Below are 69,930 nucleotides of genomic sequence, written 5' to 3'. Positions count from 1 at the left end.
CCCGCCTTGGCCTCCCAAAGTGCTGGAATTACAGGCATAAGTCACCGTGCCCAGCCAGCAGAGTCTACTTTAAAGGGTATCATTATACAACAGACTTTAAATTCTCTCGTCAAAGTTATGCTGAATAATAGAATTCACGAAACAGAAAAGTACCTGGGCAGCTGTTGACACTTGTGGCCTGTGGAGAAATACATCAAATACAAATTCAATTGTAGGGGATTAATGAAAAGACTACTTAGTCGAGATGAACAGTAGACTCTTCATCCAGCTCATTCTCTATTTAATTTTAAGGTTTGGTGTATGGGGACCCTGGGTACTCCAAATTCTTGGTATTATCCTCCCGATAGTCGTAATAGTCTCCTTGATGTGCTGTATTCTCTCAAAGGTTTTTAATGTTTGTACACAGCCAGCTCTAAAACATCAAATGGTCTCTCTTCAACTGGAATGACAAAAGCTAAAAGAAATGTGTGACCATGAGGTCACCATGACCTATGAATGACATGCTGAGACCCACAACCCAAAATGATAACAGAGTGGCGATAAGTCCCTAAGTTTTGGTCACCTGGCCAAAAAGGGGGAATTTTTAAAACAAAATTAAGGAAGGCCATTATTTTGGACTGAGCTCATACACTAGGCCTCAACAGACCAAACCAAACAAAATGGAGTCACTCGTGCTAAATGTGACATAATCAAACTAAGACTTTAAGGAAACATAGATCCTAGAACACACCAGGTTTTGTTTTTCTCCTGTAAACAGAACATCCCAGCATAAAGGGGTACCCTCTACTCAGTCCTTGTTCCTTCCTCACAAAACCTACTGTTTTACTGTTTCCCAGTGGGTTTCAAGACCAAATAAGTACATTTATGATGGTAATAGTGACATCAATGACTAATGTTTTCGTCAATCTCTCAAATTGAGAAAATTATCAAAAGGGGGAAATTGGCCAGGCGTGGTGCCTTACACCTGTAATCCCAGCACTTTGGGAGGCTGAGGCGGGTGGATCATGAAGTCAGGAGATCGAGACCATCCTGACTAACACGGTGAAACCCCTTTTCTACTAAAAATACAAAAAGTTAGCTGGGCGTGGTGGCACGCACCTGTAGTCCCAGCTACTCAGGAGGCTGAGGCAGGAGACTCACTTGAACCCAGGAGGCGGAGGTTGCAGTGAGCTGAGATCACACCACTACATTCCAGCCTGGGCAACGGAGTGAGACTCCATCTGGAAAAAAAAAAAAGAGGAGGGGGATTGTTATAGTAAACTAAATATGGCCTGAGAAGGACTCCATACTTCTATATTTGAGTCCTTGTGGATGAACTGTAACCTAGCTTAATAGTCAGACAAAATTTAAAAACTCATTTAGGAGTATGCACCTGTAACAATAACGGAGGCTGGGCCAATCCTAGCAGCCATGCTTCAATCACTCATAGACTGCTGTGTTCAAACTGTGTGCAAATAAAGTAAACGCTAAGCTGTAAGCAATCCATCTGTTTCTGTACCTCGCTGCCGATTTCTGTATGTCATTTCCCCTTTTTTGTCTATAAATCTTTTTCCACCACGTAGCTGCACTGCTGTGATTCTGTGGGCTGACCGATTCGCAAATTGTTCATTGTCCAATTAAACTCCTTTAAATTTGGGCCAGGCGCCTGTAATCCCAGCACTTCAGGAGGCCGAGGTGGGCAGATCACCTGAGGTCAGGAGCTCCAGACCAGCATGGCCAACGTGGCGAAACCCCATCTCCACTAAAAATACAAAAATTGGCAGGGTGTGGTGGCAGGCGCCTGTAATCCCAGCTACTAGGGAGGCTGAGGCAGGAGAATCTCTTGAACCCAGAAGGTGGAGGTTGCAGTGAACCGAGATTGACCCATTGCACTCCAGCATGGGGGATGGAGTGAGACTCAGTCTCTAAAAAAAACAAAAATTAAAATTAAAAAACTCTTTTAAATTTAATTCAGCTGAAGTTTTTCTTTTATCAGTACCGAGCTTAATACCTGGGTGATGAATTAATGTGTACAAAAACCCCCATATCACAAGTTCATTGTCAATAAAAAGAGCAAAACTCTGTAAAATATTTGAAGAGATTTATTCTGAGCATAATATGAGTGACCATGGACCATGACACAGCCCTCAGAAGGTCCTGAGAACATGTGCCCAAAGTGGTCAGGGCGCAGATTGGTTTTATGCATTTCGGGAAGGAATGAGACATCAATCAAATACATTTAAGAAATACACTGGGCCGGGCGCGGTGGCTCACGCCTGTAATCCCAGCACTCTGGAGGGCGGAAGCAGGTGGATCACAAGGTCAGGAGATCGAGACGATCCCAGCTAACACAGTGAAACCCCGTCTCTACTAACAGTATAAAAAATTAGCCAGGCATCGTGGCAGGTGCCTGTAGTCTCAGCTACTTGGGAGGCTGAGGCAGGAGAAGAATGGCGTGAACCCGGGAGGCGGAGCTTGCAGTGAGCCGAGATCGTGCCACTGCACTCCAGCCTGGGCAACAGAGCGAGACTGCGTCTCAAAAAAAAAAAAAAAAAAAAAAAGAAATACATTGGATTGGTCCGGAAAGGTGGGACAACTCAAAGGTAGGAGGGCTTCCAGGCTATGATAAATTTAAACATTTTCTGGTGAAGCAGGGTTTAAAAGAGAAAAACAAGTTTTCTCTTGCTAGGCTGTCCCACTCCAAGACCTGGTGATAGGCAGCAGAGCTCTGGCAACGATTTGATAACTATCTGCAAAACCAGAGCCCTCAAAGGATGTGCTCCAGAGCCCCCTCCCCTCCCAGTTATGGGCCAGGATGAGAAAACAGGTTTTTCTCCTATCCCGCCTCCCCACTCCCCTCTTAGTAACCCTTCCTTAGTGAAACTCAAGGTTACTTTACAAAGTCCCTGTTTCTCCTCTGTGTAACATAACAAGGTCATCAGACATGCTCAGGTAAGACATGTACCAGCGGTAAATCCTGCCTTAGTTTGATAAGTTCCTGTTTTTTTCCTCAAGTTGCAAAACCTGTCACTGTATGATTAACTGCCTTTGTTCTGCCTCTGTAAGTCCGCTTGCCTGCCTTGTAAGCTTCATGCAACTAGATGGCCAACCCCCTCAGTTGTATGTATAAAAGTCAAGCCCTGTCTTTGTTCAGGGCTCAGCCTTTTGGATGCAAATCTGCTGAGTCGGTGCACACCTTAATAAAATCCTCCTGTTTCACCCATTTGGTCTCTTTGGTCCTTTGATTCCTGCAACACTGGTTGACAATTTGCCTGGGATACCCTACCTTGTTTAACCTGAGTAACTCTCTCCTAGCAGAAAGAGAGCCGGACAGACTCCATTTTAGTTTCTTCACTTGCAGCCTCCCTTAAGGCATAACTAGTGTAAACTGACTCACAGCACGTCCAGGAATGCACCTACAGATAAGATAGCGAGGCAAGCTGCACTAGCAGCTCCTGGGGATGTGCATGGTGGATGGCACCCCAAACCCCTGTATTTATCTCTTTGTGATAGTTTAAGCCCCTGCACCTGGAACTGTTTATTTTTTGTAACCACATTTGTAACCAATTAATTTTTTTAACTTTTTGCCAGTTCTGCTTCTGTAAAAACTGCCTCAGCTAAACTTCCCCCTCCCCTATTTAGACCACGGTATAAAAACAAAACTAGCCGCTTCCTCGGGGCCGAGAGAATTTTGAGCGTTAGCTGCCTCTCGGTTGCCGGCTATTAAAGGACTCCTTAATTTGTCTCAAAGTGTGGCGTTTCTCTATAACTCGCTTGGTTACAACAGCTGAGCTGTCTAAAGACCTGGGATCACTGGGATCATAGAAAAGACATGTTCAGGTTAAAATATTGTGGAGACCAGCCAGGCACAGTGGCTCGTGCCTGTAATCCCAGCACTTTGGGAGGCTGAGGCAGGTGGATCACCTGAGGTCAGGTGTTTGAGACCAGCCTGGCCAACATAGTGAAATCCCATCTCTATTAAAAATACAAAAATTAGCCAGGTGTGACGGTAGGTGCCTGTAATCCCCCAGTCCAGAAAAAAAAAAAAAAAAGATTGCAGAGACCAAGGTTCTTTTGAAGTCTTATAGTGGCTGCCTTTAGAGACAATAGATGACAAATGTTTCCTATTCAGATTTTTTTTTGAGATGGAGTCTCGCACTGTCGCCAGGCTGGAGTGCAATGGCATGATCTCGGCTCACTGCAACCCCCGCCTCCTGAGTACAAGCAATTCTCCTGCCTCAGCCTTCCGAGTAACTGGGATTATAGACGCCCGCCACCATGCCCGGCTAATTTCTTGTATTTTTAGTAGAGACGGGGTTTCTCTATGTGGGCCAAGCTGGTCTCAAACTCCTGACCTCGTGATCCACCCACCTCGGCCTTCCAAAGTGCTGGGATTACAGGCGTGAGCCACTCCGCCCGGCCCTATTCAGATTTTTTTTTTCTTTTTTTTTTTGAGACGGAGTCTCGCTCTGTCACCCAGGCTGGAGTGCAGTGGCGCGATCTCGCCTCACTGCAAGCTCCGCCTCCTGGGTTCACGCCATTCTCCTGCCTCAGCCTCTCGGAGTAGCTGGGACTACAGGCGCCCGCCACCACGCCCGGCTAATTTTTTGTATTTTTAGTAGAGATGGGGTTTCACCGTGGTCTCGATCTCCTGACCTCGTGATCCGCCCGCCTTGGCCTCCCAAAGTGCTGGGATTACAAGCATGAGCCACCGCGCCCGGCCCCTATTCAGATTTTTTAAAGGTGCTAGAATCCTAGTTAATCTGTTTAGGATTGGGAGGGCCTGGAAGAAAAAGATCTAGCTACATTAATAGAGATTCTTTACAGTTGCAAATTTTCCCCCACAAAGGACAGCTTTGCAGGGCCATTTCAAGATATGGCAAAGAAACGTGTTCTAAGATAAAATATTTTTATTTTCTTCCTTGTCTCGTAATGCTATGCCAGAGTCAGGTTGAAAAGTAAGTCACGATATGTAGGGTTAAACAAAACCCATCCAGGGAGAATTTATGATTTGTAAGGCATGATCCCTCAGATCCCTTAGATAGGAATTTGAGCAAAATGAAAAAATCACAGTGTAGTCCTCATCACCCATGTAACAAACCATTCATCATCCCCCTGTACCTATAATCAAAGTTTAAAAAATATTTTTGAAAAGAAAATGCAGTATATACGAACAGTAGAATATTAGGAGATTCTGTCATATGCTACAAAATAGGTGGTATGTACACACAGTAGAATATTATTCAGCCTTGAAAAAGGAGATTCTGTCATACCTATAAGTTTATAATAAAAGTTTAAAAATATACTCCTGTACCTATAATAAAAGTTTAAAAAATAAAGTGTTTTTTGTTTTGTTTTTGTTGTTGTTGTTTTGAGATGGAGTCTCGCTTTGTCGCCCAGGCTGGAGTGCAGCGGCATGATCTCGGCTCACTGCAACCTACGCCTCCTGGGTTCAAGTGATTCTCCTGCTTCGGCCTCCAGAGTAGCTTGGACTACAGGCATTTGCCACCACACCTGGCTAATTTTTTGTATTTTTAGTAGAGACGGGGTTTCACCATGTTAGCCAGGATAGTCTCAATCTCCTGACCTCGTGATCTGCCCGCCTCGTCCTCTCAAAGTGCTGGGATTACAGGCATGAGCCACCGTGCCCGGCCAAATAAAGTATTTTTAAAAAAGAAAATGTGGTATATACAAACAGTAGAATATTAGGAGTTTCTGTCATATGCTACAAAGTAGGTGGTATATACACACAGTAGAATATTATTCAGCCTTGAAAAAGGAGATTCTGTCATGCACTACAAAATAGGTAAACCTGGAGCACACTATACCAAGTGAAATAAGCCAGTCACAAAAAGACTAATACTGGATGATCCCACCTCCTTGAGATACCTACAACAGTCATACTCAAGGAAACAGAATGTAGAACGAGGGCTGTCAGGGGCTAGGGGAGGGGGAAACTGAGAGTTGTCATTCAATGAGTATAGAGTTTCAGTTTCGCAAGATGAAAAAGCTCCAGAGATCTGTCAGCAAACAACGTAAGTATAGTTAACAACACTGGGCCAGATGAGGTGGCTCATGCCTGTAATCCCAGCCTCCCTGAGGAGGGCGAATTGCTTGAGCTCAGGAGTTCAAGACAAGCCTGGGCAACATGGTGAAACTTGTCTCTACCAAAAATACAAAAAAAAAAAAATTAGCCGGGCATGGTGGCGCATGCCTGTCATCCGAGCTACATGGGAGGCTGAAGTGGAAGGATCGCTGGACCTAGGAGGTGGAGGTTGCATTGAGCCGAGATCGCACCACTGCATGACACAGTGAGACCCTATATTCAAAAATAAATACATAAATAAAACCCAGTGTACTGTACACTTAAAAATGGTTAAGAAGCCAGATGTAGTGGCTCACACCTATATTCCAAGCACCTCCCAGCACTTCCGGAATTTAGGGTTTGTAGTGTAATGCCTAACCTTGTTTTTTACTAACCCTATTTTTAAATTTTCCCTTTTCGTCTCCTTAATTACCTAGCCCTGTTTCCCTTATGAATAGACTCTCCCTTAGCTGGGAAAGCCGGACGAACTCCATCTGGCCCCTTGATTTACAAGATATTAAGGGCCCCTTACTTCCTCAAGGAGTTAACCTGTGTAAGCAGATCCTTAGCATTTCAAAGGAGCCCAATTAACTGATAAGGTACTAGAACAAACAATGTATGAAGGTCCCAGGATTTTGCTCAAAAAGGTAACAACATAAAGCCTTGAGTCTGTGTCCAGCGGAGCATCCATATCTAACTCTTAGGAAGGATTTAGAGCCCCGCACCTGGTTCTGTTGCTTTTTTTGTAACCATTTGTCTTTTAAATTGTTTATTTCTCTGTAACCATTTGTTTTTTGATTCTTGCATGTTTTTACTTCTGTAGAATTATTGCATTTGAGCTCCCCTCCCCTTCCTAAACCAAGGTAAAAAAGTAAATCAAGAGCCTTCCTTGGGGCCAAGAGAATTTTGAGTGTTAGCCGTCTCTTTGGCCGCCGGCTTAAATAAAGGACCCTTAATTCGTCTCAAAGTGTAGCGTTTTCTCTAACTCGCTCGGTTATAACCATAGGGCATGACTCTTCTGACGCCTTAGATAGGAATTTGTGCAAGCTGAAAAAACCAGAGCTTAGTCTACACAAAGCAGATGAATAGGAGAAAAGGTATACTAATTTATTAACATGTCCATGAGGGAGAATGACAGAGGGAGCACTCCAACCCCACAAAGAGCTGTAGCAGCTCATATACCATCTTGAGGTGACAGAAAGATTTGGGGTTTGGATCCTGGCAAAACAGGTTATGGGAAAGAGAGAAGAGGAGGTCTGACTGGCAAAGGTGGTCTTGTTATGTAAATGAAACCTCACAGGTAGCAGTCCTCGGAGAAAAAAGATGGTAAATGTTTCTTTCGGAGTTTTAGGGTGTCAGACTCTCAGTTCCTTTTTCCTAGATCTGGACAAGGGAGGGCCTCGGAGAAAACCAGGCTGCAGCAATGCAGATTTTCTACAGATGCAAATCTCCCCCACAAAAGACCGCTTTTGCCGGGCACAGTGGCTCAAGCCTATCTGTAATCCCAGCACTTTGAGAGGCCGAGGTGGGCGGATCACCTGGGGTTAGGAGTTCAAGACCAGCCTGGTCAACATGGCGAAACCCCATCTCTACTAAAAATAGAAAAAAAAAAAAATTAGCTGGGTGTGGTGGTATGTGCCTGTAATCCCAGCTACTCAGGAAGCTGAGGCAGGAGAATCGCTTGAATCCAGAAGGCGGAGGTTGCAATGAGCAGGTATCATGCCACTGCATTCCAGCCTGGAGGACAGAATGAAACTCAGTCTCAAAATAATAATAATAATAGAAGACCGTTTTGCAGGGCTGCTTCTGTTTTCAGGAGCAGCCATCTCAAAATATATCAAAGAAGGATATTTTGATTACCTTTACTAGCCTTTCAGGTCTCAGAAGCAGATAGATGATAATGGATAGATGGATGGATAGATGAATGGATGGATGGATAGATAGATAGGTAGATCTGAGGACTAAGCTCTGCTTTTTTTTTAAATCTTGCCCAAATTCCTATCTAAGGGGTCTGGGGAGTAATGCCCTATAAACTATAAATTCTCATCAGATGAGTGAGTTTTATTTAACCCTCTGTTTCATGACTTACTTTCCAATATGATCGCTGAAGGGGTTCACTTTGCCCACTGCCTAGACAGAGCTGATTTATATCAAGACACAGCAATTGCAATAGAGAAAGAGTAATTCACGCAGAGCAGGCTGTTCAGGAGACTGGAATTTTATTATTACTCAAATCAGTCTCACTGAAAACCTGGGGATCAGAGGTGGTTTTTTGTTTTCTGTTTTTTGTTTTTTTTAGAAGGAGACTTGCTGTCATCCAGACTAGAGTGTTACTGGTGGTAACTGAGAGTCTAGCACCTTTTAAAGGTCTGATAGGAAACATTTGTCCTCTCTTGTCTCTAAGGGCAGCCACTATGAGACTTCAAAAGAGACTTGGTCTCCACAATCTTTTTTATTTTATTTTATTTTATTTATTTTATTATTTTATTTTAATTTATTTTTGAGACGCAATCTTGTTTTGTCGCCCAGGCTAGAGTGCAGTGGACCTCTGCTCACTGCAACCTCTGCCTCCTGGGTTTGAGAGATTCTCCTGTCTCAGCCTCCCGAGTAGCTGGGATTACAGGCGCGCCACTGCACCTGGCTGATTTTTATATTTTTAGTAGAGACGGGGGTTTCACCATGTTGGTCAGGATGGTCTCGAACTCCTGACCTCAGGTAATCCACCCGCCTCGGCCTCCCAAAGTGCTGGGATTACAGGTGTGAGCCACTGTGCCCAGCCACAATCTTTTATCTTAACCTCAACATTTTCTTTCTATTGATCCCAGGTCTTTAGACAAACTAAACCAATTGTCAAGCAGAAAATGTTTAAATTTACCTATAGCCTGGAAGCCCCCTGACTTCGAATTGTCCTGCCTTTCTGGACCAAACCAATGTATTTCTCAAATGTATTTGATTGATGTCTCATGCCTCCTTAAATATATATATAAAACCAAGTTGCACCCCAACCACCTTGGGCACACGTTCTCAGGACCTCCTGAAGGCTGTGTCATGGGCCATGCTTACTCATATTTGGCTCAGAATAAATCTATTCAAATATTTTACAGAGTTTGACTCTTTTCGTTGACAGATAGACAGACAGATATTGGCATAGGAATAGACAGGCAAATCTAAGACTTTTAATCTCTCTCTCTTTTATTTTTTGAGATAGAATCTCACTCTGTCACCCAGGCTGGAGTGCAGTGGCGCGATCTCAGCTCACTGCAACCTCTGCCTCCCGGGTTCAAGCGATTCTCCTGCCTCAGCCTCCCGAGTAGCTGGGATTACACGCACTCACCACCACGCCCAGCTGATTTTTGTATTTTTAGTAGAAACGGGGTTTCACTATGTTGGCCAGGCTGGTCTAGAACTCCTGACTTCAGGTGATCTACCTGCCTGGGCCTCCCACAGTGCTGGGATTATAGATGTGAGCCATCATGCCCGGCCTTGATCTCTTAATTAAAAAATAAATTTGCTGGAATAACAGGATTTATTTTTCTTTTATCATGCAAAACGGAGATGAGTAAAGTCTCAACGATCCTCTTCAGGGTTGACACAGCCCCCTTTTTTAAGTATTTAAGTGCTTAAGGAATAGACAAAGATGTTGATTACAACATTATTACCAGGAAATATGACTATCAATTAGAACTGTAGGCTTCTTTTCAAAGGTTAAGACTATTTTCATATTGAGGTAGTTCGGCAGGGCTGGTTTCACAAGTTACAGATCACAAGGACCCCCTGATAAAACAGGATGCGGTCAAGAGGCCCGGACCAAACCTGCCAAAACCTCTGATCATCCTCACCGCTCATCATATGCTAATTAAAATTAATTCTTGTGCTAAAAGACGCTACCGCTACCACGAGTGCCTTGACAGTTTTACAAATGCCATGGCAACATCTATACATTACCCTATATGGTCCGAAATGGGAACGAGTCCTCAGTTCAGGGAATCCCCCACCCGCTGCCCAGAAAATTCATGAGTAATTGAATGAATAACTGTTGATAACCTTCAAGTCACGTTTAACAGTAAGCAGGCTTCCAAAGTAATCCACCTTGGGAGCTGTAACCCAGCCTATGCTGTAACAACCATAAGATGTTTGTTACTTATTTTCTTCTCTGTTCTTTTCTTCCTCCACATGTGGTCATTTAAATAGAGGGTGTTCACCAATTCACTAGTAATTGATTAACTTCACATTCTGCCCCCTGGAGGCTGCCTGCCAGATTCATGAGCTTGTTTTGCTTCTAAAGAACGAAGATCCTGAGGTCATGCGACCTCCTTGGCGATGTCCAGAAGTTTGATTGGCGAAGGGACGCAAACAACTTTGATCATGAGGGAATCTCACCTCCTGCCCTACCTACCTTAAAAAGGAAGGTCAGATTCGAGAGTTTGGCTCTCCCATCCTCAGGCTGTGGCCAAATTGAATAAACCTTTCTCTGCTCCTAAGCGCCCACGTGTCAGTGTTTGGCTTACAGCGTGTCAGGTACTCAAACCTACCCTTTGAGGTTCTGCAACAGTCTTTTGACTCGATGGTGACATTCCATCTCCAACTAAAGAAACTTATCATAAATTTCTCAAATGACTGATGTACTGATCAGTGTGTAACCTGCAGACACTAAATAGGACACTGATTTCTTTTAAGGTGAGCTGAAGTCTGAAGTTCGACTGATTGTCTTGTGTGTAGACATTCTTAGCCTGTATGATGTCATCTGTACCCCATGATGGTAACCTCTGTATTGTACCCTCTAAGGACAGGAGTCCCCCTCCATTGTTTTTTGTCGTTGTTGTTTTGTTTTTTTGAGATATATTTTTGCTCATGACACCCAGACTGTGGTACAGTGGCACAATCTGGGCTCACTGCAACCTCCATCTCCTGGGTTCAAGCAATTCTCCTGCTTCAGTCTTGCAAGTAGCTGGGATTACAGGCATACGCCACCACGCCTGGCTAATTTTTTTTTTTTTTTTTTTGTATTTTTAGTAGCGACGGGGTTTCACCATGTTGGTCAAGTTGGTCTCAAACTCCTGACCTCAGGTGATCCACCCACCTCGGCCTCCCAAATTGTTGGGATTACAGGCATGAGCCACTGCACCCAGCTCCCCCTTCCTTCTTTTAAACTTTCCTAAAAAAAGCCTTGTGGCCGGGCACGGTGGCTCACGCTTGTAATCCCAGCACTTTGGGAGGCCGAGGCGGGTGGATCACGAGGTCAGGAGATCGAGACCACGGTGAAACCCCGTCTCTACTAAAAATACAAAAAAAATTAGCCCGGCATGGTGGCGGGCGCCTGTAGTCCCAGCTACTGGGAGAAGCTGAGGCAGGAGAATGGCGTGAACCCGGGAGGCGGAGCTTGCAGTGAGCCGAGATTGCGCCACTGCACTCCAGCCTGGGCGACAGAGCGAGACTCCGTCTCAAAAAAAAAAAAAAAACCTTGTGACAGACTCTGAAATACCCCCAACCTTGTTGGCGTGTCTTCCTGGGTCGATCATCACATTTGGCTTCCAATAAACCTTTATCAAATTATTTCTGCCTCAACAGCCTTAATTTCGGTGGACACCCTGGACTGCTTAATAAATGGTGCTGGCACAACTGGCTATCCATCTGGAAGAAAATTGAGTCCTTTTTCATACTACATGCAAAAATAAATCCCAGATGGCTCAAAGCTTCAATGTAAAAAATTAAAATCTTAGAAAAAAATCCAGAAGACATGTACAAAACAGAAATTAGGAAAATCCTTATAATTAAAAGAGAGAATCCAGAGACCTTCAACGAAAATATAGATCTATTTGATTACATAAAATCTGAAATGTTTGTATGGGAAAAGATAAAAATAGACAACCAGGCCAGGCACGGTGGCTCACACCTGTAGTCCTAACACTTTAGGAAGCCAAGGCAGGCGGATCGCTTGAGGTCAGGAGTTTCAGACCAGCCTGGTCAACATGGCGATACCCCATCTCTACTAAAAATACAAAAATTAGCCGGGTGTGGTGGCGTGTGCCTGTAATCCCAGCTACTCGGGAGGCTGAGGCAGGAGAATCGCTTGAACCCAGGAGGCCAAGGTTGCAATGAGCCGAGATTATCCCACTGCACTCCAGCTTGGGCAACTCCATCTCAAAAAAAAAAAAATCTGCATGTGACTTTTTTTTTTTAATAGATAGGGTCTCACTATGTTGTCCAGGCTGGTCTTGAACTCCTGGGCTCAAGCAATCCTCCTGCCTCACCCTCCCAAAGATGTGGGATTACAGGCATAAGCCACTATGCCTGGCCTTTTTTCTTTTCTTTCTTTGTTTCTTTTTCTTTTTTTTGAGAAGAGGCTGAAGTGCAATGGTGTGATCTCTGCTCACCACAACCTCCACCTCCTGGGTTCAAGCGATTCTCCTGCCTCAGCCTCCTGAGTATCTGGGATTACAGGCACTCGCCAGTAAGCCCGGCTAATTTTGTACTTTTAGTAGAGACGGGGTTTCTCCATGTTGGTCAGGCTGGTCTCAAACTCCTGACCTCAGGTGATCCACTCACCTCCCCCTCCCAAAGTGCTGGGATTACAGGCGTGAGCCACTGGGCCCAGCCCTGTCTTTCTTTTTTTTTTTTTTAATGGGAGAAGGAGCCAATGCAATGGCTAGTCTTTATTGGAAAGAAGAAACTTTCAGCACATTTTGAGTAACTTGGTGCTGGTGCTCAGTACATCAGCTGGTGGGGCACCAGCTTGTAATGGGTTCCATAGCTGGGGCATCGCTGGGTCTCGCCTTTGTGCAGCCCAAAGCAGGTGATGGTACTGTTGTCCTCTACACAGATGCAGCCCACTATTCTCTTGTTGGTGATAGAGAGGACTAAATTAGGGTCTTCTTTGGTATCTGAAGCTGCCTTTAGGGGTAGTATATTGTATGGGTCCAGTCCCTTCCTTGCAGCCATGATGACCTCCCTCTCCAACGCAGTTGCCTGCTTGTCATCAGTAGTGTAATGCTGTTTACAGGGTAAATAAATTGGAAATAAAGTGAATTCCCACTGGTGGATGAATGTGTAATTTATGGTACATTCACACCATTGACTAGTATGCAGCCAAAATTTCTACAAGAAATTATTGAGAAAAGGGACAGAATGATGTGTATAATCATGTGTGATGGTTAATACTGAGTCAACTTGATTGGATTGAAGGATGTAAAGTACTGATCCTGGGTGTGTCTGTGAGGGTGCTGCCAAAGGAGATTAACATTTGAGTCAGTGGGCTGGGAAAGGCAGACCCACCTTTAATCTGGGTGGGCACCATCTAATCAGCTGCCAGCGAGGCCAGAATATAAAGCAGGCAGAAAAACGTGAAAAGGCCAGACTGGCTTAGCCTCCCAGCCTACATCTTTCTCCCATGCTGGATGCTTCCTGCCCTCGAACATCGGACTCCAAGTTCTTCAGCTTTGGGACTTGGACTGGCTTTCTTACTCTTCAGCTTGCAGATTGCCTGTTGTGGGACCTTGTGATCCTGCGAGTTAATACTCCTTAATAAACTCCCCTTTAGATAGATGATAGATAGATAGATAGATAGATAGATAGATAGATAGATAGATGATAGATAGATAGATAGATAGATAGATAGATAGATAGATAGATGATAGATAGATCCTATTAGATAGATAGATCGATCGATCGATCGACAGATAGATGGATAGATCCTATTAGTTCTGGCCCTCTAGAGAATCCTAATACATCACGTGATCTTGTTTTTATAAAACAATGAAAAAAGCTACATATGCTCATGCACAAGTACCTATGTTCCTTTGAAATTCTATGATCATGGAGGATATTTCTTGTATTCCAAGATCATTTACATGAGTTATCTGAAGAGCCGTGTGAAGTGGGAGAGAAGAAACAAGGGATGGGGGGAGCAGGGAGGAGTAAACCAAAAAGAAGCCTGGGCAAGGTGGCTCACACGTGTAATCCCAGCACTTTGGGAGGCTGAGGCGGGTGGAGGTCAGGAGTTTGAGACCAGTCTGGCCAAGATGGTGAAACCTTATCTCTACTAAAAATACAAAAATTAGCCGGGTGTGGTGGCACACGCCTGTAATCCCAGCTACGCAGGAGACTGAGGCAGGAGAACTGCTTGAACCCGGGAGACGAAGGTTGCAGTGAGCCAAGATGGTGCCACTGCACTCCAGCCTGGGCGACAGAGCGAGACTCCGTCTCAAAAAAAAAAAAAAAACAAAAAAACGAAGAAAGAAAAAAGTCAAAATGAAATAAACTGCATTCAAAAAAAGAAATTATACACAATATATTTTCATTTGTTCATTTAAGTGAGAGAGAGAGCTTGTGTGTGTGTGAGTGTGTGTGTAATATAGAGAAATTCTTAGTGGTCAGTAAAACAACAACACATTTAGGTAGGATGATGTAAAAAGTCAAGTCAGAGGTATTTATATACTTAGAAATGCTTTTCTGCTCTGCCACCAAAAATAATAATAACTAAGAAGAATCAATTTTAGGCTGGGCACAGTGGCTTGCGCCTGTAATCCCAGCCCTTTGGGAGGTAGAGGTTGGAGGATCACTTGAGGCCAGGAGTCTGAGACCAGCCTGGGCAACATGGAGAGACCGCAGCTCTAGTTTGTAAAAAATTAAAAATAAATAAATAAATATAAAGAATAAATTTTAGGGGCCCTCTAGTGGCTGCACATCATTTTCCTCCACTCTGACAGGTACCCCAATAGCACCCTATGCAAAGAGAAGCTTAGCCCCAGATGCCACAAATAAACATTGTTATCATGATTTAAAGAGACTCAGCCTAATGATGAAAGGTCTCCGTTTAAATCTCCTTGGTTTGTGCACCTCTGTAAAGAATCTATCATTAGATTGCGCAGATCCCGCCATCTCGATCAGTCTGAAATACTGTATTTGTGTGTGTCTGGCCTGCTAGTTAAGATGTCTGGAGTGTTCAAAAGAATCAGTCTACATTTATAATACTAGATTTATAATTAATCAAATTAATAATGTTTAAATGCTTAAGGAAAATTGATTTTCAGAGTTATATTACTTGAATAAATTGAGCAATGAAGTACCAATGTTAATGAGTATTCCTCTCCATACATAAAAATATCTTGAATAAAGCAACTATTAAAAAATCTGTTTTATTACTTAAAATTAAGATCGCCTGCAAGTAACTAAAGCCTCAAAGCCAGAGGCCAAAACCAGACAGAAGCAGGCCCTCTGAGGATGGTCATGCATTTGTTCACCTTACAACCCCAGGTGAACAGGACATGCACAGTGTCAGCTGGATGATCAGGCAGGGGAAAAGCGAGCCCCCAAATGGACAGGTGAGAGGCGTAGTCTCTTCCTCTCTGGCAAAGCGCTCTCCCTCCAGCAAGGCAGGGACAATGGCCTGCACTACCAATGGCCTGACTGCCCTGACCTGGCCATCAACCGGAACCTGGCCCTCCTTCTCCAGAGGAGACCTCCCCGCATCCCCCCAGCCATTTGGCTTCCTTGAAAGATTCCCACCTCCTGTCTGTGGCGGGCAGGGGCCCAAATCCCACCACACCCTCCCAAAGTCAGAACGGACCCAGTGAGGCCAGGCGAGATGGCTCATACCTGTAATCTCAGCACTTTGGGAGGCTGAAGCGGGCAGATCACTTGAGCTCAGGAGTTTGAGACCAGCCTGGGCAACATGGTGAATCCCCATTTCTTCCAAAAACACAAAAAACTAGCCAGCGTGGTGGTGCGCACCTGTAGTCCCAGCTACTTGGGAGGCTGAGGTGGGAGGATCACCTGAGCCCAGGAGGTCAAGGCCGTAGTGAGCGAAAATGGTGCCACTGCACTCCAGCAGGGGCAACCACAGTAATATTCTGCCTCAATAAATAATTAATTAATAAGAACGGACCCAGTGAGGTGAGAAAGCACCGAAGCCACTGGAGGAGGCCAGCGGAGGAGCACGAGGAGGAAGGAGGCAGGGTGTGCAGGGGCAGGCGGGGATCAGACCCCATCGGATTCCATCTAAAAGGCAGGGCCCAAAGGTGCAGTCAAGAGGAGGACAGGGAGGTCCTGGGGGTCTGGGGGTCGGGCAGCTTCTTCCCTGCTTTCCCATGGGATTTATTTTCAGGACAGCTGGGCAATTTGGGGAGCCGGGAAGGCTGCACCTGCCCCACCCCAGGCCAGCCGGGCGGCCGCCCTCCCTCGTTCCACCTTCTTGGGGTGCTGCTCTTCCTCTCCCTCTCCCTCTCATGGCACCCGGCCCTTGGGGCCAGATTCCTCTGTGCCTCCTCCCTCTCAGGACAGTGGAAGAGGCGTAGGCCTTCCCCTGCCCCCAGCGCCGGCCATCCCCTCCTTCCCCCGCGTGCCTTCATTCCTTCCTCTTTCTTTCTGCAGCTTTTCCCTCTCGCCCCCTCCTCTCCCCTCCAGCTTCACAGGAACTTTCCCGTGCCTGCTTTCCTTCGTGCTGTATGGCTTTTCTTTCCAGGAGGCATCCGGACTGAACGGTGAAGCGGCTGGGGATGGGCGGGGTGGGGGGGGGGGGAGCGGAGGGGTTGGGGTGGGGGCGGGGGAGGGCAGTGAAGCGGAGGGGCGGTGAAGCGTGGGGGACGGTGAAGCGGGGCGTTGACAGGGGATCTCCAGGCAATGAGCTCTACCAGGGCACCGGCCAGAAGCCACGCCTTCCAGGAATGGACCACGGACCGGCCTCAGGTGGCTAGCTGTGGCCACCTGCCCAGGCGAGCTACAGGGAAGAAGACGGTGGCTTCCAAGTGTGCCCAGCCTTTTCAGGGCCTGTAAGGTCCAAGGTTCTCATCATCATGTTTAAGATGTTGTCTTCCTACTCTCATGTTCTCACAATGAACGGCGGAATTTTCCAGAGGCTGCATGCCATGCAATACTGCAACAGGTTTTAAAGCAGGAGATATGAGAATCCACCTTCCTATTAAGCCAAACAAAGAAGAGGCAACGGGGGGTGAGGGGGACACGGCGGGCAGTAAAGCAACACCAACTGTCCTCACTGAATCTTTTTGTTTTGGAAAATATATTTTTCATAAAATGTGTTACTTATGTTAATACGTAATGGCTTCAGGCCCGGTGCGGTGGCTCACGTCTGTAATCCCAGCACTTTGGGAGGCTCAGGTGGATCACCTGAGGTCGGGAATTTGAGACCAGCCTGGCCAACATGGCGAAACCCCATCTCTACTAAAAACACAAAAATTAGCTGGGTGTGGTGGCGGGCACCTGTATTCCCAGCTACTCAGGAGGCTGAGGCAGGAGAATGGCTTGAATCCAGGAGGCAGAGGTTGCAGTCGAGATCGTGCCACCACACTCCAGCCTCCAGCCTGGGCAACAGAGCAAGGCTGTCTCCAAAAAAAAAAAATATATATATATATATATATGAAATTTGAAAATATCTAATTCATTAAAAAATAATGAAGCCATTACTTTTTTTTTTTTTTTTAAGAGAGTCTCGATCTTGTCGCCCAGGCTGGAGTGCAGTGGCGCGATCTCAGCTCACTGCAACCTCTGCCTCCTGGGTTCAAGTGAATCTCCTGGCTCAGCCTCTCAAGTAGCTGGGATTACAGGCACCTGCCACCACGCCTGGCTAATTTTTGTATTTTTAGTAGACATGGGGTTTCGACATGTTGATCAGGCTGGTCTCAAACTCTTGACCTCAGGTGATCCACCTGCCTCGGCCTCCCAAAGTGATGGGATTACAGGCGTGAGCCACCGCACCTGGCCTCTAATATGATAAATATTGATAGCTATAACCCACATACACAAAAGCTCTCTGGGGTTCTTAACAGTTTTTAAGAATGTAAATGGATTCAGCAACCCAAAAGTTTGAGAACTGCTGTAGAAAGATTAGTCATGAGGTGTCTGGTGCCAGATACAGGTTCAAATCTCTGCTCTGCTACATCCTAGCTGTGTAGCCTTGAATAACTAACCGCAGCCTCTCTAACCACTTGTCTCCACTCACAGAAACAGGTGCAACAATAGTACCTACCTCAGAGAGCCGTCGTCAGCATGCAGGTAACATACACGAGAGCTATACTGAGCACGTGTACCAGGGCAATTCTGAGACTTTTCTTGTTTTTCATTTTTTCCTTTGAGACAGGATCTCACTCTGTCACCCAGGCTGGAGTGCAATGGCATGATCATAGCTCACTACAGTCATGACCTCCTGGACTCAGGCAATCCTCCTGCTTCAGCCTCCCATGTAGCTGGGACTAGAGATGCCACCACACTCAGCTAATTTTTTCTCATTTTTCATAGAGACAGGGTCTCGCTATGTTGCCCAGGCTGCTTTCCAACTCCAGGCCTTAAGTGATCCACCTGCTTTGGCCTCCCAAAGCGCTGGGATTACAGGCTTGAGCCACCATACAAAGCCATGACATGTTCTTGGGGATTCAGAATTTGGGTTAAGGCTTAAAGCTAAAGACAAAGCACGCTGAGTGTCCCACTTTTTATTTTATTTTATTTTATTTTATTTTATTTTATTTTATTTTATTTTTTGTTTTTGAGACGGAGTCTCGTTCTGTTACCCAGGTTGGAATACAGTGTCAAAATCTCGGCTCACTGCAAGCTCTGCCTCACGGGCTCAAGTGATTCTCCTGCCTCAGCCTCCCGAGTAGCTGGGATTACAGGCACACGCCACCACGCCCGTCTAATTTTTATATTTTTAGTAGAGACAGGGTTTCCCCAAGTTGGCCAGGCTGGTCTCAAACTCCTGACCACAGGTGATCCGCCTGCCTCAGCCTCCCAAAGTGCTGGGATTACAGGCATGAGCCATTGCGCCCGGCCCTGAGTGCTCCACTTCCTAAAGAGAGTCACCAAGGAGTTGCCAGCAAGCGACTAGAGCCAGACTCTACCCCCAGTGCAGGAAACTAGGAGGAGGCAGAATCAGCCCTCGTGTTACCACCCGTGAGCATACACATGTGCGTGCGTGCGTGCGCACACACATACACGAGCGTGCTATAGGAAAACAGCAGGAGTGATGCCACCTTGAAGCGTAACTGCCATGAGGACTGGTGTCTGACCCCTGCATAACAATGTGTCCTGCAGCAAGGTCTTTAAACAATGCCCATCACACAGATGACCCCTTGTAAAGATGCTTATCCAACCTCCCCAGTGCTCATGAGTCTTGACAACAAAGTCTGAAGACGTGACCAGCTACACGTTTCACCCCAAAAGCCTGCTATATAAAGAACACTTTCTGGAGGGCGGCTGCAGGGATCTGCCATCTCTCGGCTGTCGGAGACATGGCCTCTGTTCCTAAGTCCCCATTAAATGTTTCTTTCTCAGAAACTGGATTTGTCAGCCTCTGTCTTTGGTCTCTTGGCTCCCTTGGTCTTGGGGGCAGGCATGCATAGATCTGCCCACCACCAAACACAGGCACATCGCCTTCTTCCTCCTCTGACCCTTCCCCCACCTGTGGCTTTATCTACCACTATGTGCCCAGGCCCCAGCATCTGCATCCCAGCAAGTGTGGGGTAGCACTGAGGATGGTGGCATCTAGGTGAGTGGCACATGAGGGTCTTTATATTGCTGCCTCTACTTCTGCATGTTTGAATTTTTTCACAATAAGAAGTTTAGGCTGGACACAGTGGCTCACGCCTGTAATCCCAGAACTTTGGGAGGCCGAGATGGGTGGATCATGAGGTCAGGAGTTCAAGATCAGTCTGGCCAAGATGGTGAAACCATCTCTCTACTAAAAATACAAAAATTAGCCGGGCGTGGTCTTGGACTTCCCGACCCCCAGAACTGTGAGAAATGAATGTCTGTGTTCCGGTGTATGGCACTGTGTTAGAGCCACCTGTACTGCCAACCCACACACACTCTGAACTCAGTGAAACCAGCCCAGCCACGCCTTCCTCTGCCAGGTGTTTCCGCTTGTTCAGCTCTCACCCTGCCATCCTCATCTCTGTCTTTAGCCATGGCCAGGGTCCAGTCTTCACTTTCTGCCTAGTGGGGTAATTTGGATGCCAGGTGGGGGTGCCTTGGCCTCTGCATGGACCCAGCTGAGAAGTGCAGGAAGTCAACACTCCAGAGCAGCTTCAGCAATGGAATGTGAAGGATGGGAGAGTGGCTATACGTTCCTATCCCCAGTTGGATGGACAATTTCGGGAGGCGTTTCGAACCCTTCCCCGAAAGTCCAGGTGGAATCGAGCTCCTGTTCCCACAGTACCCACCTCAATAATGTGCCCTTACCCTGGCTTTCCCTCCTCCCCAGCCCTGTCTCCACTCTTGCTTCCTAGAACCCCCTCCCAAATAAACTACGTGCACCCAAGTCCCCGCCTTAGACTCTGCTCTCATGGATGCTGCATCAGCTTGCTATGGCTGCTGTAATAAGCTCCCACAGACCAGGAAGCTTAAACAACAGAAATGTATCCTTTCACAGTTGTGGAGGCTGAAGTCCAGGATCAAGGGTCAGCAGGGTTGGTTCCTTCTGAGCTTGGAGAGAAGGCTCTGATGCAGGCCTCTCTTCCTGGCTTATGGATGGCATCTTCTCCATCTTCACACAGTCATCTCACAGCATGTGTTTGTGTCCAAATCTCCCCCTCCCTTTTTTTTTTTTCGAGATGGAGTCTCCAGGCTGGAGTGCAGTGGCGATCTTGGCTCACTGCAACCTCCACCTCTTGGGTTCAGGAGATTCTCCTGCCTCAGCCTCCAGAGTAGCTGGGATTATAGGTACCCACCACCACGCCCGGCTAATTTTTGTAATTTTAGTAGAGACAGGGTTTCACCATATAGGTCAGGCTGGTCTCAAACTCCTGACCTCAGGTGATCCACTCACCTCAGCCTCCCAAAGTGCTAGGATTATAGGCGTGAGCCACTGTGCCAGGTCCCAGGCATATTCTTGATCCCTCCCTTGCATCAATTCAGTGGCCACATCTTGACGCTTCCACCACCTAAATCTACCCCCAGTCTATCTGTTTCTCTTTCACTGACATGTCCACAGTTGCAGCCACCATCCCCCTCCACCTGCATGGCTGCAACAGACTCGTTAACTCTTCTCCCCACCATCAGCCCTGCCTGCTCCGGCCCTGCAGCCCGTGATGCACTGAAATGCAGACGTGCTCCCAGGACTTGCCCTTGGCTCTGACCACCTGTCTCAACGTTCAGACGTGTGTGCTGAGCTTGGCTGAACACACAGTAGGTGAGCGTTAGCCCCATGACAGTCCTGCGATCCAGAACCTGCAGTTGCAGAGACCTGGGATGCTCACCACTCCAAGGTTCTGGAATAAAGGACTCTTGGGGGGAAGCAGATAAAAGGTGCCAGAAGCACTTCCAGGCCTCTGACAACACACTACAGACCACGGCGATGGCCTCACCCAGAGACACCCCGCAGTTTCCTGTTCCCATCACCTCAGTGAATTCTCTGTCCATCTGGGGTCTCCGCGAAGGGAAAGACTTGTCCAAGATCATAGCCAGTGACCAGCAGACCTGGGACCTAAACCCCAGGCATTGCCAGGGGCTGGAGCTCTTTCTTCAGCACAGTGGGGACACCGCTGTCTGGCCTCTGAGTTGAAGCTCAGCCATTGTAACCCCTGTGACCTGCACATATACATCCACATGGCCTGCAGGAGCCAAGAAGTCTGGGGCAACCCAAAAGTACAAAAGAAGTGAAACAGCCAGCTCCTGTCTTAACTGATTGACCAACCTTATGACATTCCATTATGACTTGTTCCTGCCCTGCCCCAACTGATCGACCTGGTGACCTTCTTCCGGACAATGAGTATTATGATCTCCCCACCAGGCACCTTGTGACCCCCTCCCCTGCTGACAATAGCTAACCACCTTTCACTGTAACTTTCCACTGCTTACTCCAGTCCTGTAAAACTGCCCCACCCCTATCTCCCTTGGCTGACTCTTTTCAGACTCAGCCCACTTGCACCCAAGTGAAATAAACAGCCTTGTTGCTCGCACAAAGCCTGTTGGTGGACGGACGCGCTTGACAACCACCAGAAGGAATGACCAAATGCCCAGGAATTTTCTTTTTTTTTAAATCATCTTTAATGTATTTTTAATAATTTTTTTTGCCTCATTTACCAGATAAATCATCTAAATAAATAGATGCTATACAGTCTCTTACCAATGTCAGTACAAAAATAAAACCGCGCTCTACATCCACTCTGACTCTCCCAGCACACACACACTCAGCAAAGGCATGTGCCTGGAATCAACTCGTGCCCCCGACCCCTCCCAGATACATTCATTTAGTCTGAACAAAGCTCGAAGCTCATTCTGTGCAAAGGAAGCGCTCTTGTGCTGAGACCTGGTGGCCACGGCTGGCCACTTATAAAGCAAAAGCTAAACCACCTCACAGAAGCACAGCGCCTGCCCCCAGAACAAGAGGAGAGGAGGAGCTTGCCAACGAGGTCATCACCCGAACAGCAGTGACAGCCCTGCATTCCAGGCGGCCATGCCAGGGGTGGGGGTACCTCCTCCACACCCCCCACCACAAGAGGAAAAGTGCCCACAGATCTCTACATTCAAAGCGGATGGGGGCTGGGGGAAAGAAAGGCAGGTGGGCAAATGCTTTCTAAACCCTCCCCCCACCCCCAAGAGTACTGGCCTTTTAAGAGGGCTGCGGGGGTGGAGGGCGCTGTCTGCCTTGCTCTACTGGGCCACTCTGGGCTGGAAGGAGGCCTGCACGGCCACAACCATAGGTGACCTCATAGAGGTCACCTGTCCTGGAGGATGGTCCTAATGGCCCACAGCCTTTTCCCCCAGGGAGCTGGCTCACTACAGCCCATGAGCCACGTGGCTGCCCTGAGCTGGGCACCTCAGGCCCACCTGTCCCAGGTCACACCCCTGGAGTTCAGCTCTCCCTGAGCCACAGAGTTCCCCATGGGCCATAAAGGGCTGAGTAAGAGGAAAGATGTGTCCTGCTGCTGCAGACAAAAGCAACTGCAGCACCCACACAGAAAGCCCCGTGAATCCACAGACCCACAGATTGCGCAAATAGTTCTTTGAAAGTGACCAGGAAGCAGGAGAAAGGTCCCATGTCCCCTGGGGGATGGGGAGCGTGACTTCTGCTGGAAGCTGCCAGCCATGTTCCAAAGCCACGGGCCAAAACATTCAACTAGAGACCCCCCACAACCCTCTATCACCTTTACCTCCGCTGGGCACCCCTCTCCTGGAAGAGCTCTCTCTGAACCCCAGGCTTCCCCTTCCCCTCCACAGGGCGCCACAGCTGGAGATGGGTGGTGATTCCTGCCGCTCCTTGTCCAGACCCGCCCCACGTATTCCTCTAGATTCCATTCCCTGGGCTGGAGGTGAATCAGGTCATCCCGGAGGGGACTGTCCCTCAATGGAAGCACTGAATTGACCGTGGACAACTAAAGATCGAGGAGGAAGGAAAGAGAGACTCAGGGATCTGGGAAGCCTGTCAACAGAGCACCCCATGCACAAAGGGCTGCAGGCTGTCTTTGGTTTGGGAACTAGGGAAGAAGGGATCTGGGGAAAGAATCACCCTCTCCTTGCCTCAGTAGACTCTGTGACTTCCTGAGAACACAGAGCAGAGCTGTGGGGAGGGCTGGCAGATTTCAAACTTGCCGGCCACACTCCCACCACTCTTGGTGTGTGTTACCGTGACTCTGACAGCCAAGGAAAGACAGGGGAGCCGGCCTTTTCCATGCTCCCCTCAGGCCCCCCAATCTGGCTTTGTCTCCCCTACAGGACTGGAAGAGAGGGAGAAGTCACTCCTTACTGGCAGGGAAGCCACTGGCCCCCAGGACACCTTGTACAAGCCAGAAAACAAGTGCACCTTGCCAGGGGTGGGCTGGGACAAAGCCTACCCATCACACAGCACAGCCTGACCTCAGGGAGGCACAGCAGAGGTCCCTCCACAGGAATACAGCTCAGCCCCAGCTGTGGCATTTAGCTTGGATAGGGAGGGGATGCAGAATGGAAGGAGGAAGGGGCTTAGGAGTCAAGCGCTGCCCTGAGAACGTGGTGGGACACTCCCTCCCTCCCTGACTGCCCACACCTGGGCTGGCTGAGTTGGAGGGGAGGGCAGAAAAAGAGGGGAATTGGAAGGGCTGAAAAGTCACCTGAGTCAGAAAGAATAAGAACCCCTCGGGGGAGGAAGGACAGGGTCCAGATGTCTCAAAGCCTGTGCTGATACATCACACAACTTAGCAGATGCCTGCACACCCGCAGCCTGGCCCGGTGCAGCTGAGAAACCGCATCTGCATGCCTGAAGCAAGGGGTGCCATCGCACCCATGCCAGATCCCTGCCCTCCACTGAAAGCCGCAAGCAGGTAGCAAGGTGCATGCAAGCTGGGTGAGTGCAGGTGTGGTGGTGAGTTCTTTTGTGCTGTGAATCACCCCACGTTCGCCTGGCCAGGGTTTCTAAACCAGGTTCGCAAGGCCCATGTGGACACGTCTGCAGACACACATGCGTTCACGGGACACATGGGAACGTACATGCGAAGGGTAATGCGTGCACACCTGTGCACCCAGGTGTGCGTGAGCGTTTCTGCACAGGCCAGGTGATGAGGGGAGGGCAGAGCTCTCAGCAGAAGGGTCTCAGCAGCGCCTCCTCCCTGGGAAGGATAGAAGCCTCTCTGAAGGGGAAGGGACTCGCCCCAAGTAACCTCAACCCTTCCTCCTGCCCCTTCCTCCCCCCCCACTCACTTTTGGTCAAAACCAGCCTCCACAGCCCACTGCAAAGCCAGAAAGGAAAGTTCAAGGTAAAGACCCAATCGAAACAAGAAGAAAAGAGGAAAACCAGCCAACCAGGCTGGGGTGGCCACTCAAGGGAGGGGGTTTGGACCTTCCAATGCTCCTTTTACTCCCAGAACCAGCTGCTGCGTCATTAGCGGAGAATGATAATGGTGGTGTCCCGGGCAGGTGACCCTGTCCCCATCCTGCCCTGGGGGTGGTACCCCAACTCCCAGAGCGACTCTCTCCATCCCCAGCCTGAGGCCTCGTGGTAAACGTCCCTCAGAGAAAGGGCAGGTGGTGGGAGAGCAGTGGGATCTTCTCCCCTTTTGCTGCTCGCTATTTTTTTAAATAAAATAATTACCCCGCCCCCAACCCATCTCTATCTCTGGAAGTCCCACCCCAAGCCCAAAAGAAAACAGTTTAAGAAGAGTAAAAACGGTGATTCAGAACTTCCCACTGCGGTCTCGGAAGAAGCCCTCAGCCGCCTGGGCCTCGCGGAAGGTGACAGTGATGGAGTTGGCGGTGATGTCGGTCACGGTCACCTCACTTGAGGGGAGCGCAGGTGTCCAGGGAGGGGGCCCCTCGGCCAGGTCGGCATCTGCTGCAGCGTGAGACACACAGACAGATGGGGGCAGCGTTGACAAGGTGGGAAGCCATGCAGACCACCCAACCTCACCCCAACTCCAGCTCCTCGTCTCTGCATCTTCAGTCAACTCAGGGCCTCACACAGGGCTGGACACGGGAGGAGGGCGCTGGGTGCATCCTCCCCGCCTAGACAAGAGCTCAGCCAGAGCGGGACAACAGGAGGAGCCCTGGGCTAGTGTTGGGCCCTGAGCCCAGACCCGACTGTCCCCACAAAGCACCACAGGCCCTCTTTGGACATTGAACCAGCTGGACCTGATGACCCATTGGGCCCTTTCCAGCTCTGAGGGTCTCTGGGCCGGGGCTGCCTTACCCTCCTCTTCAGGGGACTGCGCAGCAGGCTCCCACTCGCCAGCCGCCTGCAGGACGTCTGGGGCCGGTGGCTCCTGCAGGAAGAGCTCCCGTCGATGGCTGTGGCTCTCCAGGTTGGGCCCGCGGGGCGGGAACTTCTTGCGTGAGAGCCGCAGGTACTTGTGGGCCTTTCGGGGCTTGCGGAGCGGGAAGGGCAGGGTGGGCACCAAGGGGCCCTTGTCCACCAGCTCAGGTGCCCCCGCCTTGACCACCCCCTCGGGGCTCCCGCTGCCGAGTGGGCACGTCAGGGAGAAGCAGAGCTTCTCCTTGCCCTTGGCCTTGTGGGAGCTCCGCAGGTCCATGCTGTACAGCCGCTGCGGGGGCAAGCCAGGGCAGCGCGGGTCAGCCCCACCCTCCCACCCGCCACACCTTTGCTCATGCTGTTCCTCCCACCCGGAGTGCCCTTCCCACATCTACCTACTCAACTCCTCCCCACGCCACGGCTGGCCATCACCCCACCCCACCCCAGCCCAGAGAGTGGGCCCCGGGCAACCCCAGGCTCTGCCAGCTCAGCCCCGCCTCTGGGTCCCACAGAGCACTCTCATCCCAGCGTTTACTCCTTTGATACCCAGCAGAGAAGCATACAAAAAGGACACATTGAAAACTGGCCAAGAGAAACAAATCTGGATGCATTAAAGAGTTAGCCTTCGTTTTAGGAAAGGCACCTTTGCTTTCCAGAGCACCTCCAAAACTGACACTGCCAGCTTACCCGGGAGACAGTGCAGGCAGAGGGCAAAGGTGTGCTCTTGGAGTTGCTTGGGGCAAAGCCAGGCCAGCAGCACACACAGCCCGGATGCCCATGCTACCCAGCCAAAGGGACAGGGCTCCACCTGGCCTGCAGATGCACCCCGACCCCTCCAGGGGGCTCCTGGGCTCTGTGAGCCACCTCATGCAGCCCGCTCTGCTGATTGCCCGCAACACATCTGGAGCTGAAGGGCAAGTCCGTCCACCCCTGGAGTTTGTAATTTCGGGATTTATCTTAGTTACTTGGGGAGAATTTACATGAATCTACAAAAGATCCATGGTGCCAAGATGTAGGGAGACTCTGGATCACTGGGACAGTACCTTCTCCTGCCACCTGCTACCAGAGGCCAGGAGCTCCCAGGAAGATAGTGCAGCCAGCAGATGGGACCTGTGAGGTCCAACACCTCCAAGCTGAGGGAAGAGATGACACACGCAGGTCCCACTCACAGTCGTGCCTGCTAACGGCATCACATGTCCCCAGGTGCGGGCTGCTGCAGTGATGGGAGGAGGGCTGAACTGGGAGGGGACTGGGAAAATACTGCAGTGGCTGGGAGGCATGTCCTGTAGGCAGCTGACTCAAAACCCACTCCTCCCAGCGGGCTCACAGGCCATCAGAAGCCCAGTACGGGCCGGGCACAGTGGTTCATGCCTGTAATCCCAACACTTTAGGAGGCCGAGGGGCCGGATCACCTGAGGTCAGGAGTTCAAGACCAGCCTGGCCAACATGGCGAAACCCCATCTCTACTAAAAATACAAAAATTAGCCGGGCGTGGTGGCAGGCGCCTATAATCCCAGCTACTTGGGAGGCTAAGGCAGGAGAATCATTTGAACCCAGAAGGCAGAGGTTGCAGTGAGCAGAGATCGCACCACTGTACTCCAGCCTGGGTGACAGAGTGAGACTCTGTCTGGAAAAAAAAAAAAAAGCCCCAGTACATTCTGCCATTCTGCAAGGCAGGTTCTACTACGTCCTTGGCAACCTCATCACGAGAGAACTACAGCTACTAAAGGGACGCGGGTACCAACAGTCAGGTCCTGGGTAAGCTACCGGCTTCCCTGGGCCTCGGTTTCTTTCTCAGCGAAACAATGAAGAGACTGTAGGAGCTAGCCTCTGAGGAGAGCCCCAACCACACCCACCTCCTGGAATTCACACCTACGCGCAGTCCGTTCCCACACCCAGTGCTATGGTGTGTGGCTTCCCAGGCTAGGGCATAAAAGACACTGTGGCTTCTTCCTTGCTGTCTCTCTCGGGTCACCCACTCTGGGAAGCTGGTGGCTGCACTGTAAGGACACTCAAGCAGCCCTCTGGAGAGGTCCACATGGTGAGGACCAGTCCCTGTCAACGCCCAGCCCTGACTCGCCGGCACGTGAGCAGCCCCCTCGGAGGCAGATCCTGCAGTCCTGGTCGAGCCTGCAGATGACTGTAGCCCAGCCAACACCTGGACTGCAGCTCAGACTAGAACCACTGAAGAACCAGCTAGCACATTCCCAAATTCCTGACCCCCAGAAGCCATGGGAAATAATCAATGTTTATTGCTTTGAGTTGCCATGTTAGAGGGGAAGAGATAACGAACACACCTGCCCTGTAGGCTTAGTATGTGGATGGAGTGTGTTCATCTGTGAGGCACACTGGGCACCGAGCCTGGCACACAGACGTCCAGGAGATGTTACTTTCCTTCCTAGGCTCAATTCATGCCAAACCCAATGGAACATGTCCACTGCATGAAGGGAGGCCCACCCCCTCTGGCGAAAGCCTCCGTGGGCTATCATCAGGAGTGGCCAAGGACGCTTGACATGGACCACATACAAGTGGACCAAGAATCCTGACTTTCTAGCTTCCAATATCCTGCCTGGTGGGTCTTATTACATTAAAGAGAGTGGGTATTCTCTTCATCCCCATTTTACAGGTGAAGAGGCTTACCTACAACCACACACAGGCAGAGCATTCCTTATCCGAAATGCTTGGAACCAGAAGTGTTTCAGACTTCAAATTTTTTTAGGATTTTTGAATATTTGCATTCTATTTACTAGCTGAGCATCCCCAATCCAAAAATCTGAAATTTAGAATGCTCCAATGAGCACTTCCTTTGAACATCATGTTGGTGCTCAAAACGTTTTGGATTCTGGAACATTTCAGATTTTGTTTTTTTTGGGGGGGCGGGGGACAGAGTTTCACTCTTATCACCCAGGCTGGAGTGCAATGGCGTGATCTTGGCTCCCTGCAACCTCCACCTCCCAGGCTCAAGTGACTCTCCTGTCTCAGCCCCCTGAGTAGCTGGGATTACAGGTGCCCGCCACCATCCCCAGCTAATTTTTGTATTTTTAGTAGAGACAGGGTTTCACCATGTTGGCCAGGCTGGTTTTGAACTTCTGACCTCAGGTGATTCACCCGCCTCGGCCTCCCAAAGTGTTGGGATTACAGGCGTGAGGCACCACACCTGGCTGCATTTTGGATTTTGGGTCAGGGAGACTCAACCTGTGACTGCGCTGCTCCAAGATCCACTTGCCTGTCACTGCAAAGCACTGAGGTCAGCAAAGGCCCCCAAGACCCACGACATGGGTACTCTGGGATGCTGCAGAGACTCGGGTCCCCAACTGACTGAAGGCTGGAATAGGAGGCCCACTCAAAAATGACACACTTCTAAGGGTCTGACGTTCCAAGGCTGTAGTTCTACAATTCTAAAATTCTGTTTCTGGCCGGGCGCAGTGGCTCACACCTGTAATCCCAGCACTTTGGGAGGCCGAGGTGGGCGGATCATGAGGTCAGGAGATGGAGACCATCCTGGCCAACACGGTGAAACCCCGTCTCTACTAAAAATACAAAAACTTAGCCAGGCGTGGTGGCGGGCGCCTGTAGTCCCAGCTACTCAGGAGGCTGAGGCAGGAGAATGGTGTGAACCCAGGAAGTGGAGCTTGCAGTGAGCCAAGATCGCGCCACTGCACTCCAGCATGAGTGACAGAGTGAGACTCCGTCTCACCAAAAAAAAAAAAAGAGAGAGAGAGAGATTCTGTTTCTTAGATTCTGAAACTCCAGCCTCTCATGTTTCCTCAATTCTAAAGTTTATGTTTCTGAGATTCTCAATGACAATTTTGTGTTTAGGGATTCTGAGCATCGAAAGGCTCAAAGCTTTCAAGGCTTCCTTACAGCAAGATGCTAAGCTCTGAGAATTCTAGGATTCCACTGGCCATATGCCTACTCTCCCTCCCGGGTGGCACCTCCGACCCAGGCTGTCTTCCCTGGGCACCAGCCCCACACGCAGGCTTTTCCCAACTCCTCCCATCAAAACTTACCCAAGTGCCCCACCCCACAGTGCCCTGGGTGGTACAGGGGAGAGGACGCAGATCAGTTCAATCAGCCCGTGCAAATGCACCAAGGGGCAGAGGGGGACTTGGGGTTGGGCAGGGGGAAAAAGGAGGCACAAAGGCAGGCCGGTTACCTGCAGCAGAAGCCGCTTGGGTTTCGGACCTCTCTTCCTATACCCCGATGCTCGGTCTCTCTCCTCCCTGGGGTGTGAAGCAGGTGGCAGAAGAAAAGGAAACACTGGTGACATCTAAGGGAAGGGAAGGCATCCGCTTCGCCCGCCCTCTGCTGTCTGTCAGGGAGGGGACACTCCCCACAGGCCTGCCCACCAATCCTCCCCATTGCCTGGCTGGGGCCATAACAACGGGGTCAGATGTTCAACTCCCAGGGCCAAGGTCTTCCCATCTGACAAACATGGAGGGCAACTGCTGAGGGGGAGCTTGCAGCATCTCCAAAAACAGTGGGTCCTTACGGGGCTCCGGGGCCATGTGAGGGCTCTGCTCTACATGCTCCTAAGGACCCCCTAAAAACGTGGCTCAGTTTTTCCTCCTAGGGGAGTAATACAGAAGCCTGTCTATCCAATTTACCTTGAATGTCCCAGGAGAGCTGACAGGAATGGCTAGTCCCTCTGCAAGCAAAGCTCTGCACAGACTCCCCCGCATTTGGGATCTCTGTGAACCTGGGAAAGCGGACCGGCTCCTACCGTGTCTGTCCCATCTTGTTGGGGGACAGGATGAAAACCAGTCTGTTCTGAGTGCCCAGCAGATGCCTTCCCATGTATCAAAAACACACAGAAAGTACAACTCAGGCCAGGCATGGTGGCTCACACCTGTAATCCCAGCACTTTGGGAGGTTGAGGCGGGTGGATCACTTGAGCTCAGGAGTTTGAGACCAGCCTGGGCAATATGGCAAAACCCCATTTACCAGCCAGGCGTGGTGGCTCATGCCTGTAATCCCAGCACTTTGGGAGGCTGAGGCAGGCGGATCACGAGGTCAGGAGATCAAGACCATCCTGACTAACACAGTGAAACCCCATCTCTACTAAAAATACAAAAAAAATTAGCCGGGTGTGGTGGTGGGCACCTGTAGTCCCAGCTACTCGGGAGGCTGAGGCAGGAGAATGGCGTGAACCTGGGAGGTGGAGCTTGCAGTGAGCCGAGATCGCGCCACTGCACTCCAGCCTGGGCGACAGAGCAAGACTCCATCTCAAAAAAAAAAAAAAGAAAAAAAAGAAAAAACAAACAAACAAACAAAAAACCCCATTTACCAAAAATACAAAAATTAGCCAGGTGCAGTGGCATACACCTGTGGTCCCAACTATTCAGGAGGCTGAGGCAGGAGAATTGCTTGAGCCTGGGAGGCAGAGGTTGCAGTGAGCCAAGATCGCACCACTACACTCCAGCCTGGGAGACAGGGTGAGACCCTGTCTCGAAAAAACAAAACAAAAAAAAGCACAACATGACAATGCCACAAAGCTACACACGACACACAAGACAACACAACCAGAGACTCCAAACAACTGCCGACAGTAATGGAGAGATTCAGTCATTTCATCCTGCCTCCCACTTAAGTTCTTTCCATCCACACTCTCTGCAGCCCCCAGTACAGAGGCCACGTGGACAACAGAATGTGGAGGCCTCGTGTGACCTTGGGCCAGGCTCTTACTCTGAGCTTAGCACACACCAATGAACCCCACGGCATCTATTGCAAATGTCTGACCATCCATCCCCAGCAGGACACCAACGGACCAAAGGCAAAGGGCCCCTGGCGGAGGACTAGAATCCGGGCCTTTGCTACCTGCCCACTGCCCTCCTTACCACGCTCCACGTGACCCCCAACTGTTGCGCCCTGTTGGACCAAGGCCCCACCACACACCTGGGAGGCAGAAAGAAACCCTGGGATGGGGACGCCCTGATTTTAAAAGGAAAGAACAATAAAATTTGTTGTTTGAACCCACGGCAGGAAATCTCCTGGAGGAGGAGCCACGAGAACCCAGCAGCGAGGGGCAGCGGAAAAGCCCCCACCTGGAGGTGGCAGCCCTGGCCAGGTCCTTGCTCTGAGGCTCCAGGTAAGAGCCTCAGTTTCCTTCTCTGTCAAACAAAACCCTCATTCCTGCCTCAGGAGGTTGCCATAGGGGCCAAATACAAATGATTTTGTGAAATGGTCCCACGCCGCACAAGGCAGGCGGGCTGGGAGAGGCAGGGGACTTGGGCTGCCTGCTGGTGGGGAGGGCGGCCAGAGAGGGCACAGGGAACAGTCAGGGAGTGCTCAGCATCTCTGAGGGGCACTGGCAGAGGTGGGAGACTGACTTTTCCTGGGCTACTTGGACAGGAGGTGGCAGGGGGACAGGCCAGAACTCAGAAATCCCAGCCCCAAAGCCCACGCTCCTGCCCAGCCTTCTTTGAGCTTCGTCAGACACTCCTTCCTGCCCTAAGAGGTCCTCTAGAGACACCGTCTCTGATCTGTCACCCCCGCACAACTGGCAGTGCCGCCTCCTAGCACACGGCATCTTTGTGAAGCATTTTAACATTCTTCACTGGAACAGAAACCTCTTACAGCCCCTCTGAGGTTTCACCCTGGGAAATCGGTGTGTTCTTCAGCGTGGCCCATTTTACAGCAGAGAGACTGAGGCCCGGGTGGGTAAAGGAAGTGACCAAAATCACCCAACAACAGGAAAGGGCCCCAGGGTCCTCAGCTGCCCGGGGACTCAGTGCCCACCACTTTCACCCAGCTGCAGGCTGGGCTGGCCTGCCCCATCGGACACACCCACCCTGCCCCAACAACCCCTGCCAAGCCAGCAGCAGGCTCCTGGGAAGCCTCTGAGCCGGCCCTAAGCCCCACCCGGCGGTGCCGAGGACACCGTACTTCTCCTCGTAGGCCATGACGAGGCGGGGGTCCAAGATGTGCTCTTCTGGCTCCCACGTGCTGTACCTGGGGAGAGGAATGAAAGGTCAGAGTCGGGGCTGGGCGTGGTGGCTCACTCCTGTAATCTCAGCACTTTGGGAGGCCGAGGTGGGCGGATCACCTGAGGTCAGGGGTTCAAGACCAGCCTGGCCAACATGGCAAAACCCCGTCTCTACTAAAAATACAAAAATTAGCCGGGCGTGGTGGTGCATACCTGTAATCCCAGCTACTCAGGAGGGTGAGACAGGAGAACTGCTTGAACCCAAGAGGTGGAGGTTGCAGTGAGCCAAGATGGCGCCATTGCACTCTAGCCTGGGTGACAGAGTGAGACTCTGTCTCAAAAAAAAAAAAAAGAAAAAAAGGTCAGAGCCATCGCTTCTACTGGGCAGGTGCACCAGCAGAGACCACCGCTGCTGACCCAGGGCCCACTGCAAGTGTGCCTTCACCATGTCCTGGTAAGGTGTCATGGTCACCTACTTCAAGGACAGGCCCAGCCTGGGCCTCCTGAGGGCTCCAACGACACCAGAGCTGCCCTCGTTTATATCACACTACAATGTGACTGGGTCCAACTCCTTGTTAGACTCCACGATCACTAGAGACCCTCGGGTGCCAGGAGGAGAGAGGGCCCCTGTAAGCCCCAGGACACCCTTCCCACACCAGGCAAGAGAGGGTGAAAAGGAGCCAGGGCTCTGGGGACACGCTCACGGCCTGGGTTCAAGTCCAGCTCTGCCCCTAGCTAGCTGTGCGACCTTGAGCAACTTCCTGAACAGCTCTGTGCCTCAATGTCCCCATCTGTAAAGGACTCTTGTTCTGATGAGATGTGTCTTCCAGGTGTTTAGAGGGTGTTACAAGAGTAACAGCGTGCCTGATGTGTCGTCAGTGCACTGTGTTTGCTGCTGTTGCTATTCCTCCCCGCCCTCCAAACCCCAGCCCCATCCCCCGCATAGTCTCCCTCTTCAGTGCACCCCACCCAGGCCACAGCCAGGTCTGAAGTTCCCTTGCCTCTGGGCCTGGCACACAGCAGGTATTTGGTAAATGTCTAGTGGCTGAATGGTTCAGCAGGCCTAGCGCAGGCCCCCTGGGTAATGCTACAGGGGATCTTCTACCCTCACCATCCAGCCAGGGAGCACCCTCCTACTGGGGCAGACCCTGTGATGTCAGCGCAGCGGCTCCAGAGCTCACCTATCTGTGGAACCACCGTGGTGACACCCACCACGCCCTCATTCCACTAGCACTCCTGTTTACTTTGTATCTGCCTTTACAGCAGCTTTTTTGGTTTAAATTATTTTAAAAGCAAACTATGACTTCCATAAATGGAAAAACCAGTATCACTCACCATTGATGCAAACAGAAAATCTTTTCCATTAAAAACAATATATGTACAGTCAAGTGCCGAATAACGTTTCTGTCCATGACGGCCTGCACATGTGATGGTGGACCCATAAAATTACAACGGAACTGAAAAATTCCTGTCATCTAGTGACGTCTTGATGATCCTGACCCTGTGTAGGCCTACGCCAATACGTGTGTTTGTGCCTCAGGTTTTAAAAACAAAGCTTTAAGGCCAGTGTCTTAGGTTTTAAAAATAAAACTTTAAGGCTGGGCACAGTGGCTCACACCTGTAATTCCAGCACTTTGGGTGGCCAGATCACTTGAGGTCAGGAGTTTGAGACCAGTCTGGCCAACATGAAGAAACCCCATCTCTACTAAAAATACAAAAATTAGCCAGACATGGCGGCGGGTGCCTGTAATCCCAGCTACTCAGGAGGCTGAGGCAGGAGAATCGCTTGAACCTGGGAGGCAGAGGTTGCAGTGAGCCGAGATACCACTGCACTCCAGCCAGGGCAGCAGAGAAAGACTCCAGCTCAAAAACAATGAAAATAAAAATAAAAATATTTTTTAAAAAAATTTTAAAAACTTTAAAAGTAAAAAAAATTAAACTTTTTTTAAATAGAAGCTTATAGAATATAAAACAAATATTTTGTACAGCCATACATGTTTACGTTTTAAGCTAAGTGTTACTACAAAAAGAGACAAAAAGTTTTAAAAAGTTACGTTTATAAAGTAAGAAAGTTACTATAAGCTCAGGTTAATTTATTATTGAAGAAAAATATTTCTGTATAAATTAGTGTAGTGTAAGCATTCAATGTGAAAAATATATCTGCATAAGTTAGTGTAGCATAAGTGTACAATGTTTACAATAGACCAGGTCTTCACATTCCACTCACTGAGTGAATGACATGTGTCTGGGTGACAGAGCAACTTCCAGCCCCGCAAGCTCTGTGCCTGGGAAGTGCTCTAGAAGGTGTCCCAAGTTTTATCTTTTACACTGTATTCTTACTGCACCTTTTCTACGTCTGGATGTATTCAGTAGTCACATGCTGTGCATGCTTGTAGCTGAAGAGCAGCAGGCTCTATTACACAGCCCAGGTGTGCAGTGGGTTGTACCATCTAGGCGTGGCTAAGGTCACTCTGATGTTTGTACAGTGAAATCACCTGACAATGCATTTCTCAAAATGTACCCCTGTCATTAACCGACATGTGACTGTGTATAAAATATATACAGACAAAAGCAAAGCGATGCCCTATGGTCCTGGCCAGAGGCTCTGCTAGGTAAGACGGAAGGCAATGGGCGTTAGTGAGGGGTTAAAAGGCAGAAAGAGCCTGGGAGAGCCCCTGCCCTGCTGCCTCCCAGTCCCTAGAGTTGAGGCCTCTACCTTACGCTATCCTGGGAACCACCTAATGCTAGTTCAGTCCCAAAATGCTGCCCAACGACAGAATGCTCGCCTCCTTGCTTCCTCTAACACTCTGGCACACCCACTTAGTGTCGGGCCTCTGTGGGCTCGCAGTGAAGCCCTAAGCCTGGGCTGCCTCTTCCCATGTGCCCCCTGCCAGCCGGCCCTCCCTCCCTTTGGGTGCCCCATCCCTCCAGTCAACTCCTAGCTGACCCTTAAGAGTCAGGGATTTGTAGCCTTCCCTGACATCCCTCCCAGGCTGTCCCACTGCCAGCAGGACGAGCCTGCCCCTCCTCCGCCCTCCTTACAACTATACCTAGCCCTGGCCATAATCACTAATGGACCAGGAAACACCTTGGCCGGCAGAGCCCCCAGAAAGTGGCCCGCTCAGGACTCCCCGGGGCTCTGGGAAGGGCTGGGGAGCCCCTGCAGAATGCCGAAAGCGAAACTACAGCAGAAGCCACCAGAGGCTGGCAGACACTCTAACCCTTCCTCCCCCCGGAAAAGGCTGATCTCCTCAGCTCTAACTGGTAGGAAGGGGAATTTCGTGCTCCTCTCTCTACAGCGTGCTCCTCCGCACCGCCCTGCCCATTGCTTGCTGATGTCCCTGCTGTGTGGATCCTGGCAGGTCCCAACCCTTCTCTTAACTTCAGTTTCCTCATCTCAAGAATAATGACCACTACAGTAACAGCAGGTGTGCGGCCGGGACCGCCAGGACCGCATCCATCCTCAAAAGGCGCTGGCGAGGTAGGTGCTTATTTCTTACCCCCATTTTACAGATGGAGAAACTGAGACACGAAGGTTGGGCAGTCAGCCCAGGGTCACTGAGCCAGTCAGTGGCCGGCCCGTGTTGGCTCTCGGCCACACTCCGCCTTCAGGCTCCTCCCAGGCCACCGCGTCTGGGACCCCCGAATGTGCAGCCCGCGGGAAGGGGGCGTCGCCCGCCCCCGGTCCTCAGTGTCAGACCGCAGGGCGCGGCGCACAGCGGGCGCCCCGAAAGCCTCGGCTGGATGAAGAAGGGGTGGTTGCCAGCCCGGGCAGCTGGGTCTGAGATAACAAGGTCGCACTTGGCGGCCGAGTGCAGCCCCAAGTTGGGGGCAGGGGCGGCACCAGCGTCTTAACTGCTTGGACCCATCCGGTAAGGGGGACGCCGCGCCGCACCGCGCCCTCCGCAGTGCAGGAGCCCAGAGGCGCCGAGGGGAACGCGCTTCCGAAGAGCCGGGCGCTGGCAACCCCGGAGCGCGCCACTAGCGTGGGCGCCGCGGATCGAAGGGATTAGACCCCACGATCATCGGAGACCCTCGGGTGCCTGGAGGAAAGCGGACCCCCGCAAGCCCCAGGACACCCTTCCCACACCAGGGGAGGGAGAGTGGAAAGGAGCCAGGGCTCTGAGGACACGCTCGTTGCCTGGGCTGCGTGGACCGCGGCGTGGACACCGGGGGACTGCGGGGGTCTGCACTGGGCTCACGGCGCCGGCGGGGCGTGAACCGATCACCCCGTGGGAGGGGGCGGAGCGCCCAGGCCCCGCCCCCGCCGGCCGCGCGCACGCACGGGGAGGGGCGCGCGCCGGGATTACCGGCAAACCGAGGGGGCGGGGGCGGGGGCGGGGACAGGGACGGCGCGCGCCGGCTCCGAGATAAACACGGCCACGTGACCGCCCCGCCCCGCCCCACAGCCGGGTAAACAAGCCCCGGCCGCTCAGCCTGAGCCCCGCCGCGCAGGGCTCGCCCTGCTGCGGTGAGGGAACGGAGTGGGAAGGGGCGCAGCGGGTGCAGGACCCCCGCCCCCCTTTCCCGGGGGGCCGGGGGAAGCGGGGTTTGGAGGCGCTGCTGAGCTGTGACGCAGGCGGCCTTGGGGCAGGTGGAACTACCCAGAACCCCGCAGAGCCAGGCCAACCCCAAGCCCCAGTCCCCACTCCGATTTAAAGCTGCTCCACAGGAGAAACAGCACGGGCTCTGGTCCAGACTGCGGGGTGCGGCCTCGCTCAGGAGAGACGCCACCGCTCTGGGCCCTCATCCTAAAGTGGGCCCACCAGTAACCCCAGTCGTATAGGGCTGTTGTGAAGATTAGATGTGTTAAGCCACGGAAAGCATTTCGATCAGTGTGGTACACAGTGAAGGCAAATAAGCCTAAGTTAAATCAATGAAAAGCTCAGGCAGCGTAAAAGTCTGCGGCTCCTAACTCCAGTCTCCCCAGCCTGGGTGGAGACAGCTCCCATTCTGCCCCTGGCAGGGTGTTAATGGATCTTGTCTTGTCTCAGGCAATCTTCAGCAGGGCCCTGTGAGGTTAGGGCCTCGTTTTTATAGGTGGGGAAAGTGAGGCACAGAGAGGTTGAGGGCTTTGCCCTGGGTCACACAGCTGTAAATCTTCAGAGGCGGAAAGCCTCAGCACCTCTCACTGAACTGGCCAAAAGGCCAGCAGGCAAGAGTCCTAGTCACCTCTAGTGGAGCTGCCTGTGTATCAGGCAGCCCGTAGTTCACATCTTCCCAGCTCTATGACCCTGGGCAAGGCCTCATTTGCCGTAGGCTTCTGTCTCTCCATCTGCAAAATGGGTTGCTATGAGTGGTTCAATGAGTCAATGCCTGATTCATAATAGGGACTTATTAATTGACAGCCTGGCCATGGCTGTGACCACTGATAGCATTCCTAAAACTCCATAGAGCCACTCCTTCCAAAACGATGGAGAACCATTCACAAGTGGGGAAAAGAGGCAGGCATTCTGGAAGGGGAAACAGCAGGGCCCTGGACAGGCTGAAATGTTATCTGGAGGCCTCAGGCACAGCTGGTACCTGTACCTGACAGTGTCACATTCCTTGCCCTGGGCCCCGAGCCCCTCCCTGTGCCATTTGCTGTGCTTTCCAGAAGAAGCAAGAGAGCCCCCCTGCCACACTTATTTGCTGGGGAGATAAAACAGGCAAGGCATGTAGTGGCTTAGCCTGGGCCTGGCACAAAGTGTCCACTTTTTTTTTTTTTTATTTTTAGCAGGGACGGAGTCTCACTGTGTTGCCCAGGCTGGAGTGCAGTGGCACGATCTCAGCTCACTGCAAACTCCACCTCCCAGGTTCAAGTGATTCTCCTGTCTCAGCCTCCCAAGTAGCTGGGATTACAGGCGCACATCACCATGCCTGGCTAATTTTTTATGCTTTTGTTAGAGACGGAGTTTTTGCTGTGTTGGCCAGGCTGGTCTGGAACTCCTGACCTCAAGTGATCCGCCCACCTCAGTCTCCCAAAATGCTGGGATTACAGGCATGAACCACCATGTCCCAGAGTGTCCACTTAAATCATGGTTCCTGTTACTGAGAAGAATGTAAGTCTTCCCACCTAGAGGGCAGATGCTGGGCAGGAGAATGACTACCCCCACCCAGGCTGGCACTGCCCAGCCAAGGCTCCCAGGCCTGGAGGACACAGCCTGCCTAACTCCCCACCCCCCACCTTCTTTCTCAGCTTTTTCTCCAAGCAAGGCCCCCTGAGGAGGGGAAGACAGAGCTGGCTCCCCCGCTTCTCCCCGGAGTGAACCTCTGTTTCCCCCAAGTGAGGTGGGGATGGTTAGCAGCCATACCTGCCTCACACCCAGACCGTGGTGGCGCTGTGGATGGCATGAAGTGGGCACCACAGTGCATGGGGTTGGCAGTTATATTTTTTTAAGGACCAACCCTCTCTGGGCCTCAGTTTCCCCATCCGAAAAATGAGAGGACTGGCCTAAATGATTTCTAAGGATACTTTGAGCTCCTGATCAAAGAATGGAATCCCTTAGGTCCCTTTCCTGACTGGGGAAAACAAAAAGAACAGCTAGGCTATCTATCTAACTTAGTCTTAAAACCAAACGTTTACTAAAGCACTTGGACTGGGCTGAACACGCATTCGCTAACTTACATCCACCCTCTCACCCTCACAGCAGCCTGCAAAGGAGGATTCACTATCTCAACTCGAAGATGAGGAAGCAGAGACCCAGCCATGGTGGGCCCCTGTCCCAGGGCTCATGCCCGTGTAGGGTGGGCAGCCAGGCCTAGAACCCAGGACAAAAGTGGAGTGGGGTGAGAAGAGGCAGCCATGAGGGGCCCATCTGGTGGCCTCAGCATGTTAAGAAACAAATGGGTCCCCAGGCTAGGGGCACAGCGCAACAGAAGCATCGAGGGCCTCTGCTCTGAGAGCCTCGTTCCTTCCCTCCTGACGAGCTGCAGTGGGCAGATGGATTCACATCCAGGATAAATCAAAGTTGGGGAAGGAACTTTTCATTCATAACAGCCTCTGTTTACAGAAGAGAATCTTCCAAAGAGTGGAGTCTCCAGGGGAGGAAAAATTGCCAATAGCGTCCTGAAGGCTAACAGCTGGTGGCCACAGCTTCCCGGTGTGAAGCGAGAGAGGCAGGGGTGTGCGCACCCAGGGAGGCGGTGCTCCTGCTGCCCACTCTGGGCATCGTCACTCCCTTTTACTGCCCCCTTCACTCAGGCTGGAAGCCCACCTTCTAGCAGCCGAGTGCAGCGGGGGAGGGATTCTCCTTCAGCCCTCAGAATATTTGGGAAGGGAGAACAGAAGTGGGGGTTGGTGTGAGGGGTGGAGTGTATTCTCGGCCTGCCAGCTCCCAACCCCTGTCATCGGGATATCCACAGGTCAAAAGCCCTGGCTTTTCATCCCACAGGGCCACCAAGCCTGTGAGACGAGTGCAGGACCTGGGTTTCTGAACCCATTTTGCAGAGAGGGAAGCTAAGGCACTGTGGGCTGTCTTCCTCTCTGCTGTCTCTCCCCACCATCACCCCAGAATGCCCACAGGACACGATACCAGGTCAGCCCCCACCAGCACAGCAGAAAGTCCCTGCCCGACAGCAGCAGCTCTGGGCAGAGGGGGTTTCCAGGAGTCAGTCTCCGGGAGGCGGGGCAGGGGGTGGGGCACCCACAGACTAATGGGGAGGCCCCACGACTAGCTCATTCCCTCCCCCTCCCAACAACTCCCTGCTGGAGGGCATTGGTGGGTTCCTGATGGGGCCTCAGCAGGAGAGGTGGAGAAGCTGGGAGGTCTTAGATGCAACTCCCTGCCTCCCAACTCTGAGATGGGAGGCTGGGAAGGCACAGAGGAGACACCTGAAAAGGAGAAGGCCTAGTTCAAGTCCCAACTCTGCCTCCACTTGCTGTGTGACCTAAGGCAAGCTGCTTACCCTCTCTGAGCCTGTTTCCTCACCTTGAGAGAGCCTGATCACACCTACCTTACGAAGCTGTATGGGAACCTGCTCTGTAGACTGGAAAGTGCCGTCCAGAGGCGAGGGGGATTCAGGCTCTGCCCCTGGCCACACAGCACTGAGGACTCATGCAGCTCTGTGCTTAAAGCGGCTGGGGGCCCCTCCTCCTGTCCAGCAGCCATCTCCAGTAGTCCAGATGCTGGGCCTTCACCTCCCAGTTGCCAAGAAAAGCCACAGGGAGGGGAGGAGGGAGAGCAGAAGCTCCAACCAGCAGAGGAGCTCAACACTCAGGAGGGCAGGGTGAGAAGAGAAGCTGGAGACCCACCTTGACCCTCCTGTGGTCCAGGGGGAAACTGAGGCCCAGAGAAACTGATGATTAAATCAAGGTCAGCTGTCCAGTTACAAGAGTAGCTGGAGCTAAAAGCTAGGCAGGGGAGGGGGCAAAAGGCAGGTGGAGGAATGCACGGGTCGGTAGGCAGACAGACGGACACACATACATGAAGGAGCTTACTTTGGGGGCCATCCTTTCCACTTCACCAGATACTCGACTTTACCCTGAGAAGAGAGAGAAGCAGACACAGTGAGTCTCGTGGTTGCCCCTACAGCCACTCGGAAGGACAGTTAAGGCCCAAAGGAGCCCAACCCAAACCCCATCTGCAGACAGGTGTCTCCCCAACACACAAACACAATCCAGGGACTGTCCACCAGATCCTCGACAACCCATATAACCGTGACTGCTGCATGACCACCCCATACTGCCCTCCCTAGGACAGCACAGGAGTGCATCTGGCTCCAACCACCTCTGAGGCTCCTGAGGCCCAAGCCCAGGCCTCACATCACACATTGGGAGCTGAGACTGCATGGAGGTGTGCGCGCGTGGCCAAAGACCCACAGTGTCTAGAGCTCCCGTGCACAGGTCGGAACGCTTACTTTCTTTTTTAGATTGGAAGAGTCGCCAAATACGAAAACATTCCTCTCTGGGGTAGTCCCCACGCTCCTCCCCCATCTGCTGAGTCTCCTCTCAGTCTCTGAGTGGCTGCCTCTGGCTCAGAGGTAATGGGCCAGTGACTTGACGACTCTCAACTCGAAAGACCCTGGCAGGACCCCATGGAAGACTGGCGAAGTCTCCACCTTCAGAAGGGGTGGTGAGCCCTGTGGTTGTTAGAAAGTAGAGCCAGGCCCCTCCCTTCCTCACAGGCTTTAAAAATTTACAGTTACAGTGGCTCAAGCCTGTCATCCCAACACTTTGGAAGGCTGAGGCTGGAAGATCGCTTGAGCCCAGGAAGGAGTTTGAGACAAGCCTGGGCAACATGGTGAGACCCCCGTCTCTGAAAAAAAGGAAATTAGTCGGGCATGGTGGCACTTGTCTGTGGTCCCAGCTACACAGGAGGCTGAGGCAAGAGGATCGTTTGAGCCGGGGAGGTTGAGGCTGCAGTGAGCCATGTTCATGCCACTGCACTGCAGCCTGGGTGACAGAGTGAGGCCTTGGTGCCAAGAAAAAAAAAAAGTTTACAGTCCAACCCCATTGTGAGTGAAGCCCCTGCACACCAGAACTTTAAGACCAAAATATGATACCTCCTCATAGAGGTTTTCCCTGGTGACCCTCTCCCATGCTGTCTCCACTGGCACCTTGCAGTTCTATTTCTGCAGAGCACACAGCTCCAACTGAAGGCATCTGTCTGTATCTCCTCATTCACTGTGTGCCGCCTCTGCAGAATGCCAGCTCCCTGAGGGAAGGGATGGATCCCTGGGGCTTAGACTGCTGCCTGGTACCTGATAGATCCTCAATAAATATTTTGAGTGACTGGCCGAAGGAATGATGATCTCGCCCTCTTGTGCTACCCTGCGGGCTCCATCGTAGAGGGAGTCAGTGCTGTGCCTGCTTCAGGCTACACAGCACGAAAAGCACTGAGCTTTGTGGAATAAATTAATTCTCTTTTAAGTGGAGGAAACCCTAGGAAAAAGGGGAAGGAGGAGGAACAGCTGCCTCAATCAGAAGAGTAAAACCCCAAGCACAGCTGGAGGAAGAAAAGATGCTCCTGACCACCTTGACCTTCACCCTTGGCCCAAGATGCCAGGACTGAGTTTTCTCTATGGAGAAAGAAGATAGGCTGGCAATCAGCCCAGTTGAGCTCCTGCTCTACCTCTCTCTCTAACTCGCTCGGTGACCTTGAGCGGGTCACTTCCTCTGCCTGGGCCTCAGTTTTTGTCTCTGTTAAATGGGAGGAGGTGACCCCCTAAAGCCCCTCCCAGTCGGCCTGGAGCCTCCCAAAGGGCTGCAGGGAGGAGGAGACAAAGGAAGGACAGTAGTGAATACCAGGAAAGGAAATTCTCCCCAAAGATTTCCCCAGCCCTAGGCGAGCCCCCTCGCCAAACAAGTGTACGGGAGGTGTAGACGCCAGGCCGGGACGAAGTCCAGCCCCAAAGTGTGGGGTTCTGAAACCAACAGAACAGAAACCTTAAATTGCAGGATGTATGTTTTGAAGGAGAAGACAGACGGGGTAGGAGACTAGGGGATGCCCCAGCGCAGGGGACGGGCTTCACAGCCCTGGCCTGGGCTAGGAGTTGAGGTGGGGGTGGGGGCGGGGAATAGGGATGTGCTCGGATGGGGGTAGAGGGGGCGGGATCGGAAAAGGCCAAAGTCCAGCAGGAAAACTTCAGAGGCCGGAGGAGACTTTTCCAAAGCTCCACTTACAACTTGAAAGGATTGGTGCCAAGCGTCCAGAGTCCCGAGTTCAAGACCCAGCTCTGACGCTAACGCGCTAGGCAAGTCCTTTCAACTTGGGCCTCAGTCTCCCCATATTTACAATAAACGGGGAGCGAGGCGGGATGGCACTCAGGATCCCCACGTCCGATACTAATCTCCAGCTCAGGCAGGCTCGGCCGCCACTAGCATCCCGGAGCGACAACTTTTATTCTACTCGCCCTACACGGTGGCAGGGAAACTGAGGCACGGGCTGGGGAGACGGGCCCAGCAGCGCAGGGCTGCCGGGGCCCCCGCGCCCCGCTTTCCCCCTCAGCACCAGCGTGGAGGGAGCTGTGCTGGGGACGGGAGGGACCCCACTGGGGTCCTGGGAGCCGCCCCCGGGCAGCCTCACCTTCCGCACGCGCTTCTTCCGGATGCTCTCCACGGCGAACACCTGCTCGCCGATGGCTGACAGCTCCATGCGGGGCGGCGGGCGAGCGGGCCCGGGGCCGGGCCGGGCCGGGGGCGGAGCTGCGGGGCCGCGGCTGCGGCGCGCGATGCTGGGGCTGGCGGGGTCCCCGTCACCCTCGTCCGGGCGCGCACGCGCACGCGCACGCGCGCACACCCCCTCGCGCTCCCTCACGCCGCCGACGTTCCATTTTTGAACCTGCGCAACGTTTTCCTCGGCGCCAGCGAGCGAGCGCGCGCAAGCAGGGGGCGGGGCGGCAGCGCGCGGGCCGGCCGCGGGCTCGGCTCGCACCCTGAGGGTCAGCTCCGCCCCCTATCCCCGCCCCCGTGGGAGCCCCGCCCCTGGGATCCGCCCCCCCGGGTTGCGATTGGGCCGCAGGCCGCGAGCCGCGAGCTGCGAGCGCGGCCGTGGGACTTATTTGGCTCGGGCCCCGGCTGGGGCGGGGCGGAGGGTCGCGCGCCCCGTCTCACTGTGACGCCGGGGCGGGACGTGATCCTTAATACCCAGGCGGGCGCCTCACAGCTTCCCGGTGACTGTCAGGGGCCGAAGTGGCAGGGCCCAGTGGAGCCGACGACAAAGTCGAGGCTCAGAGCGGAGAGGCCATTTGCCCACCTCCCGCAGCGGAGGAGACTGGGCCTGAGGCGCAGCCCCTCGAGTTGCAGGAGAGCCGGGACCCAAAAGGCTTCACACCGTGTCCGGACGTCGCAGGGCCGAGGTCTCCCTAATCCGGCCTTCGCCGCGGCGCAGTTTGGCCAGTGTCTCCACGTCCGTCCACCCACCCCTCCATCCGCCCTTCCATTTGTCCATCCACCCGACCCTCGGTGGTCGGTGCCCAGACGCGCGGGTCAGACGCGGGCGCTGCCTCGAGGGCTCCCGGGCCGGGCCCTCGTTCGCGGCAGGAGCGGCCGCAGTGGAGCTGAGGTGCCACGGGGACGGATTTCGCCGCCGCGCTGCCCCAGCCTTCCCCAGCCCCGCGTGCAGTGGGCGCTCGGCGCGGAGTGGGGGCTCAGCCATTTGTGGCACGAGACGAACTCTTGATTCCCCACCCCCCCTTCCTTTTTCGCTAACGCGCCTCCATTCCTCGCTGGGAGCCCGGAGTCGTCCCTGCTCCTTCCTGCACTGACCCCAACTCCTGTCGCTCCGGCCTTCCCTCGGGGACTCGGGTCTGCCTGCCCTCACCGCACCCACCGCCCAGGTTCGGGCCCCGTCTTTTCTCTGGACCACAGCAGAGACCTCGCGGAGCTGCCCTCTCTCCGATCTCAGCCACACAGTGCCAGAGTGTGCTTCTAAGATGCAGATCTGACAGGGTCACCCTGTGCTTAAAATTTTTCCTTCCTATTCCCCTCAGAATAAAATCCAACACCTCTTTCTGGCACATAGAAAAAGAGAATAATAGATTAACACCTGACTGTTCATCAAGAGCAACGGAAGCCAGAGAGAAAATAACCATCATCTTAGAATTATATATTCAGTGAAAATATCTTTCAAGAATTATGTACCCAGTATGAGGCAGATGTATCCAGAACGCAGGTGAAATCATAGCACTTACAAATACAAAAACTTAAGAGTTTGCCACTGGCAGACCCTCCGGAGGGAGATTCCAAAGCGGGAACTTCAGGCAAGAGAAAGATGATCTCAGACGGAGGTCTGATGCAACTGGTAACAAAGAAAAATGAAGAACATTGATAGTGTGAAACAATAACAATGTCTTCTGGATAAAAACATTTAAAATACACAACAGTGATGGCATATACTTGGGTGAGTGGAGTTAAAGTGTTCTAAGATCCTTATATTCTTCAGGAGAAAGGTAAAGATAGATATCAAATACACTTTGACGAATTTAAGAATACAGATTGTCATTACTGGGATAAACACTGTAGGACTGGAAATGCAGTGTATAGTTATCCAAATTATTGGGGGAGGAAAAAGAATGATCGAACCAACCCAAACAACAACCATAAAGCAGGCAAGAATGGAGAGAAAAATAAATACAAGACGGGGCGGGGAGGGGACAAATAGACGATAGCTATACATTCGAATATTCTGTGATTCAATAAATGCAACTAAATATTGCAGTTAAAATACAAAGATTGTCAGAATGCATAAATTGCTAGGTGCAGTTTACAAGAGAAACCCACAAGAGACACTTCCAAAACATAAAGCTAGTGAAGGTCAAAAATAAACACATGGGGGAAAAATACCATGCAAATGCTAACAAAAAGAAGGCTAGTGCAGTTATTTTAATATCGAGGTAAAAACATCACTAGAGATAAGTTCATTTCATAATGAAAAGTGTCCAATTCACCAGAAAAATAGAAAAATTTCACATTTGTATGCAAATACCATCGTCTTAAAATATAAGAAACATGAAGAAGACAGCTAGATGGAGAGATAGACAAATCCACAATTATAGTGGGAGATCTTAACACTCATCCCTCCATAATTGGTAGGAGAAGAAGAAAAATATTCAATAGTATATAGGAGATTTGAACGTGATTAATAAACTTAACTAATGGACTTTTATAGCACACTGTTACCTACAATGGTAAAATACTCCCCTTTACAAGCATATGGAATACTTAGAAAAACAGTTAATTTCAATACATTTCAAAAGTCAGAAATAACAGAATACATTCTCTGACCACAACACATATAAGCTAGAGATGGATAACAAAAAGTTCACTTCAAAAGCCCCATATGTTTGGAAAGTAAGAAGTATAGGTTTTTTTTTGTTTTTGTTTTTCATTATATTTATTTATTTATTTATTTATTTTGAAACGGAGTTTTGCTCCTTCATCCAGGCTGAAGTGAAGTGGCACGATCTCGGTTCACTACAGTCTCTGCCTCCCGGGTTCAAGCGATTCTCCTGCCTCAGCCTCCCAAAAAGCTGGGATTATAGGCACCCACCACCACCCCCGGCTAATTTTTGTCTTTTTAGTAGAGATGAGGGTTTCACCATGTTGCCCAGGTTGGTCTCGGACTCCTGACCTCACGTGATTCAACCGCCGTGGCCTCCCAAAATGCTAGGATTAGGATTACAGGCATGAGCCACCGAAGAAGTACGTTTTTATGTTAACTCATGGTTCAAAAAAAGAAATTGTAATGGAAATTATAAAATATTTTTAACTGCTCTTCCGCTGTCGCCGTGGGAATGGAAATCTGTCCCACGTGCCAGAAGCCACCCGGTGGTGATGACTCTGTGCGCCACTCCGCGTCCTACAGTGCGGATCCTCTGCGTGTGTCCTCGCGAGACAAGCTCAATGAAATGGCCGAGTCCAGTCAAGCAAACTTTGAGGGAAATTTTGAGTCACTGGACCTTGTGGAATTTGCGAAGAAATAGCCATGGTGGTGTAAGCTGTTCGGGCAGGAATCTGGACCTTCGCCAAAAAGTATAGGGTGGCAACCCAGCCGTTCATTGGGGGTGTCACTGAATGGTGCACAGGTTTCATATTCCAGAAGGTTGGAAAGTTGGCTGTAACAGTTTTGGGAGGAGTTTTTTTTTTTTTTTTTTTTTCCTCTTTCAGCTTGCAAATCATACTGGGTGCATCAAAGTTGACTGGCAACGAGTGAGAAAGACATAAAGAAAGCCAAAGAGCTGCTGAAGTTCCCTTAAGAGCAATCAGATACCTACCAAGGTCAGGAGCAAAGCTGAGGAGGTGGTGTCATTTGTGAAGAATGTTCTAGTGACTGGGGAATTTTTCAGAGGCTTTCTGCTTGGCATGGCATCCTAAGGAAGATGACCTTATTTTCATTGTTCTTGTTTTTTTCCATCCAGCAGCCTCTCCACTCCATCATAGGAAATCAAGTCTCTCCTCCTCTTCTCCTGTGCCTTCCTCCCTGCCGTAGCAAATCCGAGTGGCTTCTATAAGCATCTCTTGGTACAAGTTAATGTGGCCCTTGGCCGAGTGCGGTGGCTCATGCCTGTAATCCTAGCGCTTTGGGAGCCCGAGGCGGGGGGACTGCCGGAGCTCAGGAGTTCAAGGCCAGCCTAGGCAATATGATGAAACCCCGTCTCTACTAAAATACAAAAAAAAAAAAAAAATTAGCCAGACGTGGTGGCAGGCACCTATAATCCCAGCTACTTGGGAGACTAGAGGAGGCAGGAGAATTGCCTGAACCTGGGAGGTGGAGGTTGCAGTGAGCCAAGATCACGCCACTGCACTCCAGCCTGGGTGACAGAGTGAGACTCCGTCTCCAAAAAAAAAAAAAAAAAAAGTTAACGTGGCCCTACCATGAGCTTGATGGTGGCAGAAGAGACAATAGTTGTTAGCTCTCCTCCCATACACCCCGTACTTGGCCAATCTGTAGGTCAGCAAGAAGGTTCCTTTTCCCCCATGCAAGACACTTACCAGATCACGTCGCCATGGAGGATGAGCGGACCCTGAAAGGTTGTCTCAAACTGTTGATTTGGAGAAGAAATAAGCACATAGATAACCTTATTGTGTGCTGCATGGAAAGGAACCGAATACATTTGCCTTTAAGCATGAAAAAAATATTTTTAACTGAATGACAATGGAAATATTACATAGTAAAAATGTCAGGCTATGGCTAACGCACTACTTAGAGGGAAGTTTATTGCCTTTTGTGCTTATGTTAGGAAAGAGAAAAGGCTGAGAGTAATGAACAAGCACTCGTTTCAAGAAGCTAGAAAAAGAGCAGCAGAATAAATCAAAGAAAATGAAAGGAAGGCAAGAGTAAAGGTAAAGGAGAAAACAGGCCAGGCACAGTGGTTCACACCTGTAATCCCAGCACTTTCAGAGGCCGAGGCAGATGGATCACCTGAGGTCAGAAGTTTAAGACCAGCCTGGGCAACATGGCAAAATTCCATCTCTACTAAAAATATAAAAATTAGCCGGGCTTGGTGGCTTGTGCCTGTAATCCCAGCTACTCAGGAGGCTGAGGCAGGAGAATTGCTTGAACCCTGGAGGCGGAGGTTGCAGTGAGCCTAGATCATGCCACTGCACTCCAGCCTGGGCAACAGAGTGAGACTCCATCACAAAAGAAAAAAAAAAAAAGAAAGAAAGAAAAAAGAAGAAGAAAAGGTAAAGAGAAAATAATGAAATGGGATCAGCAAAACCGAACATTATTTCTGTGAAAAGACTAATGGTATGGATGACTCCTGTTGAAATTGATCAAGAAAAAGAGAAGACACAATTAACTAATATCACTAATTAAAAGTTAAAGAACCTGTAGACATTTTAAAAAGGAAAATAAAAGAGGATATTATGAATAATCTCATTACAATAGCGTGAAAATTTAAATGAAAGGGGCAGGTTCCTAGGAAAATAGGCCTTACCAAAACTGTCGCAAGATAAAGAGAAAACCTGAATGAGTACCATCCCTAGTCATAGGACCAAATTGTGAAATACGTTCATAGCCAGTTACTGACCATTTAAAACACTTTCCAGCCTTCACACGGAGCAGGGTCCAGAAGGCTATCCAGGCACTAATTCCGTGATTTATGTGTCATCAGAAGGTCTGGGGGATCTGGGGCATCCCTGGAAGAGTCATTGCACTTAGGAGGTTGATGGTAGCGGCTGCATACCAATTGGTATGAAATTATTTTGGAACTTGAGCAACCTGAAGTCCTATGGCACCAGCTGGACATCAGACCTCCCCATAATGATTAAAGGAACTGAATCGGTAATGCTTCCACAAAGAAAGCTAAGACCCAGAAGACTTCACCTATAAGCTCTTGAAAGAACTCATTCCAATGCTACCCGCAACTTTTCCACATAATAGAAAAAAGAGAGGCTGCTTCCCAATTCTTCATATGACAAGTACAGCACAAGAGAAATTACAGGCCAATGTCACTTATGAATATAGATACCAAAATCCTAAATAAAACAGCAAATCAAATTGGGCAGTGTGTAAAAATGATATGACACTGTGGTAAAATTGGGTCTAATCCAGAAATGCAAGGTTGGTTTAACATTTGAAAACCAGTCAATATAATTTGCCTTATTAAAAAATTATAGGAGAATTAGCCAGGCATGGTGGCGGGTGCCTGTAATCCCCGCTACTCCAGAGGCTGAGGCAGGAGAATCGCTTGAACCCGGGAGGCGGATGTTGGAGTGAGCCGAGGTCGTGTCGTCGTACTCCAGCCTGGGCAACAAAGCAAACTTCACTCAAAAAAAAAAAAAAAAACATTAAAGGAGGAAGACATGTGGTCATCTCAGTATATGCAGAAACAGTTCAACATCTGTTTGTTTTAAAACTTGTAGCAAACTATCAACACAAGAGAATGTCTTTATCCTGTAAAGGTCTCTACAAAAAACCTACAGCAGATATCTTAATTAATGTTGAAATGTGGAAAACATTCCCTTGAGATCGGTTACAAGGCAAGATTGGATGAATCCCCATTTCCATTAAACGTCACACTGGATATCCTGAATCTTTGTTGCCCACTGTGGTGGCCATTGGCCACATGTGACTGTCAAGCATTTGAAATGTGACTAGTTCGAACTCAGACATAAGAATAAAATTAGATACAGGCCAGATTTCAAAGATTTAGTACCCAAAACCTGTAAAATGCCTCATTAATAAGTTGATATTGATTTCATATGGAAATGATAATATTTTGATACATTGGGTTAAATAAAATGTTATAAATTCATCTTTCTTTTTTTTTTTTTTTTGAGACGGAGTTTCACTCTTGCTGCCCAGGCTGGAGTGCAATGGCGCGATCTCGGGTCACTGCAACCTCCGCCTCCCAGGTTCAAGCGATTCTCCTGCCTCAGCTTCCCGAGTAGCTGGGATTACAGGCATGCGCCACCATGCCTGGCTAATTTTGTATTTTTAGAAGAGTTGGGGTTTCTCCATGTTGGTCAGGCTGGTACGGAACTGCTGACCTCAGGTGATCTGCTCGCCTCGGCCTCCCAAAGTGTTGGGATCATAGGCGTGAGCCACCGTGCCCGGCCTATAAATTAATTTTTAATGAAGATTTTAGAAAATTTTAAATTACAGTTGATCCTTGAACAACACAGGTATGAATTACGTGGGTCTACTTATTCATGAGCCTTCTTCCACCTCTGGGAGGTGGCAAGACAGCAAGACCCACCCCTCCTCTTCCTTCTTCTCCTCAGCCTACAAAGCATGAAGAGATGAAGACCTTTCTGATGATCCACTTCCACTTAATGAAGAGTAAATGTATCTTCTCTTCCTTATGATTTTCTTAATAACATTTTCTTTTCTCTGGCTTACTTTATTGTAAGAATACAGTATTTAATGCATATACCATACAAAATATGCGTTAATTGACTGTTTCTGTTATAGGTAAGGCTTCCAATCAACAGTAGATTATTAGTAGTTAAGTTTTGGGAGAGTTGAAAGTTATATGAGGCCAGGTGCAGTGGCTCACTCCTGTAATGCCAGCACTTTGAGAGGCCAAGGTTGGTGGATCACCTTAGGTCAGAAGCTCAAGACCACCCTGGTCAACATGGTGAAAGCCCATCTCTACTGAAAATACAAAAATTAGCCAGGTGTGGTGGTGGGCACTTGTAATCCCAGCTGCTGGAGAGGCTGAGGCAGGAGAATTGCTTGAACCTGGGAGGCAGAGGTTGTAGTGAGCTGAGATGGCACCACTGCACTCCAGCCTGAGTGACAGAGCAAGACTCTGTCTCAAAAAAAAAAAAAAAAAAAAAAAAGACAACAAATGAAAGAAAGGTGAAGTGATTTGAAATAAGACCATCAGCCAGTCGTGGTGGCTCATGCCTGTAATCCCAGCACTTTGGGAGGCCTTCAATAGCTTATAGGTGAAGTCTTCTGGGAGGCTGAGGTGGGCAGATCACAAGGTCAGAAGTTTGAGACCAGCCTGGTCAACATCTCTCTACTAAATCCCATCTCTACTAAAAATACAAAAATTAGTCAGGCGTGGTTGCTTGCACCTGTAGTCCCAGCTATTCGGGAGGCTGAGGCAGGGGAATTGCTTGAACCTGGGAGGCAGAGGTTGCAGTGAGCAAAGATCGCACCACTACACTCCAGCCCGAGCTACAGAGTGAGACTCTGTCTCAAAAAAGAAAGAAAGAAGACCATCATTATTTTCAGATTTTATGTAGAAAATTTTTAAAATCTTCAGAATATTTATTATAATTAATAAGAAAATTTAGCAAATTGTTGGATAAAATATCAACAGACAAAAACCTATTGTGTTTTGTGTTTCCATATGCCAGTAATAATTAGAAAATGAAGTAAAATATTATTTCTATTATAATAAAAATATGTAAGATATCTAGGAATAAATCTAATGAAAATGTGCAAGGCCCTTATGGACTAAAATCATAAAATTATATTGCAAGACATTAAAGAAGATCTAAATTTACTTTTTTGGCTGGGCACGGTGGCTCACGCCTGTGATCCCAGCACTTTGGAAGGCCAAGGCGGGAGGATGACTTGAGGTCAGGATTTCGAGACCAGCCTGGCAAACATGGCAAAACCCCATCTCTGCTAAAAATACAAAATTTAGTCGGGCATGGTGGCATGTACCTATCTATGATCCCAGCTATTCTAGAGGCTAAGGTAGGAGGATCACTTGAGCCTGGGAGGTTCAGGCTGCAGTGAGCCATGATTGCACCACTGCACTCCAGCCTGGGTGACAGAGCGAGACTCTGTCTCAAAAAAAAAAAAAAAAAAAAAGACATAAAGCTATAGCAAATAAGACAATGTCCTATTGTTCAAGACTAGACAAATAGAAAAAAAGGAATGACAATGAGAGCTTAGAGAGAGAAGGAGAGAGAGAGAATAAAATTGCAGTCACTGGGTAAAGGATACACTTTTCAATAAATGGTGATAGTTATTCATACAGGAAATTAGACCTACCCCCCCCCCACCCCAGTATGTCTATACCCATGTCTGGCTTGCCTTACCTGCTCAGGCATCAAAATTATCTGTAGAGCTTGTAAAACCCCAAACTCTCGGACCCACCTCCACCTCTATCTGGATTCCTGATCTCAAGGACAACTGCCACCATCCTCTAAGTATCTTAGACCTTCTGTCCTCAGAGTGTGGTCTGAGACCTGCAGCATCAACCTCACTCGGGAGCTTGTCAGAAATGCAGATTCCCAGACTCCACCCCTCACCCACTGAGTCAGAACCTGCAGTGTAGCAGGACCCCCAGGGGACTCATCTGCACGTTTATTTGTGAGAAGCACCGTCTTAGGCTATCTCAAGGGAACATTCTAGACTTTTTCCCCCTAATTCACAGGTCACCAGGTACTGCGAGTTCTTCCCTAGTTACATCGCACATCCCGCTGCAACTGCCCCCAGGATGACTCCTCTTGGAGGTCCCACGACCTCTCAGATGGAACATACCCAGACTTGAGCACCCCGCCCTCTTCTTCTCCCAGGTCACTTCTTCTTCCCCCTCCTCCTCCCGCTCTCCCTTCTCCTCCCCTTTTTCCAGTACCTGTCCAGGTGAACTAAGCCAGCCAAGCCAGGTACCCCGGGTGTTCCAGGTCTTCCTCTGGCTCACCTCCCTCCACCTCTCACCATCCCCTTCTCCCAGTCTCTATAGCCACCACCGCCCACCCTCCAAGACATAGCCACCAGCACCTCTCACTTCAGCCACCTCCACCATCTCACACTGGCAGTGGACTGACCACGCCACTCCCTAGAACAACCCCTCGGTGGCTCTCAGCTCAGGGCCATTCTGCAGTGGCACACCTCCCCACCTGCTCTCTGCTTACTAAATGTTTCCACTATCACTATTGCTTTCAGCTTTCAAAACGAAGCCCGATCAGCTTCTCCTCCACAGCCTCCCCTGGCTACCCCTCTGCCTGCCCCCACCAAAACTTCTGGGATCCCCTCAGCCACAGCCCTGGTCCTGCTGTGGTGTGCGTGTCTCCCCCAGCAGCCTGGGAGCTCCTCTGGGAGGGACAGGGAACTGCCTGATTCAATCACCAGCCTAGTGCTCTGCCTGGGGCCACCCACACAATAGGGGTCCTGTGTTTGAGTAGATAAAGGCCCAGTGAGGGGCTAGCCTTCAGCAAGCCACAGGGAGAGGGCAGAAGATGGGGTTATGCAGCGGGAGTGGGGAAAGCTGTTACAGAGGTGCCCTTATAGACCCAGCTACAGGCGGGAGGATTGCTTGAGCCTAGTTCAAGACCAGCCAGAGCAACATAGCAAGACTCCTTCCCTAAAAAAATTAAATTTAACATTTTATTTTATTTATTTTTAGACGGAGTTTCACCCGTCGCCCAGGCTGGAGTGTAGTGGTGTGATCTTGGCTCACTGCAACCTCTGCCTCCCAGATTCAAGCAATTCTCCTGCCTCAGCCTCCCTAGTAGCTGGGACTACAGGTGCGCACCACCATGCCTAGCTAATTTTTGTATTTTTAGTAGAGACAGGGTTTCACCATGTTGGTCAGGCTGGTCTCGAACTCCTGACATCAGGTGATCCACCCGCCTTGGCCTCCCAAAGTGCTGGGATTACAAGCGTGAGTCACCACACCTGGCCAAAAAGTTAAATTTAAAATCTTAAAAAGGTCAGCCCCGGTTGAATAAAAAATAGAGAAGGATGGCTACAGGACCCCTGGTGCCCAGTTCCCATCCAGAGCCCTGGAGGACAGCAGGATTCTCTCTGCCCACCAGGTGGCGCCAGATCCCAGGCGTCCGGCTGCCCAGCGCTAGGTCCCTGCTTCCCCGAGTATTGGGGTGGATGGGGCCCCAGGGAAGCCAAAGGTAGAGCCTGCAGGACCCACAGCAGGTCCTTGAGGGTACATGCCCCATCTGCTTTCCTTGCCTGAGCGTCCACCATCAGCACCCTCCACAGTACAGGGAGGAGGGTGGATGATGGGTGTGTCACGGGAAAATGGAAGAGAAGGCTGAGCGTCTTGCAAAGCAGCTATCGGGTGATGGAGCCAGACATTTGCACACCTGCAGGCTGGGTCACATTCTGTTTTCTGAAGACGCTCACCACGGGGCCTGTCTGCGCGGCCACCGGAGCCAGGATCGAGCCCAGATAGTCCAGTCCCAAACAGACCCACACTCTTAAGCACTGGGCTTGCCTGCTGCCCCTCCCTGGGGTCAGATCCCCTCCTGTTACAGATGAGGAAACTGAGGCCCAGAGAGGGGAATCGCTTGCTGAGGATCCACCCCTTGTGTGGAGCAGAACCAAAATGAGGGCTTCTGCCTGGTGGCTCCGAGGCCAGCACCCCTTCCTCCGCCATCGGGGAAACCCCTTGTCCCTTCCTGTCCAAGGAGCCCCGGCCACCCTCCCGTGGGCTTTTCCCAGGAGCCTCCCTGTTCTGCCCAGCTCCCCTCTCCTCCGTTGCTCCAGACCGAAGCCACCCACAGACTACAACCCTTCCTACAGCCCCTTTCAACAGCCCCCGAGAGGATTTCCACCAGGGATTGGAAGAGGTCGTCATCCCTCCCACCCCCGGGCCGGATGGGGGCCGGAGGGGCAGGTGCGCCAGCGGCGCCGGATGGAGGATAGAGGGGCAGGAGGAGGTGTGGGCAGTCATGTCTTTTCCTGGTCCCACCTGAGACCCCAGGTGCAGCCCCCTCGCACCATCCCCCGTCTGCCTGTGTTTGGGACCCGGGGCTGCGGCCGAGATCCATTTCCTCCCAGCCTCTGACCACCTGCTCCTGCCTCTCAGCACGTCTGCTTCTCCCCTCATCCCCTTACCAAGCCCTGGCCTCTGCTCCTTTCCTGCAAGCGCCCCACAGTTATCCTGCCTCTTCTCAGGGCACCCTTCCCTTCCTCCCACGTCTCAGTCTTGTCTTCCCCCAGCTGGGCCCGGGGCAGCCCCCTCCCTGAGCACTCCTCCACCAGCCCTCAGTCCACAGCTGGGAAAACTGAGGCCTCTAATCTGGGGGCTACTCAGACACATGGTTGGAGCTCGGTTATCTGTGTCCCCAAGGCCTGGCGCTGGGGTAGACTCTGCAGTGGGAGATGGTGGGTGGGTTCAGCTGGGCTGGAATCTGGCTCCACCACAGCATGCTGTGCAGCCTGGAGCAGGTCTCTCAACCTCTCTGAACCTCCATTTTCTCATTTGTAAAACCAGGAAGAATGAGGCCTATTTCGCAGCGTTGCAGTGAGAATTGACAAGACAATGTATGCAAAATAAATATCACAGTATAAGGTGGTTGCCATTCATTCATTCTATAAATATTGATTGAACACCTTTTTTTTTTTTCAGATGGAGTTTCACTCTCGTTGCCCAGGCTGGAGTGCAGTGGTGTGACCTCAGCTCACTGCAACCTCCGCCTCCTGAGTCCAAGCAATTCTCTTGCCTCAGCCTCCCAAGTACCTGGGATTACAGGCGTGTGCTACCACGCGTGGCTAATTTTGTACTTTTTTTTTTTTTTTTTTTTTTAACTAGAGATGGAGTTTCACCATCTTGGTCAGGCTGGTCTCGAACTCCTGACCTCAGGTGATCTGCCTGCTTCAGCCTCCCAAAGTGCTGCAATTACAAGCGTGAGCCACTATGCCCGGCCTGATTGAACACCTATTATGTCTCATTATTATTAAGTTCAAAAGAAAAGAAGCCAATTCAGCAGACCCCAGATTCCCTGACCTCCCATCTTATGCTGTTTCCTGGTGCGTCCTCCACTCCTAATCTACACAGAGGCATCACCCTAAATTACCCAGCTGGACATATCGCTACCCTGGTCAAAAGCCCCTAGCAGTTCCCCGGTGCCTAGGGTGTCAGCTCCCGACTCCTGGCAGTGACACTCAAGACCCTCTGTGATCTGGCTCCAGCCTCTTTTCCATGGGATCTATCTTGTGACACCAACTTCGACTACAGGTGCACAGATCTGGGTCCCGTGGCCAGAACACCCTGGGCTTTCTCACCGCCACGCCTGTGTTCCTGCTATGCCCTTGAGTGGAAAAGCTACCATTTTTGTCCTTACCCAACAAAGTCCCGTATGCATTTCCTGGCCCATTTCCCCCAGGTGGCCTCTCTGACCACCTGGAGCCAGGCTCTGAACCTCAGTCAGCCTCCTCACCTAAGCATCCCGTCCCCCACTCCCCGACCAGGCCCTGCAAGGCCAGCTCTATCACCAATCATTGGCAGGAACCACTGGGCCAACAGCAGATGCTGGACCAATGCACATGGCCGGGGATGGCCTGACCTGCCCGTGTGGTCAGAGTCCAGCTCTGCCACTGTCCTACGGGGATCATTCTTATCCGTCACATTCCTAAATGGACTAGAATGGTGGCCTCCTCTGCCCCGGGACCCTACTTTCTCCAGGCAATGGAGAAAGAGCCAGGGGTCCCCCCACCACTAACTGCCCCAGTGACACTGTAGGGTCTCTTCCCACAGTCACGGCGCAGGCATCAACCAGATTCCAGACTAAATGGGATTATCCAGACAGGACCACTGGGCCAGAGCCTTCTGCTGGAGGGAGGGAGCTTTGCTCCTCCCCTACACCCTCCCTGTTCCAGGGCTCAGTCCCTTCTACAAGGTCCCACCAAGCCTTCACAAGCCTGTCCCGTCTAGCGATGGAGAACCCCATACCCCCTGGGGCATCTTGTCCATCTCTGATAGTTAGTTCAGAGCTGAGCTAGCTGCCTCCATGGACTTTCGGCCCCATTCATTCATCCTCTATGAGTTCCTTCTGCACGCATTGAGCACCTACTGGGTGCTAGTTGATGTGCCAGCTCACCTGAGCTTTGCAACACCTCTGTGAGGTGTGAAGGCAGATGCTGATGACAGTGATGGTTGCAAAACCAATGAGGACAGTGAGGTGCAAGAGACAGCACCACTCACACAGAATCTCACAATCAGGCAGCGGCTGGGCCAGGAGTAGACTTTCCATCTGGGTGACCCAGGAGCCTGTGCTCTTTCTTCCACTGAACTGAATACGTCTCCTAGCAGGACTTGGGAGGGGTAATACTTGGGGAGGTGGGGGCAGGACTAGCCTATCCAGTCCCCCAAAGCCTTCAGTAGAGGGCACAGAGCTGGACCTGGGTTGGGGTTACCAAGGATAGCCAAGGGTAGCTTTGGAGCTGCTGCAGCCACTGCTTACCCCCAGGAGTCTCCTTCTGAGAAGGAAGTATTTTTGAGCCTACATTGTGTTGGGAGGGAAAACGTGGGGTCCTTGGAGCCCTGCCAGCCCCCTGCCTTCAGGCTGTTTGGCTTTGTTTGTTTTTTTGGTCTTTTTTTTTTTTCCTTTTTCTTTGGGCTGATTGTTCTCATTAAATCTTTTTGTCCTGTTTTGTTTTTTACGGGGCTGACAATGCTGCTCAGTGCTTAGCGCGGCTTCCTGTGTTTCTGCCCCAGCGCAGGCCTCGATGGGGCCGTGCTTCCTGTTGTGAGCCGTCGCCATGGCAACTGGAGGCCTGGTGGGCTCCATGGGGGTATGGGGAGGGGTGACATCAGTGACGTCACCGGGTGAGAAGGCAAGGGGCAGGGGTCTGGAGGGGGTTGCATGGGGGAAGGGCAGCCAACAGCCAGCCAGCGCATTGCTGAGAGCTGACTCACAGCCCGGGAAGGGGAAGAATGCCCTCACATTCTTTTGGGAGGTAAACAAGGTCAGGGAATGCGGCTGGGATCCTGTTTACCTGACCCTGGCCCCCCGGGGGATCCGAAGCCCTTACAGGACAACACACTGGAATAGAACCAGCCAGACTTGGGGGGCTAGGGAAGCAGGGGAGAAGGGAGGGACCGTGAGGGGCCCCCAGGTGGGGGCCAAAGACAGAAAGACCAGGATTCCAATCACATCTCTACTAGGTGACAGCGTGACAGCTCTATGACTTTGAGCAAGCCACATGGCCTCCCTGTACCTCACTTTCCCCTATTTCTAAATGGGGAGAATTTCTCGTGTAGATGGTCCCTTGGTCTCCAATCACTTTGGGCTGGTTTCGGGGGTTGCGAGGGTGGCAGCACAGCCTGTGCCTCTGCATTTTCTCCGTTCTCCACCCGCCAAAGGCCTGATCCAAGGCTGGGTCTCCACGTCTCTGCCTGCACCTGACCCTGCTAGGGTAATGCCCCAGACCTGTAGCCAAACCAAAGGGCCGAGGTGGGCTGGCCTCAAAGGGAGGTGATGGGTGTACAGCCCAGGGCGGGGCACGGCACCTCTAGGATCCCAGGGCTGGAGTCGGTGCAGCTAGCCCCGCTCTCTGCCTCCACGTGTGTCCCCCCTTCAGCTCTCTCAGAGCCCCACCTCTTATCCCTGGACCCTCAGAGTGACGGCCTCCTCTGCTCATTAGGGAGGGTCCAAAGGAGCCCCACCTGGTGCCAATGGTCTGTATCCTGATCAAACTCCGGGATTCCATGGTGCTGAGATCTGCAAGAACAGCCCCGGGGGCAGGGGCAGACCCTGCATCTCTAAGACAAACCTTTGCCACCTTTGAAACGGACCAGCTAGGAACAACATGCCCTTCCCTCACAGGTGCCATGTGAGGGCACAGGCCATGCCCCCATGGCCACAGTTGAGTTGGGGCCACCTGGCCTATGGCTGAGAGTCTGGGTATCGGAGTCTGACTGGCTTTGCCGCTTGCTAGCTAGGGCCTTCGGGCAAGCTCCTTAGCCTCGGTGAGCCTCAGTTTCCTGATCTGCAAAGCAGAAGCTCCCAGGGTTGATGTGAGACTGAGTGAGTTAATTCACATGAAGCCCTTAGCACATAGTAGGCCCTCACGTGTGCTGAACCCACGCACAGCCAGCCCCACAGACCCCTGCATCCTCCGCAGCAGCACCCAATGCCCCCGTCTCTGAGGGCTCCCCTATGCTGAACACCCGTCCCAGTGCAGGAACAGTGCCCACCAGATGCCCCATGGTTTTCCCATAAAGGGACCGGACTTGGGCTTCCCTGGACAGGGAATATCCTGTTCTGGGCTGGCGGGGGGAGGAAGAGGAGCGGGAAGGACACGGCCGCTCCGCATTCCTGGCATTCTTGGCGTCTGCCCTGTCCAGCTGCCTCGGCGCTGCCGGGGGCCCTGGCCTACTGCCACGCTGGCCCGACACGGCACAGCAGCACCCCACTTGGGGCGCCCCTTGGACTTGGGGTGATAGGGGACCCATCTTGTGCCAGTCCCACCCATCCCAGACTATCGCAGAAGCAAATGAACCCCAACCCTGGAAGCAGAGATTCCGGGGCTCTGGGAGGAGTCAGTTAACAGGGGAGGAGTTTCTGCTTTCAGTTCTACATTATGGGGCTCCCTAGCCCACCTACCGTCCCCAGGGAAGCTCTGAGGGGCAGGGCCGGAAGAGGGGAGAGGTAGAAGACTCCTGGATTCTAGTCTCCAGTGCCTGGACAGCCACTTCCCTTCTCTGGGACTCAGTATCTCTATCTGCAAGATGGGAGGCTTTGATCCCTTCCTTGGGCAACCCCAGCATTGCTGCCTTTGTCACGCTCTATGGCATCATCACTGCCTCTCTGCAGAGCCTGTGCCTCTGGCCAAGGGCAGGAGCCCATCCCTTCTCCGCACTGGGCCAGGCCTGGTGGGTTATAGCGGTTCCCACGGCCACGCAGCCATGGTCTGCAGGATTCGAACATTCAGAGGGGAGGGCCTGGGGGCAGTCAGGCTCTGGAGCCCTCGCCCTGGGAGTGACTTTGGGGTCCTAGGAGGAAAGGGGTCCTTGTCCAAGATCCCACAGCTAGCTCGGTCAAGCCGACCCGGGAATCTAGGGACTTGTTCCACAAAACCACTAGAAACTAGGGTAATTCTTTTCCATGTTTTTCTGCAAACACCCCCTAGTTTCAGGCCCAGAGCAGTCTGGGGAGAAGCCGGGAGCTGGAGGCTTCAGAGACCTCCACTCCGCAGGAGACCAAGCCCGCTCCCCATGCTGCCCTCTGACCTTGGGGAGCCTGGAGGAGTCTTCCAGGGCCCAGAGGGGACAGGCAGGAGGGGCTGCAGTGGGGTGGATGCATCTAGGCTGCCAGTCTCTGGCCTCCCACCCTCTCCCTCCCCTCTCCTGCTGCCTCGAGGACCACCCCAAGCCCCTGCCCAGTCCTGGGAACTCTAGCTCCATCTGCACTGCAGGCCCCGTTTCCCACTTCAACAGCTCACGGTGGCTCTGGGGACAGAGACCAGAGCACCCTGGTCCAGGCCACAGCGAGAGGCAGGAGCAGCTCTTCGCTGGAGTCAGGAGTCCTGAGAAGTCCCTGGGCCTCTGCATCTCCACTTGACCATCACAGGGTTAGAGGATGTGGTCCTCGGGGCCAGCCCCATCAGTCCTCTGTGGTCCCAGGATTCTGAAATTCAACTTTTTGGTTCTGAGACCATCAGTCACTTCCTTCTGCATGCCCTTGAGAGGATTAAGCAGAGGAAGTCCCTCCCTGTTACCTGCTCTTCTCTAGGACTCACCCCGCAGAACTCAGCTCCCATCCAGGCCAGGGCCCTGCTCCCAAGGACCCCATCTCCCCTACCACTTGACCCCCCGAAAGGCCAGACACCCCCAACGCTATTGCCTCTGCCTTCCCCTGGTGCCTCCCGCCTGCCTGTCCCGCCTGCCTGTCCCACCCGCCTGTCCTGTCTGCCTGTCTGTCTGGCTGGCCATCTGTCTGTCTCTCTGTCTGTCTGAGGGACAGTAGGAGGAAAAGGCTGGAACCCCACCCTGCTGGGTCCACATGTCCAGGGCATTGTTCAGCCTTCTCTGGGAAATCACCACAATTGTGAAGCTTACGGGCCACTGCGGCATGGCTGGGTGTGTTTACAGATGCAGGGGTGGGCAGGGGTTGTGTCTGTGGAGGAGGATGGGCACAGGGGGTGTCACGATCATCTGTGTGTGGCACGCTTGATTAAATAATGATGAAATGGAATATTATGCAGCCATCAAATACGATGCCTTTGAAGAAGAGTGAGGACATAAGAAATGGTCCCGATGTAAGATTTACTAAAAGAGAAAGTGCACAATGAGAAGAAGTCAAAGTGACCCACCAAATGCTAATCACAGTGATCTCTGGGCAGCCAAATCATGAGTAATTTCCTATTTCCTGTGTATTTACGGTGTATTTTCAATGTTTTTGGCAATGAGCGCATTCGTTTTATAATCAGAAAAAAGAGAATAAATGTAAAAATAAAATTAAAGATGAACTAGAAAACAAATGAACATGACTAAAATAAAATAAACTCACTGGGCATGGTGGCTCACACCTGTAATCCCAGTTCCTCGGGAGGCTGAGGCAAGAGGATCACTTGAGCCTGAGAGTTTGAGACCAGCCTGGGCAACATAGTGAGACCCTGTCTCAAAAAAATAAATAAATAAATAAAAGAAATAAAATAAGGCCAACGGAAAAGACTAAACGTAAAACTAAGGCAAATGTTCAACTCCAGTTAGCAAACACTGAGTGGGCGCCTGCTGTGTGCGGAGGCTCTGCTGAGTGCTGGGGTTACAGAAATGAAGCAGACAGAGCCCTTGGCGAGTTAACTGTCCATCAGGAGGGTGGGAGAGTCACCAGTCACGAGGCCCACAGACACAGGTAGGACATGGTCCCCCTCAGGAGGGCACCCGAGAGAGGGAGACATGGACTAATCAGGAGGCCTTCAGGGAGGAGGTGACTGCTCACACAGAGGCTGGGGAGAGGGGATGTTGTCCTGGTGGGAAATATGGCAGGTGGTGGTTAGAGGGTCCGTTCGTTGCAGTTTAAGGTTGCAGTTAAGAGGATCCGTTGGTTGCAGCTCAGTTTAAGTATAGCGGGGGGAAGATAGGCTGGCTTCAACTCACTACAAGTCTGGAGTGCCGGGTGGAGAGAGATTTTTAGCCAAGTGGGCATTCCTCAGGAAAGAACAGGGATTGGTCAGCCATTCGTTCACTCATTCATTTATTCAACTCACCAATTACTTCTTGAATACCAACCACATCCTAGGCACCTTGCAGCTTCCATTCAAATGCAGGGAAACGGGCAGGAAAGCAACCAATGAGTAAAGGGAATAGAAGTCGGTGATGTGCAGAAGGATGATGCAGGGTCCAGAGGTGGGGGTAGCTTGATGTGGGGTGGCCAGGGAGGGCCTCACAGACTAAAGGAAGTGAGGGAGTGAGCCCACCGAGGTCGGGCTCTGCAGGAGGAGGGCTGTTAGCAGAGGCGGCCCAAGCAGACAGTCAGGGTAAAATCCCATAGGTCCTTGCGGGCCTTTGTAAGGACCTGAGCTGCAGCTCTGAGTGAGGACCAGAGCAGGAGCTGGGGAGGGTCTGAGCAGAGAAACGCATGATCTGACTTAGGCTTAAGCAGCCTGTAGGAGGGGAGCTGGTGGGGCTAGGCTGGGCCAGCAGCCATGGAGAGGGCGAGGAAGAGAAGGCGGAGCCAACGGCAGTACGGCCTATTTGATGAAGGGTGGTGGTAAAGGAAAGAGAAGGTCAAGGCCTATTCCAATGTTTGGGCCCTAGCACTTGAAGGACAGAGCTACTGAAACTGATGGGGCCAGCTGGGGAGGGCAGGTTTGGGGTGGGATGGAGCAGGGAGAACAGGCGCTGAGGCTGGACAGGTCGAGGTTGTGATGCCTGGTGATAAATCCAAGACTTCCACAGGGCAGAGCTGAGCAGGCAGGGGCCCGCTGGGGACACTTGTCGGGCGTCACTGGCGCGTGGGTGGGGATCAGCCCCTAGAGCAGGATGAGACCACCCTGGGGAAGGGTGTAGACAAAGAGGAGCTCCAAGGATTGAGCCCTGCCCACCCCCGCTCCTCCGCCAACATTTAGAGATGAGGGTGGCCGGCAGGGGAGCCTGAGATACAGTATCGGGGAGGAGGGAGGCCCAGGAGGGCGGGGCCTCAGCCGAGGTGCCTGCAGGCAGCAGATGGAACAGCCACAAATGAGGCTTCCGCAGAGCCATAGGTGACAGCCTGATGGGGAGGGAGACTTGCAAAAAGGACAGGAGAGAGGACATTAAAAGGCAAGGAGGGCCGGGCATGGTGGCTCACGCCTCTAATTCCAGCACTTTGGGAGGCCAAGGCAGGTGGATTGCCTGAAGTCTGGAGTTCGAGACCAGCCTGGCCAACATGGTAAAACCCCATCTCTACTAAAACTACAAAAAAGTTATCCGAGCATGGTGGCTCACGCCTATAATCCCAGCTACTGGGGAGGCTGAGGCAGGAGAATCGCTTGAACCCAGGAGACGGAGGTTGCTGTGAGCCGAGATCGCGCCATTGCACTCCAGCCTGGGAGACAAGAGTGAAAATCCATCTCAAAAAAAAAAGAGAGAAAAAGGCAAGGAGAAAGAACTCTCCCTGCAGCGACTCGAGGGCCCCACACTTGTCCCCAATGGCTCCCCCTCTCAAGGGTGACCAAGAGGTGGCTGTTTGCTGCAGGGGTAAGGGTGATGGGCAGAGCTTGGTCTGAGTGCTCACGCACCAGTGCTCCAGGCTATTCAAGGTGTGGATGAGAGCTGGGGGGCAGAAAAGAAGGGGGGTGCTGTGGAGCAAGGCCAAGGCCAAGGCTGGCTCTCCCCACAAAGCCAGGTCCCAGGAGCCGGAGAATTCTAAATCCAGCCCTCATTGAGAAAATCTACTTAGCTAGTAGGAAGAAAGAATACTTGATTTAACAGTTTGTTCACGTATTTATAACATCTTGATATTTAGCCTCAGAGCATGCAGGCCTCCATCTGCGCTCTGGGCCCGAGCCCTGCACATGTTAGGGCTGAGCTGGGAGCAGACAGCTTGAGGGGAGAGGTGAAGGGAGAGGGTTTTCTTTTTGCTTCGGTTCAGTTTTTAGTGGTTGCTGGTTTTTGTTGTTTGTTTGTTTGTTTGTTTTGAAATGGAGTCTCGCTCTGTTGCCCAAGCTGGACTGCAGTGGCGTAATCTCGGCTCACTGCAACCTCCACTTCCCAGGTTCAAGCGATTCTCCTGCCTCTCAGCCTCCTGAGTAACTGGGATTACAAGGGCCAGCCATGATGACTGGCTAATTTTTTGTATTTTTGGTAGAGACGAGGTTTTGCTGTGTTGGCTAGGCTGGTCTCTAACTCCCGAAACTTCAGGAGTTCCACCCACCTCCCAAAGTGCTGGGATTACAGGAGTGAGCCACCGTGCCCAGCCAGTGGTTACTATTCTTTTTAAGAAGAAAGGAGAATGCGCATTCTCCCCTGGGGAATGATCCTGAAGAGCAGACACTGCGGGAGGAGGAGGGGGCTGTGCATGGTGGGAGGGATAGGTCCACCCGCCTTGACACATAGACCCTCCATCATAGTGGCAGCAGGAGGCAGCGTCAGTGGGTGCAGGGGGGCACAGTGAGCACAGGGAGGTTCCCCAGGACCTCTTCTGCTTTCTCAGTGAAAAGGCAGCAAGGCCCTAGAGGTCTGAGGGGTAAGGAGAAGGTGTGGAAGAGCCCTCTCAGAGGGGAGCGTGTAGACCCAGGAAATGCAGCGGCATTGCCCAGCAACATTCTGGCAGATTGCATTTTCCAAGATGGCTGCAACAACATCTCCCACCCCACAAGTTATTCCAGAACCTTTCGCTCCTCCACCAAGAGGTAGAGTCTAATTTCGCCTCCCCTAGAACCTAAGCAGGCTTGTGACTCACTGCGCTACCAATGGACTCCAGTGGAAGTGACAATGCATCACTTTTGAGGCTAGGTTATCAAAGCTTCTGCCATATGGAGTGCTCAGACTGGTGCCTTGAGCTGCCATGCTGTGAGGAAGCCCAACCAGCCCCTACACATGGAAAGGCTCTCGGAGCACCTGGAGAGAGATGCTCCAGCCACCACCTGTCTGTCACCCTGTGAGACCCTGAACAACCCAGCTGAGCCTCTCCCAAGTTCATGACCCACAGAATCCATGAAAGATAATAAAAAATATTGTTGTCTTAAGTCTTTAATTTATTATGCAGAAATAGCTAACTGGAATAAATGCCAAGGACTAACTGAGATTTGTGGTTGTGAATTTAAAATGACACTCCTTTTTAGCCAAATGATATCTAAGGCATTTCTGCAGGGACAAGAGGCTGCACAGTCGCTGCAGGTTTCCCCTCCTTGCTGCAAGTGAGGAGAGAAAGAATGGAGGAGGAAAGGTAGAGGGGATTGGGCCTAAGGTGTCAGGCAAAGTTGTGTGAACTGGACTCTGTAGGTAACCGGGAGCTACTGAGGGTCCTTCAGTAAGAGATGTTACATTCCGTGCATAGGCTGGGCTCACTCTGGACTTAGCAATGCAGAATGCAGCCTTCATCCTTGGATGAACTGGGGTATGAGGAGGAGAGAGGTCTCCCCAGAAAGCCTGGCCACAGGTCAGAGGCCTGGGGACTCTGGGTGTAGCTGGACCTTCAGCCCCTTCTCTATCTGCCTGTTCCTTAGACATTCGGCCAACTAGGAGAGGGCTGGAGAGTGGTGACCCTCAGTGTTCTCACCTGAAAAATGGGCACATTGGACTTCAGGTCTCTAAGTGGGCTTCTGGCTCTGAGGCTACAGACAGGAAAGAGACATTTTTGGTCGTATTTCCACACACACACGTTGCTTGTGGTCAGGACAGATGCTAGGCTGAGCCCTGGGCTCCATCCTGGTTGCTGGAGATGCAGGAAGAGGCCTGGCCCGCATTATACAATAGGACTTGCTCAGGACTCTTAGGTTCAAAGGAAGAGAAAACCTAACTCATGGTGGCTTTAACAACTGGAATGTGGCTGGGTGTGGCAGCTCACGCCTGTAATCCCAGCACTTTGGGAGGCTGAGGCAGGTGGATCGCCTGAGGTCGGGAGTTTGAGACCAACCTGACCAACATGGTGAAACCCCATCTCTACTAAAAATACAAAATTAGCCGGGCATGGTGGCTCATACCTGTAATCCCAGCTACTTGGGAGGCTGAGGCAGGAGAATCGCTTGAACCCGGGAGGCGGAGGTTGCCGTGAGCCGAGATCGCGCCATTGCACTCCAGCCTGGGCAAGAAGAGTGAAACCCCGTCTCAAAAAAACAAAACAAAACAAAAAAACAAACAATCGGAATGTGTGAGCTACTGAGGATCCGAGCTACTGAGCAACCAAAAAGCATGGGGGTATTTGAGGGTTCAAGCAAAACGATCCAGCCATGAAACAGAGTGACAGGACCCATTTCTCTGCCTCCCTCTCTTGGCTCCTCTCCTAGGCTGGCTCTCCCATGGGGGTCTCAGGTGGCTCCCAATCGGTCTAGATCTTTTTTTGGGGGGGAATGGGGATGGAGTCTCGCTCTGTTGCCAGGCTGGAGTGCAGTGGTGAGCTCTCGGCTCACTGCAACCTCCGCCTCCTGGGTTCAAGCGATTCTCCTGCCTCAGCCTCCCAAGTAGTTGGGACTATGGGTGCGTGCCGCCACGTCCAGCTAATTTTTGTAGTTTTAGTAGAGACAGGGTTTCACCATGTTGGCCAGGATAGTCTCGATCTCTTGGCCTTGTGATCCACCTGCCTCGGCCTCCCAAAATGCTGGCATTACAAGTGTGAGCCACCGCACCCAGCCTCTTTTTTGTTTTGTTTTGTTTTTTTTTTTAGAGACAGGGTCTCTCTGTCACCCGGGCTGGAGTGCAGTGGCATGATCTCGGCCCACTGCAACCTCTGCCTCCCAGGCTCAAGCAATTCTCCTGCCTCAGCCTCCAGAGCAGCTGGGATTATAGGCTGAGGCTACAGCACCTGGCTAATTTTTCTGTAGAGACGGGATTTCGCCATGTTGCCCAGGATCCAATCCGGTTGTAGATGTTGTCCTTCTCTCGATGTTCAGTGGAGAGAGAGACAGTCTTCTTCCTGGGGAGCTCAGATATCTTTGCTCTGATTGGCCTGACTTCAGCCTTGTAGCCATCCCTGAACCAATCGCAGTGGCCACCAGATGGGATATAGTAATTGTCTTAGGCCAATGAGAGCCCACCTGGGGCGGGGCAGAATCTACCCCACCCTGGGCTGGGAGACACTGGGTCCTGTTGGGAGAGAGGAAGGGATGGATGAAGACCCAAAGCATGTCCCTGGCTCCACCCAGTAGAACCTTCTGGAGACTCTATGCTCTGTCAGAGAGGAAGTGGTTGAGCTCCAGAAAGGGGGCAGTCTCCCCATCAGAGCTATTTCCTGCCACCAGTACCAGCTGCCCATCTGGCCCGGCCTGGAGCCCCGGGATGCGGGCAGCCACTGTTGGTGGGAACCCAGGGCCTGCTTGGGACGCTTGGGCAGGTGGAGACTGATTAAGCTGGGAAAAGTGCAGGCTGGAGAAGACTGGGACGGGGAAGTGATCTGACGCTTCCTTAACACCAAAAAAGGGAACAGAAAGAGTCAACCTAGGTGCCAGGAGGAATCCAAACAGGTAGCACATAACAAAAGCAGATGACTCTTCCGTTTGAGCCTGGCTGTGTTCCACGTCCGCACACTTCCTCCCCCACTACCCTCCGGAGCACGGCTCAGTAGGGATGACTCCCTTGCTATGGCAGGGAGGCTGAAGCCCTGAGAAAAGTGACTCACCCAAGGTCACCGTGAGGTGGGCAAAGCCAGGGTATCAGCCTGAGCTCTCCCAGGACCCCCACTCCACGGCAGCAGAGCTGAGCCATACCTGTGCCCACTCCTGCAGCAAGGTGATGGTGACGGTGAAGCTCCTGTCACCGCCACTGGGGAGGCCATTCCAATCCCTCACGGCCCCCACTATTGGAGAGGCAGGGGAGTGGACAGGAAAGGGGCTGCTGGGTCCGACTGGCCCAAGTTCAAGTCCTGCCTCCCCCACTCTGGCTGGGTGAACTTGGGCAAGTCAGCATCCTCATTTGCGAAATGAAGAAACTGATGCTTCCTTTAGCAGGAATGCTAAGGAACGAATGCAGGAAGTGACTGACATCACACGTGGAAAACAGCTAGCACACCGGGCACAGGGAAAATATGACATTTCTCATATGAAGGAAGGAAGGTGTTTGAGGCTTAGTTACCACACCAAGGCAGGAACACTACAGCTCACGTGTGAACCCAATGCTGTGGAGAGCAGAGGTTTGGTGGACCCTTTCAAATAAATGCTGAAAACCAGAGTAGGGGTGGGGGGTGTTTCCCAAGAAATAAACCAGGGGCGCAGGAACTTCAGTGCTGTTCCTGCCACTCAGCAGGGACCTAGGCACTCCAGAACCTGCTCCCACACTTTCCCCTGGCACTGGAACAGAACTCTTGTCCCCTGAGCCTGTGCTCAGCAGGGGCAAGGAGGTTGTAGACAGGAGGTCATTGTCCAGCCTGACTGTGTCCAGATCCCACAGATGCCAACCCATCTGGGGGACAGGGTCTTCTAGGGACCCGCCTGCAATAGGGGAGGCTATTTGTCCCCCAGTTGCCACGGGAGACTTAGATTCAACACTAGGCACTCTCTCCAGTGTCCTGACGGTGACCCCAGAGCATCTCCACCAGCAGGCCTGGGTGGGGCCTGCATAGACAAAGCGGCCTTTGGCTGCCAGCGGCCGGGTGGCAGAGCGTGCGTCAGCTCAGCAGCCAGCCAGAGAGGCCTGGAAGTCAGCCTTGCTGCCCCCCTCTCTTGTCACCATGTACATCTTGTTTCTTGTCATGACACGATGTGGCAGATGTTTCTTGTCAGCTCTGCCGCTGGTCCCTTCTGTCTAGCCCCATAGCTGCTGCTGCCCTGGTCGCCCCGCCACCCCTTCCTTGTCTCACAGTCAGTCTGTGCTGCACACCGCAGCCAGAGGGAGCTTTCAGATATGCAGTTCAACCACATCAGTTCCTAGTTTAGAATCCTTCTGTGAATATTTGCAAAACGAGTACCTGACAAAGCATTCATATCCCAAATATGTAAAGAACTTCTACAAATCAATAAGAAAAACAGAGGCAACCAGTAGAAAGGGGGCAGGAGACTTTGAGCAGGCCCTTCACAAAAGAGGTTCTCCAGGCTGGGTGCGGTGGCTCACACCTATAATCCCAGCACTTTGGGAGGCTGAGGCGGGCAGATCACTTGAGTTCAGGAGTTTGAGACCAGCCTGGCCAACATAGTGAAACCCCATCTCTACTAAAAATACAAAAATTAGCCAGGCATGGTGGTGCACACCTGTAATCCTAGCAACTCAGTAGGCTGAGGCAGGGAGAATTGCTTGAACCCAGGAGGTGGAGGTTGCTGTGAGCTGAGATCACGCTGCTGCACTCCAGCCTGGGCAACAGAGTGAGACTGCATCTAAAAAAAAAAAAAAAGGTTTATAAATATTTAAAAGTGTTATTATTCATCAGAAGAAGGTAAGATAAAGCCACAATGAGATACCACTGCACACCTACCAAAACTGCTCAAACGAAAATCATAAAAAATATCAAGTGTTGGTGGGAATATGGAGCAACTGGAACTCCCAGAACATTGCTACTGAAGGGAGTGCAAATTGGTGCAACCACTTTGGAAAATTATCTACTAAAGCTGAACATATGTTCAGCCTGTATTC

The 69,930-nt window shown here is 51.4% G+C and overlaps 2 protein-coding genes, 1 long non-coding RNA gene and 1 pseudogene across 8 annotated transcripts; 2 read left to right on the top strand and 2 right to left on the bottom strand.

Moving 5' to 3' along the window:
• Positions 1 to 12,747: 12,747 nt before the first annotated feature.
• LOC134733490 (cytochrome c oxidase subunit 5B, mitochondrial-like) lies at positions 12,748 to 21,892 on the bottom strand. The gene is made up of 2 exons (XM_063623043.1): positions 21,407 to 21,892; positions 12,748 to 13,054 (listed from the first exon to the last, which is right to left on the bottom strand). Exons 1-2 carry the CDS (start codon positions 21,464 to 21,466, stop codon positions 12,770 to 12,772), a joined length of 345 nt encoding a protein of 114 aa, XP_063479113.1. The 5' UTR covers positions 21,467 to 21,892; the 3' UTR covers positions 12,748 to 12,769.
• A 138-nt stretch (positions 21,893 to 22,030) lies between these two features.
• CBX7 (chromobox 7) lies at positions 22,031 to 43,974 on the bottom strand. Of its 6 annotated transcripts, none has more exons than XM_055252068.2 (6): positions 43,659 to 43,974; positions 41,072 to 41,115; positions 32,613 to 32,678; positions 29,884 to 29,950; positions 25,668 to 25,740; positions 22,031 to 25,313 (listed from the first exon to the last, which is right to left on the bottom strand). In XM_055252068.2, the coding sequence occupies exons 1-6, from the start codon at positions 43,725 to 43,727 to the stop codon at positions 25,156 to 25,158; spliced, it is 477 nt and encodes a 158-aa protein (XP_055108043.2). In that variant the 5' UTR covers positions 43,728 to 43,974; the 3' UTR covers positions 22,031 to 25,155. The 6 variants fall into 6 exon arrangements, with proteins under 6 accessions (XP_055108043.2, XP_055108040.2, XP_055108039.2 ...); XM_055252065.2 differs by having other exon boundaries at positions 22,031 to 25,310; positions 25,668 to 26,019; positions 32,589 to 32,678; positions 43,659 to 43,973; XM_055252064.2 differs by having other exon boundaries at positions 25,668 to 26,019; positions 32,589 to 32,678; positions 43,659 to 43,971.
• Positions 35,833 to 42,377, top strand: LOC134733494 (uncharacterized). Its single transcript, XR_010117035.1, has 2 exons — positions 35,833 to 36,133; positions 39,282 to 42,377. It is a non-coding gene; the product is annotated as an uncharacterized lncRNA (long non-coding RNA).
• Positions 43,975 to 46,770: 2,796 nt separating the features above from the next.
• On the top strand, positions 46,771 to 47,446 carry LOC129467432 (FUN14 domain-containing protein 2-like; annotated as a pseudogene).
• The last annotated feature ends 22,484 nt before the right edge of the window (positions 47,447 to 69,930 follow it).

The sequence above is a fragment of the Symphalangus syndactylus genome, chromosome 18 (assembly GCF_028878055.3).
Source record: "Symphalangus syndactylus isolate Jambi chromosome 18, NHGRI_mSymSyn1-v2.1_pri, whole genome shotgun sequence".
Classification (NCBI taxonomy): domain Eukaryota; kingdom Metazoa; phylum Chordata; class Mammalia; order Primates; family Hylobatidae; genus Symphalangus; species Symphalangus syndactylus.
This window is presented reverse-complemented; position numbering and strand designations above follow the sequence as displayed.

Coding starts and splice junctions, on each gene's coding strand:
- LOC134733490 (XM_063623043.1), bottom strand. CDS start 21,466: ATGATCTTGGACAAGTCTTTCCCTTCGCGGAGACCCCAGATGGACAGA. Junction 13,055..21,406: donor TGGACAGAGAATTCACTGAG/GTGATGGGAACA, acceptor CCCTGTAAACAG/CATTACACTACTGATGACAA.
- CBX7 (XM_055252064.2), bottom strand. CDS start 43,727: ATGGAGCTGTCAGCCATCGGCGAGCAGGTGTTCGCCGTGGAGAGCATC. Junction 29,951..32,588: donor GGTGTCCTCGGCACCGCCGG/GTGGGGCTTAGG, acceptor TTCACACCCCAG/GGAGGAGAGAGACCGAGCAT. Junction 26,020..29,883: donor CCAAGCGGCTTCTGCTGCAG/GTAACCGGCCTG, acceptor TTGCCCCCGCAG/CGGCTGTACAGCATGGACCT.